This window comes from Taurulus bubalis (genome assembly GCF_910589615.1).
Source record: "Taurulus bubalis genome assembly, chromosome: 15".
Taxonomy (NCBI): Eukaryota; Metazoa; Chordata; class Actinopteri; order Perciformes; family Cottidae; genus Taurulus; species Taurulus bubalis.
In genome coordinates, this window is record NC_136603.1 from 10,495,137 (window position 1) to 10,557,434 (window position 62,298).

At 39.6% G+C, this 62,298-nt stretch overlaps 1 protein-coding gene across 1 annotated transcript; it reads left to right on the forward strand.

Annotated features, from left to right (window-relative positions):
* Positions 1–44,211: 44,211 nt before the first annotated feature.
* Positions 44,212–60,670, forward strand: vwc2l (von Willebrand factor C domain containing 2 like; the record flags this gene model as incomplete). Its single annotated transcript, XM_079230355.1, has 4 exons — positions 44,212–44,613; positions 48,949–49,047; positions 54,871–55,000; positions 60,519–60,670. The coding sequence occupies 4 exons, from the start codon at positions 44,212–44,214 to the stop codon at positions 60,668–60,670; spliced, it is 783 nt and encodes a 260-aa protein (XP_079086481.1).
* Between the last annotated feature and the right edge of the window lie 1,628 nt (positions 60,671–62,298).

Here is a 62,298-nt window from a genome sequence, read left to right on the forward strand (position 1 = left end):
ACTGGTGAAGTAATGATGAGTCATTTATGGTTCATGATTCATGGAAATGCTAGAATTGATGCACATGAATTAAAACACATATGAAACTGTTGCTAAATGCTAATAACCAGTGTACAAAATACCCGGTGGCAACTAGGGGTCCCGTCCAACCGGAACCACCGAAAAAAATACAAGATTCTATTGGTTTGCATCAAGGGTGATATAAGATCCATTGTTTCTGTAATAATGACTCTGGCACCTCCCTTTTTGTCGGGTCTTTACATATTTAGTTGAGTAAACCATGAGCATTTAATTGAATGCTGGTTGCATTCACACGCTGCAGCACATGGGTACAAATGGTCATCGTAGACTTTATCTTATTTACACAGAATCCTGAAAGTGAACAAATCTGTTACATTTTAGTACCTTTGGCAGCATGAATTAAAACTATGCAGTCTGGGAGGCTGGCTGAATTTGGCATTGTGTTAAATGCTAAAAGCATGTGATTACATAGTGATTAGCACAACAATCATCTTAGATTATCCCAAAATGAAAGGGCACCATTCAGTGTGAATGAATGAGCAAAATTGTCATTGAAACAATCATTTCAAACATCATTATCATTTTAGTAAAATAAAACTCACAATAAGAATCAGACTTGAACTGAAGCAGCAACAATTACCCATGACGTCTGAGTTGAAAATTACTCAAGTGGGTTATTTCCACGAGGCACAGCCCAGACCAGACCTGGAACGTTCTGATCACATATCACGGTCCTGGATTGCTTTGGGAGCAAAGCTTTATACCCAGTTATAAGGTGGAGCTGCTGATTAAAATTGTTGTCTCGTTCATAACTTCCAGCCACCAGCAGCAGCACTGATTACCCTGCTGCTCAGCAGCCCTCCTGTTGGGAGATGGGGGACAAATCACCTTTGATTCTAAATCGTTTGTATCAACTTCAATGGCAGTCAACCCTTCAGTGAATCTGTTTTTTTGCTACTTTATCCAGACCTTTTGGGCCTCTTAATTTCCTGAAACTGGATGCAATGCTATAATATAAATGTAGGCTCAAGCACATTCAGGTGTGATAAACTAATTATTGCACTATTGGTAACCAGAGGTTTGTAGCCATATGGTTTTGTGGAGAAGTAACTGGAGCAAGAATAATACATTATAAGTGGGAGGATAACAATTGCAGCAGGTGGAGGAAGGGTGAATTCACTTCACTTATTATTATTATTATAATATTATTTTTACCAAGACACAATCCAGTGAGACTGATGTAGATTATGTTGTGGCCACAGTCATCAAACCCATACCATGTTAGTATCAACTGTATTTTTTCTTTCACAGAATAAAATAAAAATGAGATTCCCCCTCATATTTGAGCCAGTATTCCTCTTGCATACCTAGCATGGGCATAACCAATACCAATGCCATCTTTTGTGCATTTTGATTTGTTTACATGTACATACGAGTCAGGACAGTATAAATATGTTGGAAACGTTGAAAATAGGACATTATGTCCCTACCAGCAAGGGGTGGCACCGTAAGCAAAAAAGTCAATCCAATACAAATCAACCCATTATTTATACTGGTTATAATATTATACAACATAATTATATTATAATATGTTCTTCAGTTTGAAGAAAATTCACAAATCTTTGGTAACGCTACTGCTATTCATATCCATTGCAAATTGTGTAGTTAACACCAAAGAAACCTTAAAGCTTACCACTGCAGCCTATAACATTCATTTCCACTGTATTGCCGTTTCCAGCTGGTATTGTGCTTACGTGAGGCAGACTACTACTACTTAAATATGTCTTAAATCTAATTACCATACATTAATTGGTGCAAAGTGGGCCTGTTTTTCTGCATATAGTTGGTTTCCAGCTTCTGGGTCCCTTTGGAGAAAAAAATCAGAAAAAAGAGCAATGTAGAAAATGGGGTGCAGTTGGCACAGCGTGAATATAAAAAAAAGAAGGGATAATTGAAAACGCAAGCTACAAATCAATAATATAATCAGAAATTACTTAATTATGGTACCGAATCCACTGATCAATGACATATACCATCTGTGGCAGCGTACACATTCTCAAGCACATTACTTTTGTAAATGTGTTACTGTGTTGTTGATTGATTACCTGTGCAAATTAGCATTCTTTTGGTGTGTGCATATCAAGGTACTCCTCTCACCACCCACTCCTAAAGTTTTCCTTATCCTGATTCAGGGTATGAGAGTAGTTTTTTTATGTTTTTCTTTTGATTTGGGGCCATATTTTAAGTAAGAGGGGGAATGTGTACTGACATAATGCTAACTAAGTGCATGACTCTCTATGGAATAATGATTGGCACGTGTCTATTCGTCCCAGTCCGGCTTTTAGCTGAGCTTCTCATGACCAGCTGCACAGATGGATGCCCAGGGGTCATTCAGAGATTCTGCCCTTGTTTATGTATTAATGCCAAAGTCATTCAGTGGGTATGATGATGGATAGATGGATATGGGTTTCACAGTAAACTGAATTCAGAGAAAATTGTCAAGAGAACTGAGATGAATATAAACCCACTTGTTATTTCTAGACTAGTATAGATTACATTACATATCTACAATACTGTATATAACCCTATAAAGTAGGGTGCTTAATCTAAACAATCCACCAGGAGTACTCTCGTTTTTTGTTTAACTCATAACTCATACACAGTAGAAGTTTCCCAGAGGCTCTCATTCCTCACTCTGCAATGAGGACAATCCCTCTGTGGCCACCTCTCTAAGCACTTTGTGACAGTCCCTGAAGGCTACAGTCTAGATTCCAGTGAACAAATGTAGAGCAAAGGGTAGAGTTGAGTTCAACTGAAGCTGCTGACCTCAGCTCTCTAACCTTCCCCCATTGGCAGCCCAAATATTTCTTTGCATTTACTATGCAGGAGCGAGCTCCAGGGTTTGGCGCATAAATTTAGCGATGGAGGATGTTTTTCTAATTAGATTTATGCGTAGGAAATGTTTGGAGAAGCAAGACAGCACTGTTTTATGATTAAGCTTGGAATCAGGTCAGATGAAAAGAGCAGCAAAGAAATGCAGTTTGATATTCATGAGCTCTGAAAGCGAAACAAGATACCCAGCTGTAAAAACTGGGGTATACAGTCATTTTTCAGAATGAATAAAACATTGTTTGCAAAACTTCCACGACAAAGCATATCCAACTGATTTAAGATCACGCACCCATGACACGCTCATTCAACTGAGTCAAAATGATCCTGGAAATACCTTCTAATCACCCAAGTTTTATTAGGGACCAGTGCACTACTTTTAGCAATTGCTTTTCCTCATACTATTGTCATGATACTTCTCTTACTATTTTCATCTTAACAGCTGTTTATTAGATATGCAATGTGCAGTTCCAGTATACCAAACATTCCAGCATGTCTTTTTCTTATCTATTGTACCTACTGACCTACAGCCCAGTAAAAAAATCTTGGCGTGATCAGACATCCTGATAGGCTGTAAACTCACTAGAAAAGCCTGTCATGCTCTGTTGCTTTTTGTGATACAGCAGTGCAAAAAGAAGATCTATGGAGAGATGGCTTGAACACATTTTTTTCCAGCAATCCTCTCATTTTTCCAATCCTATAAAATGAACTGCAGTTAAAACATGTAGTTTACAGTTAATTGGCTTATGATTGAATTTACAATGAAGAAATTGTATTTGGAACACTAAACCAACAATCATAATATTCATAATGAAACATGTTGTGTGCAGTTTAGGCAAGACGCCGCAGCAGTTGATCATCAAGCTTTACATCTAAAGATGATGGCACCTTCTGCACATTACCCTTAGCATGAATACGCTTTAAAAAGCCTATCACACAACAATATTCACAAAGCTATTATAATCTGCAAATGTTTTCATAATGGAGGAGGCACTGTCATACATAATTCATTTTAATTGTTGTATAACTTCTAATTTCTTCATTACAATTTGACAATTTTGCCTAAATTACTGTGTGCAGTGCTGTAAGGGACTAAAATGTAATTATATAAGTCCCACCTGGCTGTTGTGGGACTCAGGAGTGGGGTAATTGAATAAGCCAAACACTACAATTGAGTCTTTCAATGTGACCTCTTACAGTCCATGACACATCCATTTAGTTTCCATCTGCTCTGAATTAAGGACGTGCACATTCTCATTTCTGTCCTGGGTGCTCCAAGCAAAACATCCACTGTTGATCAGATTCACACAAGTGCTGCCAACTGACTGCATGTGATGAGAACACCTGACAGGGAGTTGCAGGTGGAAACAGAATACATTATGTAGTTTTAGATATCAGTGTGAATTTCAACTGTAACAATGCCTCTGACTCTTATCGATACAACTTTCAAAAATATATCATGAATAGACCTTTTTTAAAGAAAGCTCCTGACCACTTATCACCTAGAGTAAATCTTGGTTTCTTTGTCCACTTATTTTGTTCAGCCTATTTAAATGTCATATCTTAAAGTTATTAAAGTGTGAGTTTGAAACTCCTTCTCAGCCTAACATTTGAGCAGCTGTGGGAAAATAAATACACACTTTCTGAGAAACTCTGCTCTCACACTAGAAACACAATATTATATCTATCTAACTATCATTGACAAATGGTACGCACGCAGACTTACTGCAACTGTATGCAAAATATGTACTAAATATTTTGTGATATTGATTTTTAGTTTGTGTAATCTTTTCAGGTCTGCAAAGCAACCAACTGCAATGTCCATTTTAATGCAAGTGATCATATCGCAACCTAACTCAGTGTCACACTCTTGACTTTAACACCAGAATTTAGTTTCTTCCTCTTGGAGCTGAGGGCACAATGCCTTATTAGAATTGCAGTATGAATTATGAATGACCAGCTCTATATAAAGGCTTATGCTATTCGTGTACTGTATTATTAAACAGAAAGCTGTTTTGCATGCCAGCGGTTTGCTGATTGCTTGAAGTCGCACCATTAGCTTGGATACTATATATAAATATATTGCCCTCATGCAAAGAATGCATGCACTTTTGCGATGTTATTAAGCAAAGGTGAACATGGAAAGCATGCAAACAACAAACATACGGTACTTGGGATTGCAGCATGCCTAATGTACTGATTGTTCATTTCACATAAACTATCTCATTACAAAACTATGAACACATTTTTGTTGAGGGGTGTGTCCAGTGCTGTTTGACACTTTGTGGGAGAAAGCTGTTATCCCCGTAGGCAACACATGAATATGTTTCAGACACAAGCATTTTAGTATATTAGTTACGTCCTGCTGAGCACACTTAAGGCTGCTATCCCAATTAGGCACATTCACTCCCAGCCTCAGTGCTGGATCATTGGAGTCATTTCTTATGCCTATGCAAACAAAAAAGGACATGTTCATTCTCAAACTGTACTTAAATCCTACAAATTACTTAACATTTAATTAGAGAAACTAGGGCTCTCCCAAGGGCTTTCAAGGCAAAATTCCCTGCCCACTATCACTTTAAGAAAGAGTTACCTGAGCCAACTGAGATATACTTATTTAAGAGTTCCAGATATTATCTAGCTTAAACAAAAAATACAGAATATTTTTGTGTATTCTTGGTATAAACCGTTCCTCTCAAAAGCTTGTCTCTGCAATTAGGCTAAAAGGCACTTGGGAGGTTTTGAGCTGCTGCATGCCTATATTTTCTCAGGTTGGCTTTGATGTATCAGAGTCTTTAAATATATCGGAGGACTCTTGGGAAAGCCCTGATGATGTGCAGATTGTCTACACAGCAAAAAAAAAGCAGCCAACAGACAGAGGCAGAGTATATGAAAAGAGAGAGAGAGAGAGAGAGAGAGAGAGAGAGAGAGAGAGAGAGAGAGAGAGAGAGAGAGAGATGCCATTCCATGGGCGGCAGTGTAATCAAGGCCCACACCCCCACTCACATTCAGACACACAGCAAGTCTGAGAGAAGCCACCCACTTACTAATTTTATAATTGGGAGCAGGGAGGGTGAATGCCTCTTTGACACGCCACTGTCACCTTGACAGGGATGCATCTCCCCTCTCAACCTCCTACAGTGATGAATGGCCACAACCACCTTATAAGCTCAAAGGTATCTATGCAGCTGTATGCAGCTGAACAAGAACAAACACAAAATAGTTCTCTTCAATTTTTGAAAGCCAATTCCCTGTTTTGTTTCACAGAGATCTGTTTGGCAAGCTTCATCCAAACAACACAAAGGGAGAACGAAAACAGAGCAGTGCTCTATTTTAAAGCCTCAGGCACCAATGCAACACTAAGTGACTGAGCTTTTCCAAGTAAAGCTATGCACCAAGTTGTTTAAATATTTAAACTATAATCAATGACAATTTACTCTTTGGCTTGTGTATTTCAGCATGATGCATCCCCAAGTGTCTACACAGAACCTTCTGAGCAGAGTTGATTTTGTTACATGCAATGCATACATTTGAATCCAGAAAGTGCATGCATGGATGTATCCTGCATGCATTTACTCATGGTTAGTGTACACTAAACCAGGTTCATTGAATCATCACCTTCTCCCCTGGTCAAATGTGTAGGGCTTTGTTGTGACATACATTAATCAGGATAAGACATTGTTAGGATAGAGGAGGAAAAATCACCAAAATAATATGATAACAGTCCCTAATTACTTAAGACTGGATGCTAAATGAACCTGCACAGAGAAAAGATCATCTCTTTAGAAGGTATAATATATAAATAGATATTTACATCATGTTCGGTGCATCACTAATAATGAGTCTCTGTTGTGCCAGATACTGCAAATGCCATAGGGTTATAAAAGTGACAGTTGCACCAAAGCCAGCATGCGGTGAAATAGCATATTCTAATGGTGTTCCATTTCTGGGAGGGGCAGATTCAGATGACAGCGCAGTCTGAACAATGACAGATGCATTGAGCAGCAGTGAGTGCCGACACACTTCTATGTCTTGAGCAAAACATGTCTCCTACTCTGGGAAGTGACTGGCGTCAGCTGTGCCTGTGGTTTAGAATTTTTAAAGGTGCTACATGTAGCGTCCCACTTGTAATACACCCAGTGGCTTCCTTAGCATCAGATCATCAAGAGAATAAATAATGTCAATATGTCAAAGATGCATGGTCTTAGAATAGTAGAACTAACATTTCTTTAACATCAACTTTAATGGAAAACTATTCCATTAGTTCATTAATGATACACTTAATTAGACTCTGTGTGGCATAGATTGAGTTTTGAGTATGCACCGTTAAATGATATCCCTCTTTTTTTTATGACTTCATATCGTTGATTTCTGTTGCTAGTTTTTCTTTTTTAATAAATAGTGTTAAATAACAATATTTAAAGAAGTCCAAAACACCACGGATGCCATTTTATTAGATACAATATAATTCCAAGATAAAATGATTTTTCATGGCTCCTAATTTAAAGTATCACACACTCTTAACGAGGTAGGGTCATTTTAAAAGAGACAAATGCCACAGACCCACATTTCTACCTTGTATGTTAACTATGTTGTTAAGATGAGGGATTTAAGGCATGTACGACAACTTAGGCCAATTCTCCTGAGTTGATAAAAAATAATCGTTGGGTTTTTCGCACCAATTATTAGATACATTTAAGGTGATATGTCTTTAAGTGTAATTCCTTCTCAAAGTATAAGTTGAAAACATATTTGGTGCTGGTGCGGGTGCGCCAAAAAGCTGAATGCGCAAGTACAAAACCCACGGTCTGCCACTGCATACAAGGCATCATTTTGTAAATAAAATGACATGTCATGGCAGCCAATTATATTGTCTACATGGAAAATGGAAGCACCCAGGATTTACCTTTGAGGCACTCCAATGTTGGTATATGGAGAGGCCTAATCTTTCCATAAACAAGGAGAACGAGTTTAAGATGATTCCAAAGATTTGGACTAAATGCCTCTGTATAAATAAGGATGCAATGGTCACTCAAGTCAACTGATGCTCTTAAATCAAGCATATGTGCATATGTCATTAGTTAGAAACTCCTAGCTGATAGAAACCTGAAAACAAATTATCATATAAAAACCTTTTCCAGAACCTCAAGGACTGTCTGAACTACTTTAGAAATAAAGGGCAAAAAATGAAAACAAGTGAACTGAAGAAGATGTTCATATATGACACTATCAAGTGGTGAGAGAAAAAGGATAAAGTGTGTCCAACTGAGGGTTGTTGAAGGTAGAAATGATTTGAACCATTGACAATGGAAATTGCTTCTTCAAAAAGTAATAAGAAACATCTTGCATCAGAGGTACTGGAAGCAGAAATACCTGATGAGAGAAGACGTTAACAAAACCAATAGTTTAAAATGATATTACTGCACTGAGGGGATTGGCAGCAAAAAGCTAAAAGAGCAATTACGAACCACAAAATATTTGACATATCAACAGCAGGTTACTTCCTATTGTACAAAGACATTTTTATAATAAATGTTTCTTTTTTAACGCCGGCAGTACAAGAATCAAATAACATTATTTACTCTTCAAGGCAAGTTGGAAAGAATGACACCGACATTTGGATTTCAACTTTTGGAATTCAACTTATTTTTGCTCTGACTTCTGAGCCGCAAGCTCCGACTCAGAAGGGACTGAGTCGGAGCTTGCGTCTCAGAAGTCAGAGCAAGTTGTCCACTAATCTTAAGATCAGCTCCTCAAGTCGGCATGTCGAAGTGCCCTTGGGCTGGATACTGCACCCCAAATTGCTCCCAAAGGTTGTGTGTGTGTGTGTGTGTGTGTGTGTGTGTGTGTGTGTGTGTGTGTGTGGCAGCTTCCTGATGATGGCATCCCCTGCCGTCAGTGTATGAATGGGTGTGTGAATGTTGTGTGAAGCGCTTTGACTAGATTTGTACCATTCTGTGAGGATAAATGTTGCACAACACTACAGATAGCTCAGGGTGGACTGAGGTAAGTCTTCCAGAAGGAAAATGAATTTGCTTGACTGGCTGGATTTTACACACTGGGGATATTCAGGTGCAAGAACTCATGGGCTTTGGGAGGGATTCATCTTTGATCTTGCCTTCTCAGCACTTCCCATATATCCATTTTAGAGCACCAATGCTGTTACATTCATAGAGTGCCAGCCACTGGCAAAAATATAACCAATCACTGCTTGAAACCTATCATTTTAGGGGCACCGTTTATAATATATAATGCATTGTTTATCGTTTTTAAAACCTAGAGAATTGTCTAAGTGGATGTGATGTGTATTTGCTGAGAATAGGACAAAGAAGACTTTCACAATTATGTTCGGCTCATGTGTAATTTTAGCAACACAGTCGCTCTCTCTCTCTCTCTCCTGCACTCATGTGTGCTTGTGTGTTTTTTCAAAGCCTCTTCTCTTCAGTTTACCGTTGCCTGCTCTGGGTTGTGTGCAGTCCTTGGTAGTCCTGATCACCAGGCTTTAATCCAAACCCTTCTTTGATGTGTCCAGACATGTTGGACCCTGCCTCGAAATGAGCAGAACAAACAAGCTGAATCGGATGAGTGCTGCCTCTGTGGATCTTAAAGGCTGCTGAGGAAATGTCATTGCAGTTTAAATTACGCATGATCTGATAAATGGAGCTGCTTTGTTGACATTTCTGCCTGTTTTTCCCCAACACAAATGCCAACCAGTTTTGGGGAGGGTAAGTCTGGTAAACATAAGGACGTTTTTCAAGATTGCACAGGTTCTTTTTTTGTGTTTATGAAACCAATCAAGCTTGTCTCCATTGGCAACCACTTGGAATGCATCATTGTCTGAATGTATCTCCTTTAGCATAAATCCCATCCCCTTCAATGACAATAGCCTGTGAGAGACACATCCAGAAATCTCTGTCTGTCAGTATGTAATGTCTGTATGAGGGTATGTCCTTCGAATGTCTCGAGAACCGTCCATCCAGTCTACTTCACATTTGCCGTGTGTATTGCCGGGGATCCAAGGACATTCAGTGTCGAATTCCTGCGCTTTGTACTTGCGACACATTCAATATTAATAAACTAAAATGAAAAAGCGAACAGGCTCTGTGCAGCAGATGAGGCAGGCTTCAGGGCTCTGCGGACTGAGTCGAGCATGTGATCCGGTTTGGGACTTTACAACATTGACTGAAGTTCACTGTTGCTGCTGGATGATGGATATAATAACACATGAATGCTAGATATACGAGAGAGGGCAAGCTCAAATTGCGGCACCGGCATCTTGTCCAGGCACTTCCTGTGGCACTGCTCAGTTGCCACAGTGCTGGAGGCACATGCTGAGGTGCCGGAGGGAGGTGCCGCGGTGCCAGAGGGAGATGCCGCTGTTCCGGAAGCTGCCACTACTTTAGAGACAGCATTTCCGGTGGCACGTCTCATGTGCTGCGAGCTGCCACTACTTTAGAGGCAACATTTCCAATGGTACGTCTCAAGTGGCGGGGCACTTACGAGTTGCCCCTCGTGTGCCACTAGTTTTTGAGGCCTCTGACTGTGTTAGAGAGAGCGGTGCCGCAACTTGCTTAAGGTCCTGGAAGGTGTATATTATCAGAGCTACCAACTCTCACGGTTTCGCCGTGTGACACATGCTTTTGCATGTTTTCACACGCACTCACGCCACACAACCAATTTCTCACGGCAAAGAAAAATTCAGATTTTGGACCGAGGCGCGTTCCTTCCAGCGCGAGTTCATTCTAGACGCGTGTTCGTTCCAGGCATGTGTTCGTTCGAGACGCGTTCCAGGCGCGCGTTCGTTCCAGGCGCGTGTTCGTTCCAGGTGCGGGTTCACGCATTCGTTCCAGACGAGCGTTCCAGGCGCGCAGTCTACCCAGCTTTTGATCTCCTTCTAATACCTCATTTTGTGTTATTTTATTTATGTGTTGATCTATTGTTTTGCTTTAAAAGGCTACTGTTTAAGCACTTTATTTGTTGCACTGTTTTGTTTGATAATGAAAAATATTTTTCCCTAACTAATCTTGTGTCATTTTTTGCTGAGCATGAATCATTAAGTGCTCTTAAGAATACAAGTATTAACAATATAGGATAGGTTTCAGTTAAGAATTAGTTGAATACCATTGTAATCAAAATGTCAATCAACCTACCGTGGTCAAATCTTAAACACAGGTCTATTAATTAGGCTATATTGTGGTACAGTCATTGAGGCACAATAATAGTTTTCTGGTTGAATCAGAATATGTTTTGGCAACTGCCTGCCACTATTTGTGGCTTCTGGTGAGATGTGCAGATGCACAGTTTAAGGATGTCAGTTGTTTTGCATTCATTTGCAAGGTTCTTTATCATTATTTTTAACAAGGCATCCAATACACGTACATTGTACATTGTCCCTCTTGAACAAATAAAAAGAAAATAAATACAGTTTGTAACAGAAAGGGAAAATTAAGAGCACAGAACAGCCCTTTCCCTTCCTGACAGAGAAAAGAGGGTGGCGCCAAAGAGGCAATCTAGGAATGGTCAAATATAATTTGACCATTTATATTGAAGATTGGGTGGAGACTGGGCGCCCAACGCCTACCTTTACCGGTTTGAAGGGAAACCTACGCTACAGAAGATATACACATCAATGTTCAACGACAAATCTGGTAACCATTTAAATATTGATTATGTAAATAGTGTTTGTCATAAAACGTAGGTCATGGACATATCATATAATTCAAGCTCTCTATACACTTTCATAGACTGTATCAGATGATTCATAACAAGGCGATGTTATATTATGTACGGGAAATTTCTTTCACCAGGGCAACTCAAGGTTGTGATTCCATCCACACCTACTGTCCGCTGTACTGTTGAGTGTTGGAGGGAGACACTGAGCCCCATTAGAAGCCCATTGGTAGTAATGCTTAAGAAGATTAAAAAGCAAGGCCAATTAAAAAAATAACTTCATAATATCAGAGAAATATGTACTGTTGTTACAGTAAATATAAAAAAAAGTTGTTGTAAACAAATGTCATTATCTCTACATACAGTCATAAAAGACAATGTAAGCATAATAAGCATATTCAAATGTGGAACATAAACTAAAAATGTTTGATTTCATATAATTTACAGGGTGGCAGTGCACATATCATTAATATTACTACTAATTATTATTAGTTCTGTTACAGTAGGATATTATGGATTGTATTCATTATAATAATAAAAACAAGCTTGAAAGTCTTTGTCTGTTGAGTTTAAACCAATGAATAAAAACCTACCTAAAATGTTTATTTCTTCTGATCCAGAGAGATTAAATTAAAAAGAGAGATTCAATTAATAAATGCATTATTTAAAGACCGATAAAGACTTTGTACATAACTTGTAAATGCATACCTGGCTTATTTCTCAATTACAGCACAGTCAATTAACTTGTTTGGTCTGATTTAGTAAGGAGTTAAAAAAATTAATGGCTTGATTAAAATTGACAAAAGAATATCAATTATTATGAAGGCTGTATGACATTATTCACATTACAATACTTTAGTCTAACCAAAAAATTAATAGTCCTACATAATAAATATTAGATTTGGTTGGAGAAATATGAATGATGAGTTAAATTAGACAAAGAGGCAGATATTTTATTCAATAGATATTCAATAGCCAGAATACCAATCTTTAATTTATTTAACCAATATCAAAACAGAAAATGAATGAACGGCTATGCTAACGAATTACATTGCACAGTGGATTTATAAATTCAGAAAAAAATTTTTTTTTAAAGAGAAACATACCTGCATGTGTTTACTCCTGACAAAAGCGCTTACACAAAGGTAAACTCCCTCTTGTGGCCAAATGGGTCAATAACACTCATCTTCAATATGTGCAGAAATACTGGTTTCAGAAGGAAACCTTGCAAATGAATGCAAAAACCACATGATGGAAATGCTACTTCTAGGGAGTACAACATTGACTACTGACATCCTTAAACTATGCATCTGGGCATCTCACCAGATGCCACAAATAGTTGTTTTTCTTTGTATTTGATTAGTGTTTATTCAAGTGTAAAAATATTGTACATGGTTGTGGCAAGCTGCCACAAAAACTAGTGGCCCCTCTAGTTGCCACTAGTTTTTGTGGCAGCTTCCCACAAAAACTAGTGGCACCTAATGCCTGGTCGCACAGGAAGTGCCTATACGAGGTGCCGGTGCCACCTTAAGTTGTGGCAATGCCGCAAAGTTGTGGCAAGCTGCCACAAAAACTAGTGGCACCTCTAGTTGCCACTAGTTGTTGTGGCAAGCTGCCACGTTTTTGTGCCACAAAAACTAGTGGCAACTAGAGGTGCCACAGGAAGTGCCTATACGAGGTGCTGGTGCCACGATTTGAGCTTGCTCCTACTGGAGATATACTGAACTCTTTTTCATTTCCCTTGAGTCAATGAGCACGAGCGGATAGTCTACGCGAACATCACCTCTCTGCCTTTGCAACTCAACGTCTTCTACCATACTACCTTTGAAAGTTAACGTTGGCAAAATAACTCCACTAATTAATTATACCTATGCTTTAAATTTACTTTATGACATTGGTGGTTATGTCAAAACAAACAACTGATTAGCCTATTTGTAAATTAATACATCCAATAGGTGTATTGAATGGTGTTTCGGACACCATTCAAATACACATCTGCATCTGTTTGTTTCCCCAAAAAACTGGTATTGTATTTGACTGGTGTTTTTGACTGCAAGTAGCCAGACTTGAATTTGTTGAAGATGTGTGTCGGGGTTCACATTGTGCTCCACTGTAATGTGCACCAAATGTAAGAGTGAGTGACTTCACACTGTGTGTTGATCAACAGGACCGGTTGGCTGTGTCTAATTGTTTCATCCACCTTTATGTGGAGTAATATCCAGATATACACAGTTTTAACCTCAGTACGGTGTTGAGGTTTAAGAAAGTAACTACTGCAGCATAAAACTCTTGCTCTGGACTGTTTCATGTTAAAACATAAAAATAAAATGTTTGTGTGTGAACGCATGCACAAAACGTTTATTGACTGAAAGCCCCCCTTGTCCTTAAAACATGAATCAACACGAAAAGCAGGTAAAGTTGCCAATGTTTCCAAAATATCACATTTCATAGCTGTCATGGAAGCTAGCAGTCGATCCACGGCTTGGTGTGAAAACTGCAGTAATCACTCCTGCTACTAAATGATTAAAGAAACCAACCTGAGCCATACTGAGTTGAGTATTTAAAGCAGGAATCCAAATACCGTACTTCAACATGACACCAAACATGGGCATAATAATAGTACTTACTGCAGTGTCTTAACGCTTTTCACAGCTTTGTCCGCTTTTGTTTGACATTAATAGGGACTAGAAAGTGAATTATAAAAGACACTGCAGGCTGTTCTCATTCATATATAACCCACATAATCAATTTGTATGTCCTGGAATCCATGTAATCGCGAGCCAGAACAGGTGACGTAATTTAATGAATGACAACGTCCACTCATCTATCACCTATAGTTCAATAGTGAGTTTCTGCAGCTTCCTCAGGGTCCTGCCAGGAGCAGAAAGTCAGAGCTGATGTAACCAGCCACTCATTATCCTGTGATTACTAGTCCAAGGGGGAAAACAAGGCAAAAACTTACCCTGGACACACACATGCACAAACCCAAGTACACACATTGACATAATTACCAGTGGGGTGGAAGACATTGCATGCACTGACACACATCCATGTCTGACATCACCAGTAACACTTCTTCCTAGCCCTGAGCATTGTTTATTTCTGAGCTCCTCTACCAAGCTATCCAAGTGGGTGAGGTGAGTGTGGTTTGGATTCTAAATTGTTGATAAATCCATCAGTACAGGTGATGGCTTTTAGTCCTGTTTTTAGCAGTCTGTAATTCATTTTAGTCTAATTAGTATGCATATGTGTTTTATTTTGTATATATATATATATATATATATATATATATATATATATATATATATATATGCATATATCCATGGGAAATACTAATGATAATGATGACGACTATGATGATTATAGTGAAGACGACCATGATGATGATAATGTGTGGGGTTTCAAATCTCATTAATCCAAAATGCAATCCGAAAGCGATTACATCATACACTGTTGGGATATGGTATACAGCGGTTTTCCTGCTCTGCTGAGTTGTATTTGTCTTTTAGTTTCTGCTACCCAGCACAGATCTTTTTAGACCACATAGCATGTGGTTAATAGCATCTGCATGCAAAGGAAATGAACAGACAAAGAAACACATTGCTCACCTAATAGCCAATATTTCCAGTAGACTGCACAACATCCCCTAACAAAAAGTGAACAATTGTCTGTCAAAGATCCTTCCCAGTGACTTTTCAGTTAAGGTTAATAACTAATGTGTATTTGATTCTTCTATTTTAGGGACTTTAACAAAAGAAACAAGACATTTTATAGCCTAAACCCATCTCCGGAAGGATGTCTGAAGAATGACATTCTCAATGCATGTAAGGGTCATTGGTCTGTGGAGCCTCATTGTAAGTAGGCTATTTGGGGCCTTGAGAATAATGGAGATGATTTACCAGGTTTGACAAGTAATATGTGAGGGGTATTTCCTTTAAAAAAAACTGCTTCAGCTCATGTTCTTGACAGCTTATGATCAGGACAGTATTTCTCTCAGGACTTCAAACGTCTTTATGACATTCTAAGAGTTTTTTCCTTTTTTGGAGAAAAATAAAATGCTGCACCAAGGAAGCTGTGGGCTGTCAGCCTTAAACACTATTTGAGTAAATCAACAGCGTTTTTATAGCATGGGATGAAGTTTTAACCCTATATTCGTACATGGTGGATATGCAACATTAAAAACCTCATGAAGTTTGTATATTGCTTTGAAAAAAATCGAATCAAATCAGTGTTTTTATTGTCCCACTTTTACAAGAAAGTGAGCGCTGTTGAGTTTTACGAATTGAGGTTTTCCCATTATTATAACCATGGATGTGCTATGTTTTTGGCATGTATGATGGACTTCGGGGAAACAAAAAAGCTGGTTTCCTGGAACAAACTCTGCTGGGGAGAACGCTGGTGTGACCAGAGCAGACTGTGCCGACGGCTTGTGTCTGTGAGATAAAACCCTAGCCAACGAAGAATGGCAGCATTTACAAAGCCCTCACATGTGAGCACACGCACAAACATAAAAAGGGTAATGGTCAGAGTCTGCCCCCTTGTTACAGCAGAAATTGAGTTGTTGCAGACAACAGTGAATGACAGCTACATGATAGGAGACATCACCTCAACTCTAGAAATATAGTGAAGAATACAAATGTGATGCATCCTTGACAGTACATTGACCAATGAAGGTATATATTACTCTCACTTAATGTTAAACAGGGCTGTTTTTTAGGGCTTTACCACTTGGGAATATATATATATATATATATATATATATATATATATATATATATATATATATATATATATATATATATATATCATTTTGTGACATTTGCTGAAACAACAAAGCTGTCATTTTTATGTGTGGTCATCACTGTCTTGAAAGATAATGGTCCGGTCTTTTAAGAAAGATGATGGCTTCGTTTGCTTGTTTATGCAGTTTATAGGGACTTACTACATGCTTGTAGCACAGGGGAAACACATATGTTGACATTGGCCTGGTTTAATAATGAAATACAGACATAAATAGTACTAAAACACCAGTTGCAGCTTTATGTTCTGGCATGCGGATGTATTCTGAATATGTTTTTAACTTGTAATTTAAGGGAAATCATGTTTTTTTTGTGTGGGTGATTACAACGGAAAGGGTTTAATTCGTGACCAAGAGTTGTCTTAAATATTCCCCTCGATGTATTAAACATAATGACAACAAAAAATATATGCATTCATATTTAAGCTTAATAATAACAACTTGCCTTACTTTCATTTGTGAAAGTCCACTTTACAAGGCTAAGACACAAATGAATGTCACTGCAGTGTAGTATTTTATTGAATTGACTGATTGACTCAAGAAGTACGAGATTTATGGCTTTCAATTTTTGGGTCAGGTGGGATTTGAAGGCAGCTACCAGCATTCACACAGGTTGCTTCATGCACACTTGATTCTCAAAGCAAAAAAGTATATATTTTTTCAAAATGCCCATGCTGAATCTAAATATCCTTTTCTTGTATCACACATGTTTCCGTCTTAGCCTCAACACAGACAGAGATTCCCTCATTAATCATTTAAGGAAAGCAATGAACACAGGAGCTGTCCTAAGCAGGAGCCTTTAGGTCCTCACTGAAAGAGGAACTGTGGACTAAAGAGTAGAGCTCGTTTATAAAATATTGCTTTCTTTAAAGTACCTGATAAGTGAACTCAGCCACAGGGTGGTTTTCTTCCAAAGGCGTGCATTTCGCATTCAGTCATGCCTCCGGATATGATATCCTCAGGTAAACTGAGTGCTTAGTCAAGGAACACTGATTATGATTAATGTTTGTTTTGCTACCTTTTTCATTGCCTCAAAGTCTGTATGGGAACGGCCCTCACATGAAAGGATTCTGTTCAAGAGCTAATATTAGCAACGCTACGTGTTGGTATTGTCGTATTTCGGTCCACCGAACCATCTAGTTTATATAAGACAAAGCTCAGTAGAGTGTATTTATGTTCCTATCAACCTGCAGTCTCCACCAGTTTCTTGCAGAAAGCCACGTTTGAGGATGGAGGTAAGGCTTTCAGGATAATAGCGACGTGACGCCAACTCTCTGAGGACTCTCCACACCGCGTTCCCGCTGGTCAGAGTATAAGCAGCTCTGTGTTCACAACAGTCCCACAGCGCCATACTCTCCCTGTCGCTCCCTGTCTAAGCTTCCAGCCTTTCAGCTGTGATCGTAATAGAAATAATTTTAGCAGTGTCCATGAGAAATCATCCAGACAACCTCCCTCGAGCATCCAGTTGGTAAATCATATAATAGGGCTCCACTCCCAAGAGAACAAGTTCAGTTTGAAACTGCTGCACTGAGATGGTCAAGGGACAATCAGCAGAGTTTTGTTCATGAAAATTGTACAAATGAGGCCCTATGTTGTTTTTCCAACCACAACAGACAAAAACAACTTTTTTTTATTTACAAACAGAAAATGTATTTTCCTTTGTTTGTGTTAAAGAATGTGTTGTGGAAACAGTTTTCATAGGGCTGTGAAAATACAACCATTAATGTTTAAATCATTAAGTAGAAGGTGGAGATGGTCAACTAAACAAAAATACAAATATTTTTGAACAAATATTCAAATTATGATTAGCGTGATCACCTTCTCTTTATTGTCTGGGACTTATTTTATGTTATATGCACTATCATGTTTGTAACATAAGTTCTTTTGTTCAGGGCATAATTGGCTTTTTAATGAAGAATAAAGGACTGAGGACTTCACTGGCTTAGTGATTAATGAAGAGACATTGCTTTCAGGAACAAGCCAGATACAACTGGAAACAAAAAACTGAAGCCAAAAGACAACCACAGATTGTATTGCATTGTCAGCCCTGAGTGAGGCGTATGCAATACTATACATTATCAGCAAAACCATTTAATATCATAATCCAGTAATGAACACGAAACAAAAGAGGAGACTATGCAGTCTCCCTTTTCCCCCGCATAGTGTACAATATGTGACTTACAAAACGGTAGTTTGGTAAAGCTTTTAGATTAAGGCCAACAAATTCCTCTGAATACTGAACAAATATTGTATGCCATGTTGGCAGCAATATGATGGCATAGTTCCCCACTATTTTGTCATCATTTTGAAAACACAAATACAACTACTTTATAGCTAGCTATTAAGGCACACCCTTCTTTGTTTTGTGACCCAGTAACAACAATAATGTAAGTTCTAACATTAATTATTTAATTGTAATATCAACACTTTCACCCCATTCAATAGTTGTCTTATGTTATTACTTGTTTTAACTGAGCCCTGAAATTATTAAACTACAAATTTGTTCACCCTTATTCCCTAACCTTTTTGTTTTATTTTGCTACTTGCCCAATGTAAGTGCCCAATACATATTTTACAGATACCTGATATATACAAAATACGTATGCTATAATTTACAGGCTGTTATCTAAAGTGTTACCATTTTGCAAACAAATACCAACAGAATAAATCAGAATCAGAATCAGCTTTAATGGCCATGTAAGTTTGCACATACATGGAATTTGACTCCGGTTTCACTTTGATCTTCGTACTTTTACCCACACAATATACAGTAAACAAAAATAAATATTAAAAATATTAAAAAAGACACACAAAGAAGTGCAGATAGTGCAGATGGAAGAGTCTGATTAACTGTTCATCAGAGTGACGGCCAGTGGGAAGAAGCTGTTCCTGTGTCTGGTGGTTTTGGCGTACAGTGCTCTGTAGCGCCTACCAGAGGGGAGGAGTTGGAACAGCTTGTGTCCAGTTGTGTATAAATGCTGTAATACCTGATAAAATCGCATAAGTAGATGATAAAGGTTTGGTTTATTAGGACATATTGTGTTCAGCAACACAACAAAATAAACCAACCGACTTTCCTGGGTACTGGTCCCCCTCTGTGGCTCCAGGCCAACCTACCATATTGACATAATAATAGTCCATGCACTACATGCAATCAATGCAGACTTTGGGAATTATGGTATTCTGAAAAGGAAAGGCAATAGCAAAGGTGATGTTCTAAAAAATAATTTTAAAACAGGGTTACCTGTAAATGGACAACATATATAGACTTAAGTCTGAAAATACCGAAGAGCCTGTGAAAGGATTGTGTGAGACTCCCTGCAGTGCCTCACCCATTGCAAAATAATGCTTTTTTTCTTTCTCCAACCTCCATTGTGTTACACATAAAGAAAATTACACACAACACTGCTGGCTTTTCCTGCAACACAGATACATGAAAGATGATATTGTTGGAGTGGTATAGTACACTCTGTAGTGTTGCCTCCAAAATCCAACTTTAGAAAAACAAATTCCAAAAGGGATCTCATAACAAGGCCATTGTAATGCAGTGTGGTTATGTTTTTAATAGTAATGCACTAATGCACTTACTCAGCACCACTAAACCCTTTTGTGTCATCTGCACAGGCTGCTGAGTGATCCATTGGTATTAGTATACAATGCAGACATCAGTACAAACTGAGCATTTATTAGGTATTAACAGTTAATGCAGAGATGGCGGTGTCACATTTTCTGGCATATCCCTGTCAGGGGAGCTGGACCTACACCTCTCTGGCAGACAGGAGCCGGACAGAGCCCAAAGGAAGGGCGGGGAATACTAATTCACCAGCCAATGCTCTGCCAAGTTTTCATCAATCTCCACGCAGTGCCAATGCTCATGGTATTAAACATTTATTCCATTTGCATACAAATCAGAATTCCAAAGAAATGTAATGTCTAAGTCAAGGTTGGGGTAAACAATGTTTCATTATAAATCCTTGTTGGGCTGATGTGTGGCTCATCATTCAGCTCGAGCAATGGATGGGAAAGACGTCAGTGCCTTGTCTTATTATGTGAAACCCCCAACCCCCGTAGGTTGACAGATAATGGAGCAGTAGAGCTAAAAGATAATCAATAATAATTAATGTAACTTGTTTATGTTGACTAAATGGTTGCTAGATAGTATTGGTATTCCAATGCCACATGTGAAGCAGCTCATGCTCAATTCAGGGGGTTTAATTTCCTTGGATTCACGTACACCCACAACTCTCCATTTTATGCTTCAGCTTATTGAATGCACCTATAGTGAAATCCTGCACTTCATTCAGTGCCTCAAGTCCAAAGGTCGGCAGTGGGTCAGGGTTCCTGACGAGATTCACATGTCTCTCAAGTGTGTTCACAGCTCAGGTCAACAGCAGTATTCCCTAGAGATTGGCATGTAAACAGTGGCCTGGCCACAGGAGATAAGGGCGACAAACATAGAGGTCACTACAGGAGGAAAATTGCACAAACATAGCAGGGCAAACAGGCGTAAAAGCTGTGGCATGCCTGTGTTGTGCTGAAATGCAGGGACAGTGACCCTTATAAATTGGATATTCTGTCTCCGAAGCTTAAAAAAAAGTTGTTTTGGCTGGGTGAACAGGTAAAAGGATGAAAAAATATTGTGATTGCTACTGTATATGACCTTTAGCTGCAACTCCGAAGTAGCTCAAACACAGTATTAACTGTGTGGATAAAGCAGGAGGCTTCTCCTGCTCCAATAAGACAATGCATTCCATTTTAAATTCAAATTTGTCAGAAGAGAGGAATTTTATATTTTTGCAACAGCTATCCCTTAAATAACAAGACACCAAAGAATAATTGTAATCATAAAAATAAATTATCACAATCCAGCCTTTGACAGTGAAAGGCTCCCGTGTTTATGGGAAATAAAAAACAAAAATGTAAAAAGCTGCTGTTATCACAAATTCCTAACACACACATAGAAAACATAATATGTAACCCAGCTAAAAAATAAAAACATCTTGATATCTTGAATTTGGAGACATAGACATAAACCTGCGCCTGTTGTGTCTCAGGTTTTTAAATCCATCCACCCTGAATTGCTGCTGAATAACTTTATTTGATCATAAGAGACGATATGAGGAAAAAGAAGAAAGAAATCAGGCAATATACCTCCAGCAATATACCTCCAGCATCGCTCAGTATTTCTAAAAGGAACTTTTCACTCTGTATTCATATCCCTCTCTGTGTTTGCCCAGTACACATGGCTGATGTAAAGGATTTTCAAGGATTTTAGAATCAGGGAAAACAAAGTCCTACAGTGTCTACACAGCCCGCGGCTAGATCATCATGGCTTAGCACGCTTTGATAGGTGAGGTGAAGCTGAATACACAAGCAGAGGCCTAAAAGATACACACTTCAGATTACTGAAAGTTATACTGACATGGTAAGCATTGTAGCACCAGTGTGATAAACAGGGAGGTCCTGTTTCACCAACATCTGACCAGTTACACTATACTGTATACTAGACTATTGTATATGGTACAATGCTATACTTTATCATACTATTTTATACTAATTTATAATATTATATAATATACAATACTACACAATACTATTATATTTAATACTACTCTCATTTTCTATATTATACTATTCTTAACAATATGATTACTTGCTGAAACAACTGATGCTGAGATTCTTCTCTGGAGGACTGTCTCCATCCATTACCGCCCTGATGACACAACGGCAAGACGGCATGGATGGATGGATGGATGTAAATTAAAGAAATGCCATCACTTACATCACAAACCAACCAAGATATTATTATTGATGGTTCTTTTTTTTTTCAGGTGTACATCATATCTTGGTAAGACAAATCTTTGTAAAAAATTTAAATTAAAATGTTAAAGTTAAAAAAAACTATACACATTGATTCTAATCATTCGGAATTTAAACTTACTCAATTTACAGAAATAATATGACAAACTTCTGCATGTGTTTCCGCCTTTCTTATTTTATTTTCAGATGTTGGTTCAGGGTAATGTACATGCACGAACAGTATTTTAAATTCATTTATATTAAACACTCAGTTTCTTGATAATGCAGGTAATTAAACAAAATTGATAAGACAGATTGTTTGCCTGCAGTAGTCTGGGCATAATATATTTATACGGTGCTTTGGCAGGACTAGAATACAAAATATTGGAACACAAAGGTCTTTGGTGAAAACCACAGTGGGATGGAGCAGTTGCAGACACGCAGCGATGAGACTTCTGGGCCGTATAAAGTCAGCTTGCTCGCACTCTGCAGAGATGTTGCATGATGAAACAAAGTGGCTTTGACACAAAATAAACATTCTTCACACAGTCCACTTAATGCTGCAGCTAACCGGTTTGGGTTTTCAATCAACTTGATGGAGAGCTCCCATTGGTGGAAAATAAATACGTACATTTACTCACCTACTCTACATTTTAAATATAAAATATTTGAATAGCTTTGGTTACTAGTTATTTTTAAATAATAAAAAAATATAATCACAAATAGATTATGATATATTATAATAGATTGAGATAAAACTGTGTTGATTCCTTGATGGAAATTCACAAACTGCAGCAGAATATAAAGTAAGTAAAATCATCCCCACCTTTGCAGCTCCAGCGTTAAGGTGATGTAGACATTAATGCACCAATAATTACGATCTAATAGTATAATGCACATTATTCCTAAATTGGACAAGATGCATAATGAGTACTCATTCTGTTGGTACATTCAGTGTATTTCAATGCAAATCATTTTGTACATTTACTTACAAAAGGCAACCATTTAAAAGCATGACTATTTCTAGTAAGTGAGTGTTTCTACACTGTAGTATTGCTTCGTTTACTTGTACTTCCACAACTGAGAGCTCCATTCCTGCCCAGCCATGAGTTTTGGTCTATCACTCTTTCTATTTGGCTATCAGAGCCTTGAAACATTAAGAATGTATTTTGGCATTCATTGTGGCATTTACAAATGCCATTACCTGACTATTTCTCTGGCAGTCAGCCAACAGACCATTTAAAAAAAAAAGTTTTTTTAAGGGTCCTCTGCTTTATGTGGCGTTTCTTACAGAGGCGTCGCTAAAGGGGGATGATGCCGCAGGATTAGGACATCTGACAGCTAATTGGAGTTTGAAAGAGTCTTGCAACATTAGTCAGCATGAATGTGTCATGAGAACAACCAGACTGTGGCATTTCTGTGCTAACAGGCAGGTGAGAAGTTTGGGGCTGATTGTTGAATGCTTTATCATCATGACACCTTATTCTTCTTCTCATTGATACAATAAAGCTATTAGATCATCCCAAAACTCATCATGACATGAAGATACAGTGGTGTTGCCTGAAGGAGCTACTACATGGGCTAGTACCCATGTTATGTGGACTCCTGTCTCAAATTGCGGGAAGCCGTATCTGGAGGAGCCATTGTGCGGATGGTGAATGGCCTTCACTAGAAAATGTGGCTTTGTCCCACCACACAAGGTTTTTAAATGTAATGAAAATAATAGGTGAACAATAATGCTTTATGCAGATCAAACTGTTCTGAAAGAAAGACATACCAAAAAAGCTAGCACAAATAGCACAGCACTGACGGGTGTTCTTTCAAGAACCAAATAAAAGATAATGATTGTGATGCTTTAACCCTTTTAAACAGTTATACTGTATATTATTCCTTTACTGCGTTATACATTACAGCACATTTACAAGGTTTGCATATGCTGCAATAACATGTAATCAAGCATTTAATTATATTTTAGGACTTGTAAAAAGAAGGCATTGTGCACCATCTATTCATAGCCGGGCAGTCCTGTTGACAGAATTGCAGGAGTGTGATTGGCATCTATTCATTTCCTCTGAACTGGGAACAGGCTAAATCAGAGTCAATCATTGACCCTTTCAGATAGATACCAAGGACTGAATGATGCAGAGGATTAGCTGTCTCTGCCATTGCCTTGTTTTCCTCCTGTGTTCGCAAGCCAGAAAATAGCTGCATAAGTGGCACAAAACCATTAATCACCACATACAATTTTCTCTCTCACTGTACCCCATTTCCATGCAGAAGGTTTTCATTTCCTGTTCAATCTCTTGACAGAAATCCAATCAACAATGAATCATAATTTATTCACACTTGGAGAGATAATCCACTTCAAGTATATGAAGACATCGCATTATTCCACAAGACATATAAATGAAACAAAGCCAACATTATTGTCTTATAGGTAACAGAAAGAGGTTGTGTTTTCAACAGGACTGCCAGAGAAATTAAAAAGAGAAATACTTTGTAAATAAATATGAATTAGTTTTCTTTTTGATGAAAAAATAAAATAATGACTTCTTTATTTCTGGTCTTCATCAGTTGCTTACAGACGGCTTGTCATTGAGGACAATGTATGTGTTGACCACGACAGTGATCACCCACTGAGTGGTACATCACAGGATTAAAAAAGGATTAAAAGATGCATATTTATAAATTATTGATTTAAATGTGAGATATATTATGTGTACTGTGTGGGATCATCAGTTCCATGTGCATGGCCATGCGAGTTAGCATGTTAGCCGAAATGATATCTCGTATTTCTTTTGTTCCGCTTCAGTGTTGTTGTTTTTTTAAAGGAAATGTACTTTTGGATACATATGTATGTTATGTATTCCAGTACTTGCAGTATGAACTATATTATAATGAGGTTTAATCAAATGCCCAAATGTATCTGCATAGCAGGTAAGTCCATCTCCAAAGTTGATGTCCGCTCTCTCAGCAAAATAGTGTCCCATCGGCATAGAGTAAGGCAGAAGGCCAGAAGGCTGTAATTCTTGTCTCAGTTGTGGTCTGATAAACAGTAAATACATCAAATGGAGTACCCCATGTTGAAAAGCTACTTTCCAAGATACAGTAGCTGTCATCAGCTCTGGCTTTCATGTTTGTCGATATTGCGTCAAGGCTTGCATCATACAAAAGTGGGTGTGGTTTCATCTCTCAGCCCATGCTTAATATTAAATTATTCAGTGGGTGGACTCAGACCCGGGAATTAAGTTACACTTTAAGTAAAAGAGTTTGGGAACTGAGGACTTGGTATTAAGCAGCAGTCTCGAGAAAATTAATGAAACGATGGTCTGCAAGGTAGCTTGCCAGACAGTTATAATAGATGGCCTTATAGGCTGTTCAACTGCCTGATGAAACGCATATTTTAGCCACATATATGGCATTTTGATGCAATATCCTATTTCTCCATATCTCCAGGTGATTAATACATCTTTTCAATTCAACAATGCATATTTTCTGTAAAAAATTAAAGTGATAATACGCACTACTGCTCCTTTCCACTTCAAATGCCTCACATCCACCCAGAACTTTACTTCTGGCCACAGTTTTGTGTGATAGGCAGATTTAGACTGGAGACCACCCCTACACATATTGCTGTTCTGTGTAGCAACAAAGGTTACGACATTGTGCCCCATTATGGTGAACATCATCAACTCCTCCTTGGCATCTGGTCTTGTACCCGACAGCCTCAAGATGGCCTCAGTCACTCCCATCCTCAAAAAGCCAGGTCTGGACATGGATGACTGCAACAACTATCGACCGATCTCCAACCTCCCTTTCCTGAGCAAAATTCTGGAAAGAGCAGTGGCCGCCCAACTCCATCGATATATGGCCAACCATGAGCTCTACGAAACATTTCAATCTGGTTTCAGACCACATCACAGCACAGAGACCACCCTCATCAAAATCACAAATGACCTCCTCATCGCTGCAGATTCTGGTCACATCAGCATCCTCGTCCTCCTGGACCTCTCAGCTGCCTTCGACACAGTCTCCCACACCATCCTCCTCACCCGCCTATCTGACTACCTTGGCCTCACCGGTTCAGCTCTCTCCTGGTTTCAGTCCTACCTCACAAACAGAAAACAGTTTGTCACCATCAGAGACTCCAGTTCCACCCCGGCCCTAGTCAACCATGGCGTACCTCAAGGCTCTGTGCTGGGACCCCTCCTCTTCACCATCTACATGCTTCCCCCTGGTCAGATCATCCGCCACCATGGTCTCAGCTTTCATTCTTATGCTGACGATACACAACTATATCTTAGCACCAAACCATCCACCCAGCTACCCCCACAGTCACTTGTAAACTGCCTACATGCAATAAAAATCTGGATGTCATCAAACTTCCTAAAACTCAACAGCAACAAAACTGAGCTCATGGTTGTGGCTCCCAAGGCCCTGCTCCGGAAGGTTGGAGATCTCCACCTGGACGTTGACGGCTGTTCCTTCTCCCCATCCTTGGAAGTCCGCAACCTGGGTGTCATCCTGGACCCAACACTATCATTCCAATCTCATATCAGGTCCATTACCAAATCCGCCTTCTTCCACCTCAAAAACATCTCACGTCTCCGGCAATCACTCTCTGACTCTGTGGCAGAAACCCTTATCCACGCTTTCGTCACCTCCCGTTTGGACTACTGCAATGGAGTTCTGTCCGGGGTTCCCAGCAAAGCCCTGGACAGGCTCCAGTATGTGCAAAACTCGGCTGCCAGGGTTCTCACCCGCACCAAGCCCTGGCAGCACATCACCCCCACCCTCATCCACCTCCACTGGCTTCCGGTCAAGTCCCGCATCACCTACAAGATCCTCCTCCTCACCTACAAATCCCTCAATGCCCTGGCTCCTCAGTATCTATCTAACCTCCTCCACCCTTACACACAGTCCCGGAACCTTCGATCCTCAGGCACGGGTCAGCTCTCCATCCCTCATACAAAAATGCAAACTTTTGGGGACAGAGCCTTCAGTGTGACAGCCCCCACACTTTGGAACTCTCTCCCCATAGAGCTCCGCAACACACCATCTCTAGACACCTTCAAAAAACTCCTCAAAACTCACCTCTTCACCAAAGCCTATGTCCTCTAGCTACTGTTGCATTTGTTATGTTTATTTATGTCTTTGTTAAGCGTCCTTGGGTTTCATGAAAGGCGCTATATAAATCCTAGCTATTATTATTATTATTATTATTATTATTATTATTATTGTAACCCTAGTACTACAATCACTGGACTCCATGGGTAATCTCCTCTAATTCCCAAACATGCATTCGGCCGCTGAAAATGTGGCGAATCCAAATAAGTGCAAAATCCCAAAGTAAATAAGGCAGCATACACCACTGCTAAGAGTGACAGGGGCATACACATTATGAAATGATCTTACTTAATTTACTTACTATTACAACATTTCAGAACAATGTTGATATTCCATCACATTCTTTCACATTTGATTATGATTATACTGCATTATTATCTCTAAAGGTACATTTGTGATTCCTACAGTTCATCATATAATTCAGTTAATTGTAGTCCAGTTAAACACTTATCCAATCACACCAGAGATTTGAAAGTGTTATGCTGCCAATTTATGCGCAAAAGGGATATGTCTCACTGCACTGCCAACACTATAAGCATATTTCGCAATGTGCAGCAGTACCTCCGCAATTGAATTGTGTCTTTCCTTTGAGCTATGACACAAAGAGAAAGGAGACTGAAAACAGTTTAAACTCACACCTCTATTGATTTATCCTTTATTGCTTGAGATTTATGAATTATTGTAAATCTGATGGTGTCTCTCATAATACTGCCACAGGCTTTTTAAATCAAGCTGACAGGCTTATTATTAGGCTACGGCAGTGAAGGCAGCGTAGCATGGAGGAATGTACCATCCCTGATCCAGGAGGAGAAAATATTACCTAACACTCCCTGGTGGTGAGAAGTTGTTGCACCTGAATGTCCCCAAACAATTGCCATGGTACTCTTCATCAGTCATAGCAATGAAATAGCATTGGCGCAACGATAATGCAATCTAGAGCCACTCACAAGATCAGTCCCACCAGCTTCGTTGATATTGCATCACTTTTCTAACACACTAATAAATATTACAGCACTGTCACCCTTCACCGTATTCCATGCATGCGTTGGAATGTGCCTGATGATAATTTATATGGATTAAAGTAATGCATTATAGATGGAAACCATGAGGGTAAGTAATAGGCAGCGTATGAGGTTATGGCCACTCTTTTGCTCACAAGACGTAACAAATAACACTGCAGAAGTGTCTCCTAGATAGCAGAACTCTACAGCCATAGAAATTGATTCACCATTGTTAGATGTTTAGCTAAACTTTACAGACTGTGATCGTAAACATTTGCAAATAATGTTACATTTTTGCCACTAAACATTGAAAAAACACACAAAAAATAAACGACTAGGGGTTGGAGATGATGGGAAAGTATTCAATCATCATCCATCTTCGGATAAGAAAAGAATATGAAAAGTGACTCTCTTACATAGCCCACTGAATTTCACATGAGAAAGTGCTTGTCTTAACTCTGAAGAACAGCCTAAGCTGCATGCCTCATGAATAAAACTGCGGTCTTTAAAATGTCCTTCTCTGACTACACTATGTCCTTCCACTCTGTATTTTATGAAGTATTTCTAAAACTTCCATTACCCTGAAGTAGACGGAATATGCCTTGGTTTCTAATGCACCGAACTCCACTGTCTCTCAAAACACTCCAACATCCATGTTGCTTTATTGTAACACGTTGGACAGTGTTTTTATTTTTTTATGATTTAGAAATGTTGATTCCTGAGACTGAGATAAGACAGGTTCAAACTGTCCAACTTATGAAACACTGCAAATAAGATGAGGCAGTATAAAGATAATACCATTTAACAATTTGGATATAGTTGAGAGCCTTTATTTTTCCATCATGAACTGGTTTTGCTAACATGGCTCCACTGCTAAAACACACAATGGTTGCTCTCAGGTTCATTGGAAATAATGAATTCTTCTAGTTGGAAACATTGAACTGCTATGACATTGGTGTGGCATTTTTTATTAATACTCAGTTGTATTCAGTTCTGTTTCGCAGTGCTTTGCACTGTGCTTTGAAGCATTAGCCAATTAGGTTACGACTAAAACTCTGCAGAGGGTCAATGTCGCATACTTTAGTTCACATTACCGGCTACAAAACAGTCAGACAGAGATACTCAGGATGCCTGTGTGGTTTCCTGTAAATGGATAAACAAGCATGCAAATCACTCATTTGTCACGCTGATGATATCACTGATGAGATCTCCAAGCTTCGTCATTTAATTTTATTGGAACATGTGTGCAGTATTTGACTCATGATGTACAGGCAATTTCCGTTTGGTGTATCGCAAATATATTCATTTCTTAATCTCAGCGTTGGGATTTCCGTGTTCTTTCTTGTCCTCAACTACGGCCTCTTTGTTAAGTGTCTCTATGGGATGGTGATGTCATTTGAAACAGACTGAACATTTTAACTATGGAATAGATTGCCAAGCAATTTTGTACAGACACTCATGTTCGCCAGAGGATAAAACGTACTGACTCTGGTCATCCTTTGACAACCCAATTTTTGCCGTAATGAGGTTGACATTTGTAGCTTTTGGTGAAATGTCTACATTTTTTAAAGTCTAAAACTATTTGATGCACAGCCATGGCATTTGCTACAGGCATTCATGTCCCCTTTAGGGTGAATTTAAAGGACTTTGGTGATTCTCTGACCTTTCATCTTGTACCAGCATCCGCTCAAATGTAATACTTATACCAATACTTTACTACTCAGCTGTACTTTGTATTTTGAATTTTCTAAAGAATGTTAGCATGCTTACACGTTAAACTAATATGGTTAACATACCTTCAGCATATTTGCATTGTCATTGTGAACATGTTTACAATGACAATGCAAATATGTTGGAGGTATTGTATTACACATTGTAAACATGCTCAGCCTCACAGGTCTAGCTCTCTTTCCACACCATACACCGACTTAGTACTATTTTATTTGGCATAAATAATTCCCTGTGATAACTATAGCTGTGTAAATTCTTACACACTGTGACACATACCGGGATAAAGCAAGTTACAAATGGCCCCATGAAGACACAGTATGCTTTATCCTGAAATCTCCAGAAAGCGAGTCACATGCTATACTAAAGCATAGTATGTCACAGCTGTTTTTCTTATTGTATAAGTGTGTTGGCTTAAAAAAGATTGCCAAGATTTTCAGTTGAGTTGAGTGTTCTGCCTTCCTCCCTTCTCGCAGAGGGAATTATGTAAGGAATACCTACCCAGCCTTCTGTGTGCATTAGTAATCACTCTGTCCTTTTTCCCTAGGTCAGCCACATTGCTGGGGGTAAAGCAGTTGAATGCTGATGGGACCAAAGCAGTGGCCACAATCCCATTTGAGCAGTCACTGGTACTTTGCCTTAAATGCTTTTCAATCTGCTGGAGATCACATTAGGCGGCTCCTTCTTATCGACTCATCTAAAGAGTTTATATCTTCATCTAATTAAGGACAGTGCTTCCTTAATAGCTCAATGCTTAGGCTGAGTTATTTCATAAGTGTATAGCTTGGCCAAAAGTCCACTGTGTGCTACTCCACTGTCTGATTTAAAGGATGTGTTCACACTACTCAGTTGTGTCTCGTGTCACAGTAATAACCACAGTTACTGTTGTAACAGACAGAGAAAGTTGTACAGCTATGGTAAGGAGATAATCATCATTATCTCTTTTTTAATCATAATTGTAGTAATTACACAGAGGAGCTTTTAACAATTGTGCATGTAAATCTTCATTGTATATCATCATCATCTGTGTATATACTGGACTCAGTTCCTTGATATACTGTATTTCCTACATGGGGTCTTGACAGGATCACGGTTCAAGCCGATATGAGATGTGTCCAAGGTGTCCGCTGCCAGGTCCTGCCAGCTCAGCCTGTCTCCATGCTGCTCTGTGTGTCATGCGGGCCAGCCTCCTATTTAGACAAGGGAATGAAAGATGGGGCTGAGATGTATTATGCATGTGAATGCAGGAGAGGCAGGCATCTGCACTAACAAGCCAAGTCACTTTCACAGGGCAACACACCGGCTTCTCTCTGTCTCATCCCTTCACATATATAAAATGAACTAGTGTTGAGTGGATTCCCATGGAACACTGCAAGGTTCACCTATTAATGTTTTGGTTATTTATTCATTTAGAACATCTTCATAAAAAAGGAATATACAGTATTTTGTCAGGAATAAATATGACAACGGATTCAACCTACAGAAATACTGCAGACAGCTCAGTCTGCAGTACTCAGTTTCAGGCCTTTCTTCACAGGAACTGGAACATTGAAAGTGATGATTGAACCAGTAGACACATACAGCAGTGGCAGAAAGCTACCATACAAGTTCTGGCTTGATAAAGGAGACTTTTGAGAACCAATGTCTCACCTTCAACACTTCAACACTTGAACAAAGGGATCCAGGGATCAAACATTTAACCATCCTCTTGTGTTAGGGTCAGCACCGACCCGTTTTAGGTTTTTAAATGCATAAAATAACCACATACATTTGTTTATTGCATCAAGGAGTTTTGACTTTGTCAGGAACCTCTATTTCAACAAAATAAAACAAAACAAAAAAAATGTAAAATGCTCTGGTTGAAATTAGGACATTTGTGTTGTTAGGGTTATACTATTTGCTTGATTGGTTGTTGTTTGTTTGACCTTGCAAATCTATATTTTCTTTATGACTTTTTATTTTGTGTTCGTATTAAAGTTCTCTGGTGGAGGAGTTTGAGTGGCTCAGTGATCCTGGGAGCTATGTTGTCCGGGGCGTCAGCCCCTGGTAGGGTCTCCCAAGGCAAACAGGTCTCGGGGGGGAGCGCAGACTAAGAGTGGTTCAAAAAACCCTGATGAATAGCAGCCCACGGTCTAAAGCTACCTCGCCCGGACAAGGGAAACCGGGGCACCCTCCCGGAGCCAGACCCAGGAGGGGAGCTCGTCGGCGAGCGTCTGGTGGCCGGGCTTTCGCCCATGGGGCCCGGTCGGGCTCAGCCCGAAGAAACAACATGGAGCAGCAGTCACCCCGTGGACCCACCACCCGCGGGGAGAATTATCGGGGTCGGGTGCTATGCAGACCGGGCGGCGGGCCAGGCAGGAGACCTGGGCGAGCCGATCGCCGGCAGCATAGACTAGCTCTAGGGACGTGGAACGTCACCTCGCTAGCGGGGAAAGAGCTGGAGCTGGTGGAGGAGGTGGAGCGGTACCAGCTAGATATAGTTGGGCTCACCTCCACGCACAGCATGGGCTCTGGAACCAAGCACCTGGAGAAGGGTTGGACTTTGTCCTTTTCTGGAGTTGCCCAGGGTGAGAGGCGCCGGACGGGAGTGGGGATACTCACGAGCCCAAAACAAATTGGATGATAGATAATTGTTTTTAGTGTATTTTACAGCTGATCAAAACCTTCCCATTAACATAAGAGATGGTAACAGCAAGCTAACACAAGATGAAGATTTGGGCAAATTGGTAGGTATGTAGAGAGCAGGAACCTAATGCTAGTGCACATATTGATAAACGATAAAATAAATGATGTAACATCGTTGATATTTTACATTGAATTGTCAGCTATTGAATTTCTTGTCACACAGTTATTCCGTGAACTCTGTATCTTTGTAGAGCTTTCCACTCAACCAGTCATCATCCCAACAGAAGGACATTTAAACCATCATATCTGTTACCCCTTTTTGCTGTCCTTGCAATGTTCCAGCAACTTACTGACACCAGTGTCAAAGCCCTGTCTATTTCTCTAAGATCTCTAATTGTCTGCATTTTACACAATAGATTGATTTCATGGATGTGATCAACACCAAATAGCTCGAACATATCAATACAAAACATCTGCATTTTGTCTGTACTGGATCTTGGTTGGTTTCCGTCAATAAGCAATTTCTGAAATCTTTCCAATTGGGCAATTTGGCAGACAATGTATTTAATAAATAGTCCTTCAACTGGACTGCATTCACTTGCAGAATAGGCCATGTCCAAATGAAGGTTGTTCTCAATTAAATCAGCAAAAAAACGAGCCAGTCTGCAATTAAGAGATTGTTGACAAGAGGAGCCACTCTTTCTGTTTGTTGTTTTGCTGAGCCTGTTGCTTGTATTGTGGACGCATTCTGTTCTATGACTGCAGATCAGCTTCTGTCAAACCATTTGGTCATCCTCATCCGTCTGATCTTTACGTTTTATCTGTGCCAATAAAAACAGAGGGAATGTACGATGGCATGCCAAAAAATTCATCTCAAATAAAAAATCCCTCTGTCTTGGAAGAAAGCATATTATCTTTTCTCAGTGGTCTGATTATGTGATTAACACTGTTATCATTCAGTTGTCATGGATACAGAGGTTCCGAAATATCATTCCTTGTCTTCATTATTAACAACTTTGACTGCTGCTGTATGACTCATGGTGTCTTGTTGGGGCCAAATGCTGTAAAAATAATTATTGAACACAATGTTACATCATTATTCTGTCACGCCATGTCAATTCTGTTAACTTCTGCTCATTATTCTGGCCCCAGGTAGCAACGTCCCTGTCGCACATTTTGAGGAGCTGCATATTTTTCACATTACTATTTTAGTACAGGTTGGCCCATATACATTTTGCAATTATTTTGTTTGTAAAATGTAAAACCATAAGATAATTGTTGAAGCAAAACACAAAACAAAACAAAACAAAACATACCAATAGTGAACTACTAAAGAGGTTAAATAAGTTAATGAACACATACAATTGGGACCTTCTAAAAATACTATACCAAAATGTTTTGTTTTTTTTTGGATACAGATGTCAATGTATAGTCAGCGTATTTCAGAGTTTGGGAGCCCTGAAAGCAAACAAATCAAACTGTAGGTAAGGTATGCAGCTGTGACAGTGAATTGTACAGTCTGTAAGCTGTTGTTGTATTGACATTATTTTTAATACCTTCTGAAAGAGAAAAAAATATTCATTTAATTTCACTATCACTATATAAAAAGAACACTGAATGCTTTATTTTAGTATGGGTGATAAAGTTGTGAATAATTGTCAGCCAATCTGGCTTTTATAACATGCAGACTCATTTCAGCTGACTTCAAAACATTAGACTGGCCCTATTCAAAGGTGGACGTCATTTTAGAACCCAGTTAATGGTTCTACATCAAATTATTCAGAACAAACACAAGCGAGCTGTGGAATGCCAAAATAGGAATTAATAATTAATTTGTAGGGTATTTGTGATGCAAATGAAGGCAGATGTCTACCCCAAAACGAAGTTCACATTTGTTATTCTTGTGATCTTGAGGCAGTATCCCAATTGCGTTTATGACTGATATAAACATAAAGTGGTGATTTTTGGAGGGATATTTGCAAGCATTTTGTGGAATGGATCAGTTCCAGACTAGAAAATATAGCACAACCACAAAAACAGATCAAATACATTTTGAGGTGGATTTCCAAATTAATAATCTTGATGTGAGACATGGTCTTTCTCATATGGTACTAGTATTCATGTCATGCTTTAAAGAGAAGACAGAATATAGTACAGTCAAAATTAAACTCCATGACCACGAAATTAGCTGTTACATTAATGGGTGCACAGCACACACATTTATTGAACGAACAAGATCAATTAATGGTGTATGTGCTTCTAAGTGGGGTGGTAAGGTCACTGGAACATGTATTTTGTAAGCTGTTTATGAATGATTAAGAATGGTTTCTGATATATGAACAAACTCATACATCTGGTAGTCAACATTTCCCAAGTTCTGAATAATGGTTATTTATGAATTGTGAATTGTTATAAACTCCAGTAGACTTTAGGCATAGCCTTCCACCACCTTTTGCGATTGGGTTTAACCCATGTTTAAACCAGGTTTATTGAGTTGTGAATATTTCTTTTGAGCTCTTGTGCCATGCACACATGCCCTTACCCACCATTGAGGTCACCGAGGTCCGGACCATTGTATTTTCTGGCAAAAATTAACTTCACTTTGGCACAGCAAAGATATTGTACAAGCCAAAATGAAGGACAAACCCACCCACAAGCAATTGCCATCATTGTTTGTGTGGTGACGTAGAAAAGGGGATAATCTTGTTGTCACTACAGCATCTTCACTCAACACAGTGTTTCTTTGATTATGTCAACAACTTGAGAACACCAGAAAGGCTGATAACTATACAGTTTTGCTTATGTCATTCATCCCCAGACATTCTGACCAATAGCTTCTGTACAGTCACGCTGTGATAAACAGTGCCCATGATGCCGGTTAGTTAGTTTATACTTTCACTTTCACCCTTAAATATCCTACATGTGTTTACTTCCTTCACAGATACAAATTAAACGAATGTCAATTAAAGCTCAGCTTTTGGAAGATAATAGATATAGGATAAGATGAGGTCAATGAGAGAAAAAAGAAATAAAGCATCCAAATGTGTAGCTACATGTAAATCTTATTAATACATGTAAAGTGAAAAAATTATGAGAAAGATTGTGTAACACCATATCTGTCTTTTTCAGACTATTTTTTGTTGCAAAGGCAGTAATGTTCAACTGTATAAATAGGCCCCAATCTGGACGTTTGACCCCAGCCACTGGCTAAAAGCAAACCACTTGTGTGCAATCAAGGATCCTGTTATTGGCCACAGCACTATGCTTCAACAGAAGTTATGAATCTCACTCTACAGTCTTCATTTTCATGTGGTCCAGGTGGTTTGAATACGCACCTAAATGCACAAAGAATGGTGATACACAATAAGAAGTATCTTTACTTGTGTTTGGACAAATATCATTACATCCACCACTAATAATACCTTATAAACCTTGTTATAAGTTGTCATGCATGAATAATAAAGAAATAAATAATTTTATAAAGCCCGATACATGCATTCAAATGACTTATCAATGTGTCAATGTGATTATAACATATTATAGACATGACCTTTTTACATTTTCAGCAGGTGAGACCTATTATGTTTTAAATTGGACATAATACGGACATGTATTGTGAAACTGAGGTCAGCGAAGCAGAACGCTGGAGTTGAGCTCATTGTAGAGATAACATGTGAAGACATGAATGAGTGAATCTAGTGCATTCACCATATTAAACAACATCAATAACTTACTGACACTATACTCACTATATATATTGACAATGTGCCACTGTGCTAGCAGAAGGTTGTTCCATGTATGTTATATGATAGCATACAGCGATGAATGCTAGGCCACCATTAACTCTACTTGTATAATAACCGATAAATCAGGATGCCTGTTGACCTTGTTCATTATGCAGATGGTAAGCAGCGCCTGGGGAGAATCTATTTGTCACAGTTTTGCTCTTGTTCTTGTCATCGCTCTACTCTCTGAACAATTAGTCAACAAGTCAGGGATTGGTGGGTGTGTATGTTTGGAAAGTACTTTTGTAAATGGATAAGGGCATGCATATTAAAATCATTCCAGATGTTGGGCTTTCTGCACCTTACATGCACTTAACAGTTAAATGGGTTTGCATTTCATTTGCGGGCCCATTTAACATGCAGTGTCTCTTGTGATAGAACACCTGGTCTTATTAATATAGTGCAAAAATCCACATTCTGCCATCTGCAGCAGTGATGTCAGCACATCAGTGGGTAACTATTCCCACCTCTGCATCTCCGAGAATCAGTGACGTTGGATGGAAGAAAGAGAACTGTTGAGGAGGGGGACGAGCAGAATGAGAGATAGAACAGATGAAAATCCCTGCGGTGAGAGAGGTTTGATCGTGCTGGAAACCAGCATTCCCATGAGAAACAGTCTCTGAGCAGCAGAGCTGCGGAGGATGGAGAGGGGCCACGTGCAGTAGCTCTTCTGAATACTTCTGGCTAATTATCAAGTCAACAAGGAACAACCAGCTGTTTGCATCCATTAGACTAATATCACACATTAGCATGAAGGATATTTTCCTGCCATTTTGGACAAGCATTCATAACACCTGAAGGGTAAATTGACATTACATATGCGTGAAGCTAAAGGAAGACATTGTTTCCCTTGTTTAAACAACACAAATCAAAGTTGTATCCTATATACCAGTATAAGGCTATCTTGAAATGTTAAGTGAAAAATGCACATTTTGACAGTATCCAAAGCAGCAGATACTGCAAAGAATCAGTGTTCCAATGTACTGGATGATGTATTCATATGTACTTTTTTTCCAACTACAGTATCTCACCGTCAACTGCACAAGATTCACTACATGTTACAACACGAACAATCATAATAAAATGTTGGTATGGAATTAGTAGTAATTAAGTAGTAGTTAAACTAATTTACTGCTGGTTCTCTTCAGATTAGTACATGTCACAGAAATGAAAAGGGCCACATTCACAGGAAATGAGTACTCACAACTTTATTTCATCCAAAGGTTCTCACCAAAGTGGTCAACAAAATAATAAAAGTTTTTGTGAGATGAGAATTATGTCTAAAACAGCAAATGCCACAATTTAGTAGTTCACATCCCCAGGGGTTCGTGTAATTGAAGATGATTACCGTTGAATGCATTACTCTCATGACTGAAAGCCTTTGTATGGAGTGACAATCAATCTAATTGGCTGCCAAATGCTGGGAAGCAATACACCTCCCTAGTGCCTTATGCATATTGTGAAATCTGAGGAAGTTCATGCTGTATGTAGCACACCGTGTCATTGGGGACAAGCAACTCAAAGCACTCAGTACCTATCCCTGAGCAGTAGTTGTGCTCAGAACAGTAAGCGGATATGGGTGTCACCTATGAAAATTAATTGGAATGATTGCCACAAATGATTACAATAATGCAGCTAGACCAACACAGCTTGCATGCAATTTAAGTATCAGGAAGGAAACTGAACAAAGTGAAACAGGTCTAAATATGACATTTAGATAAAATACCAAGGGTCTGTTTGTTGTGCCATTTAGCGTAAAACTGTTTTTGACTGTTTTTGTTCTAATATATGCATTGCTAAAATATTAAACAAAGACCAGTGCAGACATCTGGATAGCTGTTTACACAAGTAAGTGGCAAATTCAAGCTGAAAAAGGAATGAAAGATAAACAAACCTGGCTGCTTCACATTGTTTTGTGACCAAGTTCTCTGAGGAGTGGAACAGATGCAAGCTCAAAAATAGCAACATGTCGGAGATAACCAAAGCGAAAGTAACACTTTTTACATGACAAACAAGTGACAACTGAACGTTGACGGCTGGAATACAAAGTCAGTCATTTATACCCCAAACTAAGGATGGTGATATCATTTGATCTGCTGAATAAAAAAAGCACCAACTGGAAAGATTGCCATTATATTTGATGAAGATATCTATGGAACCCAGTGAATGATTCCTTTATGATTACATGTTTCCATCACTTTGCTAATTTTGCCTTTGCCACATTTTAGCCTGTAGCTGCCACAATTCTATAAAAGTCACATCTAGTCTTGCTTAATAGAAATGGTTTGGTATTTTGGGAAAGAAACTAATTAGTTATCTTGCCAAGAGTTAGATGAGAAGAAATTGATGGTGGGAACTACTTTTACTAGGCCGTCAAAAGTCCTGCTGATACCTCTTAACTGTATACACACTGTTAATTAATTCATTAACACATACAATTTAGTCACATATTACACTGTGAAATCCAGTGTATTGAATTTCATTCATATGCCAAATTGTCCCGCCATGCCTCTTCTCCACTTCAACTCTATTTGCATGTCTAAAGCAGCAGAGTCATTAAGAGGCAACCAACCACAGCGATACAGTCTCAGAGCTCAGTGCCTCACTGGAGCCGCTGAAGCATCGTCAGCCTTTGGAGAAAGCGAATCAGAGAGTCTCTACAGGTCCCCTATGGGAGGAGAAGAGAGCTCTTATTCTAACTCGGTGGAAAATGCCAGCACCCACAGGGGCACCGTTACACACAGCTGGGATAATAAGTGTCACGGGGAGAGCCGCGATCCACCAGCAAACTGAGACCAGAGCAAGGATCCCTTCCCTTTTCATCGTTGCCACCAAGCTGAATCGTCCCAAAAAGCCAATGAATCGTTGCCCTTGCTTTAGAAGGGGCTACTTGAATGTCTAAATCAGTGTGCCATGTAATACAGAATGTGGACCCCAGGGGAAAGTGGATTGGGTGAAACAGTGTGGGACTATGAGATGCACTCTCTGGAAAGAAGGCTTCAATTGAAACACTTAGGCATACTATCCCCACAGCAGACAGACTAGAAAAAGCTTCCAGTTTGAATTGAATACGCTGTTATATACTTCCCTTCACCACTTAACACAGTGTATCTTTTTGTTTCCCATTACATGGCTTTAAGGTTGTTAAATCATATGTCTCACTGTCTGGCTGTGTATTGCACATTCTGTATCTACTGTATATAATGAGTGAAACATTCAATACCATCTTTTTTTTGTCTTTTGTCATTTTGCAGCCAACTTTTTAGATTAATCTTAAAATACTATTTTCATTCTCCAACAACATTGTATACAATGTGTAGAATAATAGTAGTGGGTGGATCAACAAGGGATACCAAAGATTACATGTTTCATGGTAAAATTATCCAACTATCCAAGGATTAGCAAGTGAGAGACGTAACTGTGTTGTTAAGCGTAAATTTCACTTCTAGAGACATTAACACAAAGCCTTCGCTTCATTAAGCATAACCCATGGAAATACCACTACCAAGCCTCACTAACACAAAAGCCTTGAGTTGAGTCGCCTGAGGCCCCCCTCTCCCTCCTCCCCCCTCACTATCTGTTTCCTCTCTCTCCTCTCTCTTACTTGCTTCAGCTCACTCTGCTTTCTCCCTCTCTGGCATTCAGTTGAATACGTTAGCGTGAATAGCTGTGACCGAACATAATGCCTAAGACGTGCTAGCAGGCTATAAATGTAGCCCTAATGGCTAAACCATTATAGCATTTGGTACAGACTCAGCCGCAGTGAATGTGTTGCTGCAGGAAAACTAAGGTGGTGGAAGGCAGGAGGCAGGGGGGATGAAGAGCTCCATTAGCTGATTGAATTGAAACCCTGTGGGCTGGGAATTCTTTGCCTCATCTCAAATGCAACTGAGATGTAAACACCTCTGTTAGTGTGCTATGGAAAATGTCATATGAAACCAACAAGACTACTTCACCATGCACCCAGCAGTAACACACAGGTAGTCTGATCATGGAAGTGGTTGCTCGGATACATTTGTCAGTAACAGTGTTGTTCTATATCATCCACATCATGTTTTTTGTGAGTCAGAGTGAAGGCCTAATGGACCATGGCGTGTTACGGTAGGTGGCCGTCTGTCGTATACAACACATCTCACATTAGGATACAATATCTTTGCAATGTCAGATTTAATAAATGATACATACACTTGTTCTGGCACAAATGGGGGGAGTGGTGTGAGAAGAGGAAAGAAGATAAGAGGCTTTACGAACCATAAGCGTTTCGTAATGTGTTTTCTCTGTAACCAGGTCAACAGCCAAGACGTTTCTGAACAGAGAGTTGGGGAAGGGATGTCGGTAGGGTTGGTCATGGTGCAATGTTTAACACACAGTGTAGTTCAGTATGAAAAATGTTTTTTATCCAGGATAAAGATACATATTTTGGAGACAGTCTGCAAGAAAGACACGCCGTGAGAAATACAGGCATTTACAAACCACGAGGGATTGTTTGATGTCATTAACAGTTTCCTAATCTAACAAAAACACACCTGTTTGTGGAGAAGGCATAATTTGAATGGGAAACCAAGTCCTGTTAGAGTGTGCAGGGGGGTGCAGCTTGATGAAGTGAAATACAGATTTTAAATGATGAGAGAACAGAATTCAGGATTAGAGGAGCGTAAAAGAAATACAAACACCGTATGAAAATGTCATTAAAATATGCTTTCCATTCAGTCAGGGATAAAAGTTAGCAGTGTAACCTCAGTTTGCCCTGCGTTTGCCTGCTAAACATTTTATCTGACACGGTAATTATGCACTTTGCGCATGTTGCTGAGAGTTTAATAAACCCCCGCATGCCACAGGTTTTGTTGTAATTGCAGCTATGCCGACGCTTGTATTTCAACAACTTGCCACCTTTTGGAGATAACTAGCCCCTGCATGATCCCTGTCAATGGCTGCACTCTCACAACCTGAGTGATTTATTAAGTCTAAAAACAGAAATCATACGATTCATTTTTTGTAACCTGTACATTCTCTAGGATGAGGAAAATAATAAGTGGAGTGTAGCTGGCAGGAGCTCGCTAACACATTGCTCTTTAGATAGAGTATTAGTGGAGGTTGAATGTCATCAAGCTTGACGCTGAATTTACTTGACAAATGTTACCAAAAAGCAGGCTTTTCTCTTTGCAGCTGAGAATCATGCTCAGAGGAGAGGAGGCTCAGGATATGCCCATGCATTAATGAGCATATGCTCTTCATATATATATCGGATATCATCTGTGGTGCCACCCTATTTGCACAATCAAAATCTTGGTTGTCTCGGATATTTTAAGTCTCTATCTAAATTGTTAGCTTATCTTTATGTCCATCTCGTTCTCTGTGATTATTAAAGATTTAATAAAGACAATCAACATGGGATGGTGGGTTTTAACTCAGGTCATGTTATCAGTGGATGAAATGCCCCTCAATTATTTTTGCATCATATGTACATAAACGCGCGGATGTGCCATCGCTGCGCTTCAAAGATGTTTTGGATAATGATCTGTGTATGATTCTGTAACTGGATATCAATGTTTTTAAGCTATTTCAGTCAGGTAGAAAACGATTAATACCAGGTTTTATCATATCAGGTCTTAAACATAACTCAGCTAAAGGCCATGATGAACACATAGTTATATTTGAACATGACAGGCCATGAGGTTGAGGTTAAACATATGATGGTTCCTCATGGGAATAACTAATTAAGTGTAGTCTTTTGAGTCCAACTAAGTCATCTGTGCTTAGACTGTTGTCCCTACCAGCCACCATAACAAAGTTAATGCTGCTCTGTTGTTGTAGGGGCTGACAAGTCCCACTCCCTTGTTTTATTTGCTGTCTCATGGTAGAATGTGCTGCAGCTAATGAGTGAGTCAGGGAAACATGCTGCAGGTCATGTGTGAAGACACATAGCACGCACAGGCGCAGACGTATACGCAGACACACACACACACACACACACACACACACACACATGCAGGCGCACCCGTTTACAGACCAAAAAAAAGGCACTCCACACATTTGCCAGATCTACCTCCAGCTGCTCATCTAGGAACATCTATGCCTACTGACCATCTATTTCGTCGTTAGATTTGGTATTGCCTTTAACTCTTTAAGCACGGCCAGTTGGGGGATGCAGCCGGAGTCGTCCTCGGATCGTTGGATGTGAGCGTGGCTGTGTCTGTGGGTGACGGAGGGGACGCGGCGCGGCGCGGCGCTCAGTGCAGGACGCAGGAGACAGTCGCTCTCCAAGGTGCTGAAAGTAGGAGCGCTCCCTCCTCAGTCTCGCCTTCTGACGATGAACGCGACCTCTGCCGAAAACCAAACATCAAACAATGACTGGCTTCGATCTTGTTTGGTTTAATTTTTCATATTCTAACTTCTACCCTTCTGGATTTGTTAGTGTTCATGCAACCACTGGATGTATGCAACAAGACAAGACTGCAGCTTTCTAACATCCACCTGCGTCGTTGGGAAATATTGCATTGACTCCGGATTCTCAGGGATCGCAATAGAGGATTTTTCGAGCTGTTTTTCCCGGTCTGTCTCTCCCACCGTTACGCACTGGACGTGTACTGTTTGTATAAAAAAAAGGTGAGTCCGATGGGGATAATCATGAAGCAGACCTACTTTTACGTGGATATCGTTTTCTTTTCACTGGAAAGGGGGAACCACGTCTCCAAAAGGTTGCTCTTTAATTGTTTTTAAACCCATCATCACGACCGTGAGGGAGGATTATAGTGTCTTGAGGAGTCTGGGGAATTTACCCTGTGGATAAAGTGAAGTTTCCGATAGGCTAGGCGACTATCTTTAATCTGCTCTAGCCCTCTGTGTGTTGAGCTCTCCGGCTTCACACTAAGTGGATATCAAGGTATTTCAACGCGGTGAGTTTGCCCTATATCGTGTACATCCCTGTTGTCAGTGGCATTTCGATTGATCTGTCAAGCCAGGACGCATTTCTAGACCAAACGATTTCAAGCCGAGCTGGGAAAATTTCCAGCTATCTATTTCTTAACTGTCTGGATTCTGCTTTGTGTTTTTCGCCTTTCGATGGAGTGCTGCATTTTGGGTTAAATCATTGCGCATTCATGATTCGAGACATTTGCATGTTACATCGCTGATTCAGTTAGAACAGGTTACTGGAAGTGCAGAGTTTGAATAGTATTTTTTTTATAATCATTGGCTTCAAAACAAATCGACCCATATATAGCTACCTGTTGTCTCTGGTTGCTCTCATGGAGTTTGGAATTGTACAGATATAGCAAGTAGGTTGTTTTTTTATTACATGTGGAAAATAATACTGTGCTCACTCCACTCAATTCAGATAGTGGATGTTGTAACCTTTTCTTCTATAGTTGGACGTGCACCCATTACTGGGATTTTGCACGAAGAGAATACTAATAATAATAGAGAGAGAGAGAGAGAGAGAGAGAGAGAGAGAGAGAGAGAGAGAGAGAGAGAGAGAGAGAGAGAAACTTGAATGATCCCACTGTTTGTAGCAATGGAAAATACACTTGCTTCAGAGTTCAAATGAAATGTAGGCTGAAACGTGACGTTAACTGGTTAATGAGGATGTGCAAAACAATAGCATTGGATTCATCCCCATCATATCATCTCTTATTTTCTTCCACTGCAGCCAATTTCCTCAGATGATGATGATGATGATGATGCTAATAATGAAGCGCAGGACGGATTTGGAGAGGACACCGGGAGCCTAGGGATGACATCCACACATTTTTGTTGAACGTGGATATTGATGTCGCGGCGAAGGATGGGCCCTCTCCTCTCGGCCGCCTTCGTCCTCCTGCTGGCCCTGAGCTCCGTGTCTCCGGCCTTGGTTGGTAACCCCGAGGATTACACCGCGGACGAGGCGGAGCGGACCGCGAGTGAAAACATCGTCTTCGATGACTACCGGGGAAAGGGATGTGTGGATGACAGTGGCTTCGTCTACAAACTCGGGGAGCGCTTCTACCCGGGACACTCGAACTGTCCGTGCGAGTGCACGGAGGACGGGCCCGTGTGCGACCAGCCCGAGTGCCCCAAACTGCACCCCAAGTGCACCAAGGTGGAGCACAATGGATGCTGCCCCGAGTGCAAGGAGGTGAAAAACTTTTGCGAGTACCGGGGGAAAACGTACAAAATACTGGAAGAATTCAAGGTAAGATCTGAGTTCTAAGATCCAACCTGGATCGTTTGAAAACACCAGTCCATCTTGCTTACATGGGCGTTTGTCTGGGTTGATATATGCCATAAACAATTACACCCATGTACACCCCTAACTAGACTTACATGTACGTGTCAACTTATACGTCAATTAATTCAAACATGAAACACAATCTGATGTCTATCTATGTCTCATAGAGAGGAGGAATATTAAGTGCAGTTGACCAAACACCCACACCCACACCTCTGCTTTTGGTCTTGCAAATTGTTGAAAGAAAAAGACTTCAATGATATTTAGTGTTGAAACATGGCAAAATACAGCACAACAGCAGCTTTGACCTGTGGTGTTGTTTTGTTAGGTTTGTGCTGAGTGTAAGTATAGTGCTTGGCGGACAGTAGAAATATCGGGAAAATGTGTTTATTGGCTAAGGGCACAAAGATGGCTGTCTCCCAGAGTGATGTCATCTCTCCCTCCCTGCACCATCAACTGAACATTCACCCAGCATTACCAAACAGACAGATGCTATAGGAATATTTAATGCATTGCTTTTTGGACACTGGTTCATTGCTGGCAGATTCAGTTTCCTGTTTCTCCTGCAAAGTTTCTAGACCAGTGTCTCATCGGTTGTTATCGAGCATGACAATTGTGCCTGATCAGAAATAACACTATTAGCATGACAACTGAGGTCTGTGTTTAAATGTTAAAACTTCCTCATTCATATTCCTCACAATTAATTGAATTATGATATGATGCAATGCTGCCAAAACAACGGTTTAGCTCTATTGTTAAGTAAGGCTTTTAGTCATATCTGTGTAAACATATCAGCAATCAGTTAAGAAGTCCATAGTTGTCACAGACAAATCTACTGTAGGGATTTTAATTGAAGGGTGTTTTTCCCATCTCACTGATTTTAAAAAAAATCTTTTTCTGGATCTACAGTTCATGACATAATGTGAGAGGCATACAGCCTAAATCGAATGATCCCAACATTTGAGACAAGGAAGCAAACTAGTAGAATGATGGCATGGTCAATATCCTGTAGATTTAAAAAAAAACTAAATTTGTTCTTACCTAAGATCTATCCAGAAACTGATTTCTGTGGACACAGTATTTTTCACAAACATCCACCAAGATTTACGAGTTTTAAAAATTGGATGTGCAAACCAACTGTGACAAATGGGGGCATTTCTACTCTGCATTCAGGTGCAGAGAGGATTTATGTTCATAAGTTACTTTTCAATCATCTATTTCATGCAGCCAGCTCGAAATGATAGGCACTCCAGAACTAAATTAGTACTTGAAAGTAAGCTTTTAAAATAATCTTAACATTAACTAGCATTGTCTGTGGAAGATTAGAAATATTCAACAGCAATACTAACTGCTTTAGAGATACCAGAGCTCAAACAGTGTGCAAATACGAATAAATGAGTTAACAAATGAGTTAACATATACAATGTAACATCTGATGAGAAAACCTATTTTTCATACATGTCTATGAAATGTATCAGCAATTATTGGCAAATGTATGCAAATTGCATCTATTCAAAGTTGTTCCATACCCACACAGCAAAAAGTCTGAAGGTTGTTACCTGTTGTTGCTTGTTACCTAATCTAAGCCTTCTTCTGAGATGTGAGAGCATACATGCATATGTTATGCTTTCAGCCTCATAAAGATGTATAAGACTGAAAGCATTTCAGCCATTTAGCACTAACATGCTTAAAAATGCTTTGAAAGAAAACATAACCAGTTTTAATTGCTTCTAATGTATTTGCCACTTTGAGGCAGCAGAGCAAGGTGTAAACTCAACATATTATCACCTTGTAAAGTCTTATGGTGAATGTGCTTGTAAACAGAGCCACATTAGCATTCATGTATCCAGCCATCTGATGAATTCGGAGTCAACGTCTCTTTTAGCTCTGTTTTTGTTCTCTACCAACCCACGGGGAAATATTCGGCTCTTTAGCTGCTAAATGCTCCACTAAGTTCACCAGCTAGTTGTTAACTTTGCTCTCTGGTGTTGCACGAGTAGCAGTCATTTAATTTAACAGAGCTTTTTTGGTTTAAACCTCTAGAGATGAGGTTGATGAGAGCAATGTCAGTGAATTAAAAACATTAAAGTTGCAGACCCTAAAACAGACCTGAAGATGCATATTCATAAGATATCCCGTAGCACTGAAGCAGAGTCTGGGATCAGTATGTCACCTCACATCGTTGTTTGAGCCATTATTCTTATAGAAATCTTGACTATTCAGCTTTAAAGTTAGGGAAAGATAATCATTATGTTTACATATTAAAATATGAAGGCTGACTACTAAATGAGAGGAACACAAACCTGTGCTGCCTGATAAGAAACTTAAATTACTTGTGCAGAAAAGTTGCACATTAATATCATTCAATGGCTTTTTATTGAAACCCACATTACTGTTTACCTGCCTTGCAAGGTTTTAGCTGAATAGTCTGTGATCTGTAGGATGTTTGTTTCAATGTACCTAATGACTTCAAGGGAAAGCAAAATAAGACCTCTGCTGGGAGATGTTGGAACATGTCACACCTGTGGATATTAGTCTTGTCACGGAGAAATAGCAGGCCGGAGACACACAGTGAATTAAGCCAAATAAAATGTAGATAAGCATCATTATTACTCATTCGGCTGCAATTGATCTGTATTAATATAACACCGATATAGTTGCTTTTCATGTCTGCTTCTAGTACCTTCAGCTGAGTGAATTAACTATGATTTGTTTGCCTTAGAGGCTAATATGCTCATGCTGAAACAGTTTGTTGATTAAATAATTAGTCAAACATCACAAAAATGGATTAGCAACAATTAAGATATTGCAATTCCTGCTTTTTTGTGTTTTACACAATAAATTAGTCTATTAGTAGTATTCGTAGTAGTAGTAATAGTAGTAGCAGCAGCAGCAGTAGTAGTAGTAGTAGTAGTAGTAGTAGTAGTAGTAGTAGTAGTAGTAGTAGTAGTGGTATTTAAAATGTATTATTTTGTTTATGAATCAAAATTAATAATACATTAATTGATAGTGAATATAATTGTTAGATGTGGCCATAGACATTATGCATTGGCACATCATCTTGACAGTGGCATACTATAGCATTGCTGTTAATAAGGGGTGAGTGGGATCAGCCCATTTAAAACCTATGCACTTAATCTGAACTGATTGCCGTGTTTGCACATCAGACAGCATCAAGCTCAGTCCTGCATTGGGATGCAAGCCCATATATTTTGTAAGGGCCACTGTGAGTGCATACTCCTTGCAGTTTGATGTAAGATCAAGTCCATCAATGCAGCTCAGTGCAGCTCACCTGCATGCTAACCTTGACTGGAGGGTCCAGAGAGGAAAGACATTCTTCGTACTCAAAGGAGAAGAAATTCATTCGTTTGTTCTTCTTGAGCATCTCAGTGATAGTTACATAACAAAATTAAGGAGAGAGGAAATCTGTGAAGATCTGCATCTCCTATGAAAGACCCCACAAGTAAGTCTAAAATCTTAGTCCAAATCCTGTGTGCGGGTTGGGTCTCTTCAGTGAGGATATGACCGCTACGGAACCCTGCAGTGTTCAAGGAAATCAAAAGCCGTCTGGTAACTGATATACAGGGCCCTGTTTAAAGATACCAACAGGTTTACCTTTGCTGTGGGCCTCATTGGCATTTCCTTCGCGGTGCTCGTGCTATATTGTGCAGACGTTTGCATTTATATTTAGTTGCAGATGATGGAGGGGAAACACACAGACACGGCACAGACGGTCAGTTTGGAGTTTCTGGGATAAAGAATTGAGGAACACTTAGCTTGTCTTCATCCAACACTTGAATGTTTCTATCCTTTTTTGCTGGAAATCCTGTCATGCAATATGTCGGTCATTAAGTCTCATGCAAGTAGTATGCAGCCATTGTCATGCAAGTGGTATTGGGCATTCATTCAACACCAAGTAGCTGACTGCAGTGCAATGTCAGCCTGTCATTTGTTGAATCGAACGCTGGCATAACTCTCGCATCAGCAACCTGACAATTAAGTCTATAGTACGGCATACACAGCGGCCTGAGAAACTCTGCTTACAACACACGGACGAAGAGTGACTTGAACGCCATAACTAGAGTATATCTTTACATAATGAATAGCTGTTTGAGCCGATATGAATTTGTATGTTTTAAATACTTTCCGTATTTATATTTATCAAGGTAATAATTCACACAGTGTAGTTTTTTGTAAGTGTAGATTTAGTAGCAGCGGGTGTATTTTCTACCTTTTTTTTGCGATGTTGCCCTGTGAGAGAGTCATGCCACTCAACCTTAGTAGGTGTTTCACCGACAGGGTTCTCCATCAGATGAGGAAGGGACCAGTCCGCCCAGCATGGCTGCCGGCGTCCCTCTGGCCCCAGCGCAGCTGCAATCAAGAACCGGGAGCTATAGGGTGAGTTCAGATCCCAGATCGTCAGGCTAGGGCTGGGATGTGAACTCAAATGTGAACAATCCCGTGCTTCCTGCGATCCCCACTAGGGAAGGGATGCAGAGTTAAAAGATACATTTTCAGTAACAAAGGTGCACACAGTAGATTTCAACCATCAGACTATCCTTAATTATCTCTCATTTAGTGGGAAGTAATATTTTAATTAATTAATTTGCAAGTAATATCACTGCTACAACTTGCAGGCTTAATACTTTGTGCCTCATCTTTCCTTAAATCCCCAAGAGACAGGTACTAATCTATCCCGTGCAGTGCAGTTAACGCCTACTACTGAGTGTGGCTTGAATTTTGAAGCAATTTTATTTTCACTTTGTGAATTGTCTATTTCTCGTGACATTTGATTGTTCTCTCAATACAACAAAAGTCTTTGGAGAACTCGGTGTACCGTAATTACAGAAACGTGCAGACAATCACAACAGTGCATTTTAAAAGCATGCACACACACACACACACACACACACACACACACAAAGCTGCCTACACATCACACAGAACATTAATTAGTGACTGCTTTTCAGCACTGACACCTATGAGACAAAACAGCCATGGAAGCTGTACAAATGATTGCCCAAATAGGCCCTAATTAGGAGAAATTATTGAGTGAAAACAATTAGGCCACAAAGAATTAAAAAAAAGGGTATTTCTTGTTTGAACTTCCTTGCACTTAAGATGCCCCAGAACAAGTATTCTCTCTCTCTTTCTCTCTCTCTCTCTCTCCCTCCCCTGACCACCGGTAAAACGTTTCTTTTGTCAACCCATTCTTGTCACTCCTAATAACCTCATGAGTAAGATTGCTGTGACCTTGTTGTCCAGCTTCAAAGTATTTTACTTTATCACTTGCACCGCTAAAGGGTAGTTAACTATTAATCGCTTCCCCACCCCGTCTCCATTTGTCTCAGACTTGGTATGAAAAGCATGACAGCTGATTCACTTTAATACCCAGCCAAAAAGACAGCGACAACAGGAGACTTTTCTTCCCCAAAACATCTGGCAGCACGTCTTAGTTCAGTGCTGGTGCTCCATTTTCTTTTGTGAGTCTGGGCTAAGGCATGACTGATCCTCTTCACGGTAGACCAAACACAAAAGGATGCACTGAAAGCACCAGGCGCAGCTGAATACATTGAAGAATCGGCACTGTGTCATAGGCACATGGAGTAAATTTCTCTTTCAAATGACATGTTTTACATATTTGTAACATACATTTAACATACTTGTTAAAAAATATGTATTGTTCAATGTTAATTGTATTGTAGTGAATTTACTACTGACCCTCACTTTTGTAAAAGAGGCCGTTCTCTTTACCGACATGCAGCTCAGCAACAGTTCATCTTCAAAATGCACTGATGCGTTCAAAACATTATACACTTCTTGGGATCCAGTGGTGGAATATAACTCCATTTACTCAAGTACTGAGGTGCAAAGTAGACTCGTAGGACTACTCTCCCTTTTTTTTTTTGCAGGACTTGGCATTTCGCCTTTACGTAGGTCTTTTAATTAAGTAAAATATCTGAGTACTTCTTTCACCAGTCAGGATCATCTCCTGTACCACAACACTGACAACATTTATAACACTAACAGTCCCACTTTATTCACAGAATACAACATTTGCTAAAAATCAACATGGCACATTTCAATGTATCGCTAAAGTTTATCGTATTCATTTATTTGGCATAAGCAAATACATAATTACAACACAAATACTAGTGCTTCTTTATTGTATGAATTGTGCTGCCTCACAGTAAATGTAACAAAGATTAATCAGAAATATTGCAACATGCTTTACTATTCTAGTTTCTTTGGCAATTATTGCATAAAGCAATCAATATGTCAAGAAGCCAGCTGCTCTTGACGTACTGACATACTTTTCAGTCTTAAAATAATTAAATGAATGTGAACCATAAACAACAAATTTAAGTCTTTGTTTTGTTGTTTCTGGACTACATTCATTTCCAAAAATATTGATTGCATCGCCTCAAACCACACAAATAATATATGTTAATCCTTATGTTGCGTTTAATTACAATTCATCCCTACACTTTTCCAACAGCCTTCATTCCAGACAATGCATTTGCGAGGAAAAACAAGTACAAGTTTGAGCAGATTTAGTCATGCATCCCGAAAGTGTACTTTAAGAACAACTATATGATGTCTAATCAACCTCTTCTCTATCCTCTAAAGATAGTAATATGCCTTATGGGGGGGAACTGTGCCAGATGCAGACTCCAGTGAAACTGTGTCTAATTGTTTCCATTGTTGTGCTTTAGAGAAATTGCCTTTTATGTTTGGCAGCTGATCAAATATTTCTCATAATTGGTGTAAGCTGGACCCTTACATCCACTTAACTAATTGTCTTGGTCCTCGAGTGAATTCATGATTGTGCTGTGCTTTTACCCATAATCAAATATTTCAAACTAACATGTAATTGACCATCCACTGCTTAGTAAAGGCTCCGCTAAGGAGAGGACTGTTGTGTTGTTAGTCTGTTGCTTTTGTAAAGAAGTAATAACTATTATATGCATGTATTTGTGTTGATCCTGTTCATAGCTGCTTTTGTTATGAAGGCTAAGTTTCCATGGACACTAGCATCCTGGTTTTAAGTTTTATCCTGGCAATGATCAAATACGGGATATGCAATTTTCATGGAACATAAGAAACCCAGTTATTCATATCCTTTTGTTATTATAACAATATCTAGGATTCTGAATGTCTGCATCAATATTGGTCGGTCTGACTCCTCCATATCCAGCCACTCTTTTTCTGTCCACACTGAGCTCTTTCAGCATTTAAGATCCATTTTTTTGTTTTTGGCTGCAAGGATTCTGCTGCATTCTGTTTTTAGTTTCCCCATCTTATCAGCAGTATTAAGGGACGAGAGCAACAATACGGTTTATCCTCTATGTTGGAGTTTCAGACTTTCTCGTTAGGCACTCACTTTCTCTTCAGAAAGGGTTTCAAATGCATGGGCCAGTCGTGACCACAGGAGTTCCTACGGCTACCCTTCTCTTAGTATTTTTCATTTGGGGTGGAAATAAAGTAACATTGGTTCAATTAGGATGTGACTGTCCTCCTTATGTCTCCTCCTTATGGCCAGACATTGGGACAATCTTAGAATCCATCACATGTCTGTGTTTCACTGACTAACAACTAAATCATTAATCCCAGGTTTCTGAAACTAGGATAGCATGTGTATGAGAACAAATACAACCAGGACTACAACATCATGAAAGGAATATTAGTATGCATGTAAACACCAAAGTGGGATTGCACCTCTATTTAAAGACTTGTAAACACACAGTATAAAGCTTATTAGTGCAAACTGCTGTTGCTTCAATTCCCTGACGAGATATTTATTACCACCTAACATAATCTTGACTGATTTAAGGTAAGGTGTTATTGATTTTATATGTTGCCCACGGTTATGGTATCTCATCTTCACTAAACCGAAAAGGCTCATCGACAAAAAAGCTAAGTGAGCTTGGTATATTAAATTACGGTAACGAGGCAAAGCCAAATATTCCTGTTCGCGAAACACACGGAAACAGAAACCTGAAATGCAGCCATGACACCTTGAATCGAGATTGCATGTGTCAGACGCAGCATATGCTCCGCTGCTGACTGCTGACCCTGAGTCCCACCCTGCCCACCCCCACAGATTAAGTATGTCAGGTTGGCAAAATGTGGTCCATCTTCCATATGTATGAGACAGCATCTTGCTGTGTGATTGGTACATTTCTGTATCAGCGCTCAATCTGACAGAGGGGAAGTTAACTGGAGGGATGTTTAACTCTGCTGAAGAGAAATATGTTAGGTTTATTTACATGAGTGTACTGCTACTTGTGTGGATAAGATATGAGAGGAATGTCTGACAGGAATTCCTAATGAGAGGAGAGTCGATTTTTAGATCTGCAGGTCTCATCTTTATTTGTATTTCTTAAAAGCTTTCATTATTTCCTTGCAGCTACACTAGAAAAAAGGAAAGGCATGTTGAACATCAGGGAGTGGAAGCTTTAAAAATATACAACAGGCAAAATGGATAGGCAGATTAAATCTATCATCATTAACATCACAAATAGTGTGAATATATTAAAGCTGAGGTACAGAACAATGTTTTTTATACCAGGACACTAACGAGTTACAGACATTTCCATACATAAATGCAGGCGCTGCTCCTGCACTCAGTAATTTCCTTGGAATGAGTCAGATATTTTCTTTACTGTTTTCCTGCCCTATGTAAACATCATTCATGAAGATAACTTGGAAGATACCACTGGAAAGTTGTCTGAAATCAGTTTTATACATGCTCTACACAAAAAAAACAAATGTTTAATGTTGCTCATATTCAAATTGTGGTTGCAGTGCATTCAGTCGGACATTAATTCAACTACAAATAAAAGGCCACTTCCCACTTGATGCAACTTAATGCATCCTGGCTAAAGTGGCTAAAAGTCAAATTAAAGAATCCGTGATTACCACAGCCCTTTCATTTATTCCCGGTTTGACACAAAACTGAACTGTGGAACGGTTGTTGTTGTTGTTGTTGTTGTTGTTGTTGTTGTTGTTGTTGTTGTTGTTGTTGTTGTTGCTCAAACTCAATTGAAGTTGGTGGAAATATGGCTGTCTGAAAAAGTGTCTGGAACTAATGCATTTTAGGATAGGTGATGGCATAATGACCAAAAACAAAACATTCAGCATTTAAAAAATAATAAAAATTATAACATTTTGGGTCATAAACTTTGTCGCTTTACTGCAGAGTGAAAGGCTATAGCATTTCCATACAAATCTCTTGGCACTAAATATGTAGCTGAAGGCAGCAACTAGCTAGCTTATTTTAGCATAAATATTGAAAACAAGGTGAAGCAGCTATGGCTTTGTCCCACTAATTAACAAGCTCACTAATTAACATCATGTATCTTGTTTGTATAATCCATACAAAAACCTAAAAAATAGGAATTGATATGCATTTAAATATTGACTGCAGCAGTTAGGGACATTTATGGACTTCAGACGGATAGCTGAATATCAGAACCATTTGTTTGGTTTCAGTAGCTGCTCTCCACAAAAATCACATATTCTATCAAATGTGAGCAGTATAAGTGTTATCAAATATGAAACATATGTACCCTCTCAGCTTAGTGCAGTGCTGAGTTGCTGATATAGAGCAGACCCAGAGTAGAGATGCCCTCAAAAGACTGTTTGATGAGCAGAAGAGAAATCTAATATGATGAACAGTTGACCTTTGGTGATTTGGAAACAGTTTGTATTTTTCCACTCCATGTAATTGCATTACAGTTCATTTTCCGGTCAGGAGACTTTATGGAGATAGAGTCAAGTGAGTGGCAGCAGCACAGAGAGCTGCATAGCACTGATTTACATGTTGCAGAGGTGGGGAGATAAGCCTCTGAACTGTTTCCTCAGGCAGGCCGCAGCCGATTGCAGCAAAATACTGAATATCATCAACACTACTTTGTAGACTCTCTTGTTAGTTATTTCTGGTGATTTTATTCAAAGTCAGCTACAGGCTCTGTTTGTTAAGATACAAGAAGCCTAATACAACTGGCTTTGTGAATAATTTATTAACTTCTCTCTTTGTTTATGAAGACAGTATGAGATGCATATAATGGGGATATTTTTTAATTGGGAAATATCAGAACAGGGGGAGACTGTTAATTCTACTGGCCAGTAGTAGATCACACAAACTGATGAAGGTGAAACCTACTGAATCATCTAACCCATATGTCTCTTCCTTCCTCCTCTGCTCTTCCTCCACAGCCGTCACCCTGTGAATGGTGTCGCTGCGAACCAAATAATGAGGTACACTGTGTGGTGTCCGACTGCGCCGTCCCAGAGTGCGTCAACCCTGTGTACGAGCCGGAGCAATGCTGCCCCATCTGTAAAAACGGTAAACACTCGTCTCCTCTGGAATACAAGACACAAAAACACACACACTCCTCAGAAGTCATTACATTTTCATTAAATCGATGACGCCAAGTTTATCTGCGGTATTGCCATTTGATGGCCGCGCTTTTAGAGGATGAGGATGTAATTGATGTTTTATGAATTCAAATTATTACTTTGGGCCCGTTGGACACTAATGAGCAGTCGTTTTAATTATAAATGACACACTAAGCAGAGTAAACATTAGTCCATTGATTAAAGGCATGGTAGGAGGGACTAATGGGTCCTCGGAGAGCCTTTTATCTCCCAGTGCCACCGACGCCCTTGTCACACACAGCCAATCCCTAAATTAGAATTATAGGATTCCAATGGTTCACTGGCTATTTACAAGGCGGAGTGGGAGATTTCCTTTTGCCAGCACCAATCCTGAGGGACAGATGGAGCTTTATGACTAAAGTACAGTAACTGTTCGACTGCAATGTGATCGGGGCTGGAATGCTCAACAGCAAAGAGTGCCTGTGGGTAATATCAAATGCAGTCACAACAGCACGCCGCAGTCTCCATTTGTATCAATTTGCTTAAATGTAAGCTTCAGGTCATTTGAGAGCTGAAAGACCTGGCAAAGAAATTTCTTCGAAACTTAAATGAAAATTCTGATCAACAATTAAAGAGGCATTCTCATGACTACTACATGCTTTATTTCATTCAGTCTTTTCCTTATGTTGAGTGCCACGGCAAAATACAGAAATTGTTCATGAGTATTCCTGTTGAAAGACAACAAAATAAATGTTCTGAAATATATACATATTTTTCTCTCAAGCAGCAGTTGACCTATAAACATAATAAGAGGAACTTTGTTTGTGGCGGGTGCTAAATGGCTATTTCACAACAACTACCCACATTTTCTTTCACCCTTTCTCTCATTTCTTCTCGATCCCCCAACTGTTTTCTTTCTTTTCTTTCCAAATACACACAAACACCCACACTAACAAGGCTGCAGTGGCTACTAGAAGAAAGCTAATTCAGGCTGACAGGACACGGTGACACACTTGGCATTTCAGGGTAGGCCTGCCGTTTCCAGGCTCCCCAAGGGTGCATGGTCAGGCTCTGGCAGCCAGTTAAATCTCTATGGGAGCTGAGGGCTGTGGGGAGAGGACAATGAAGAAGGCTGTTTAGCTCTTATTCTTTTGGCCAAGGGACAGGAGGCTGTGAAAGGAAGACATCTACTTATGTGCTTCGGCTTGACATGCAATCAGTGGCAGACAGTCATGCATTTGTTGTCTTCACCTGCTGCAAGTGTTTGGTTTCAAATCATTATGTGAAATGAGTGTAACCCTGTCAAAATGTCAATATGACATGGACATGAATAGCAACAGTTCATAGTGTGGTGTGGTGGTTGTGTTGTCTCCTTAACCACAGACCAATCAGATGTAATAATGTTTTTATTAATAAAGCTAGGGTTGGTAATGTTGAGAAATTAACAAGAGTTTGCTAAATACAAAAAAAAAGTTTATCCAATAAAAAAATCTAGCCCAGTGTTGCCATTTCTTTTTCAAATAAAAGTATCTAGCAGCACAAGCTCCAAAAGTTACTAAAGCTAGTGAAAGAAAAAGCTAAATGGGCAACACTGACAGCTCGTCCCTTCAGTCCTCCCTCAAAAGCCACTACCCATAAATTAGCATTATGAAAGAGAGACAACGAAAATGGCCATTGTTAGTGCTTATAGCTATCAACTAGCAGCTTAGGGAAGGCTCCGGTGATGTGTAATGCATGCTCACAGGTAGGCCGTCCAATCATTTAGTCCATGCTGAATGAAATGATTAAACAGGCTTATTACAGTCCTTTGTCAGAGCATTTGATTTATTCATTGCTGTCTGGATGTAAGAAGAATTTAAAAAAATATAACAAAAATGATTTTGCAGGAGATTACCAACCCTGCCTTGAACCATGTCTTCTACAGCTGTGCTATCAGCACAGTGCTTTGAGCTTTAAGGGGCTTTCGCATCTGCAGACAAAAACTGCTGCGTAGGAAGTTCTGAAATGGTTCCCCACACTGCATTAGAACTGTTCCAGCACCGGCGAACGATCTTGCTGAACCCACTCACTCTGAGACGGTGAAAGAAAAGCTTTTGTTTTGGCAATCAGAAGTGACGAGAGGTGGCCCATTTACCAAGGGCAGAGGTGTCGTGAATTCATGTTACAAAATGTGCGGATGTCTTTTGGGCATGTTGAGGCCTATTGTCAAAGCTTTACATTATTGAGATGTTTTTTTTTTTTTATCGTCTGCCTCTTGGAGACATTGGAAACAGCAGCAGAGAGCAGAAGGCAGCACAATGTAATAGTGAGGCCAGTCGGGTGCTTATCTGCGAGAGTCTGACTGATTCAGCTCTTATCTTTATCATGTATTATATACTGTAAATCTACCAGGAGATAGACGTGTAATTATATAATTCTCATGAAGAAAATGATAATGAGTAGTGTGTTGAAAATGGCCTGCGTTTTCTCACTTTGATGGGATTAAGCCATCTACTTATCCGTCTGAAGACTGCCATCATGGATTTTTAACAGACATATCATACAATATACATGCTATGTAGCTGGCTACAGTTCAGTCACATATTCAGACTGACATATTCTATGGACAGCTTGCAATGCTTTGTGAATTAAAGGATTTTGGCAGATGAGTTTGTTCGGAAGCATTTCTTATCTCTAGGTAAGAGCTATAATCATATTTGAGCCAAATAGACTGCAGTGAGCCCTCATATACATCCGCTCCTTAAGATGCAGTCAGGGAAAGTATGACGTACGATGAGAGTTTTGACACAGGACAAACATTTCCTGACTTCCCTAAATTTTATTGGCCATGAATCGATCACAAGCTCGAATGGGTGACAGTGTGCCCTTCAAATGGTAACAGGTAGCTGACACTGTGTCCTTGTGGCTCCAAGTCTATCTGGCAATAAACAATCACACTTGGCAGCCAGAACCAGTCATCCTCTTCCCTCATCAACCTCTACTGAGTTTGTCCTGTAACCTGTGCCAGCTGTCCGGAGGCAGATCAATGAGAGTTAAGACTTGGCAAGCACTCTCAGTGTCTCCTCTAAACTCAGATCAAAGGGGGCTTTTATCAGGTCCAAAAAGTGCACGCATATAGAAATAGAATGATTTCTATTTTCACTGAACTACATTTCTCTGACAGCTTTAGTTACTGCATTTAGTTACTAAATTCCAGATTTCAGATTACATATTTGCATACCCTTCCTGTCCAGTGAAATTGATTTTTAACTTTAGTTTGTTACTGATGAACTGAAGGATGAAGTGTTCTTTTGTTGGTGGAGCTATTTCTCCTGATTAAGACTATACAATTTAAAAAAAAAACAACAACCTTAGAATAGCTGGAAAGTGCATTGTCACGTAGCTGAGAAACAGGGCTTTTTCTGAGCTCATGAAAAGCTGACTTTTTAGATACATGGTTCTCACAGGACAGCGGAGCTACAAACATATGATGATCAAAAAGCTGATGCATTGCTGTTGATTACCCAACGATATTTAGAGTGGCAACATTAGCATAACCAATTTGAAAAAGTGTTTTAAAATTAGCACAACTGTAAACATCTACAGCAGTAGAATGCAACATACACAGCAGTAAAATTATCAAAAATCATCATATGTATATAACTGTAAAACAGTGACAGGGAACATTTTACTGCACAATGACTACTTTTATTTTTGATACTTCAAGTAAATCTTGCTGATTATACTTATACTCAAGTAAGGTTTCAAATACAATTCTTACTTATGGTTGAATAGCTTGAGTGTGGTATAGATACTTTTATTAGACTTAATTAAAGGTTATGTAAAAGTCATGCATACATATATATATATACATATATGTATATATATATATATATATATATATATATATATATATATATATATATATATATATATATATATATAAATAAAAAAGTCAACTTGGCTTTACTCATGCTTGAGTCAGTGTAACTTTTAATATTTCACCAAGACCACGATCTTTAGAAAACCTTAAATGTGCTTTGAGTTGCCCCAAAACTATCGTATACAACACTAGTGTCACAGCAGATATGTTGACTCGTAGGAAAAGAACAGATGTTGGCAATGGATCTATCCCAATAAGCCATGACAGTGTGACGGTGAACCAGCATGCACAATACCATGACCCTGAAATCAAAGCAGATAAATGGAATATAGCCATCATTCATTATAATTAATACACCCATGTATTTCCTTCTGTGACATATCAGCAAGTCTTCCACAAAAAAGGCCTATTCTGTGTCCAAGTTGAGTAATTGTACAAATGTGCATGCAGCTGGCCCCGTGTCCCCAAATGTACCCCGTGTATAGGCTCCTCCGCTCAACTCCCGCACAGTTTCATTGCTCATGTTAAGCTTCCCTAAAGACTAAATCAAATTCACTGGGACACCGAGATGTCCATGAAAATCAGATGTAAAAGCTACTGTGTCTTCAAGAGTTATGACACATATGAGTTTTTTATGACTACTCGTAAGTCTTCAATCTGGCAAGTTTTACGGAGCTGAACAGAGAGCAAAGTCACCGTCACACCAATTGAGCTGCTGATCGCTTCATCTAGATGATTACATTTGGGAAGAATTCCTGGCACCTTCTGGCTGAGCTGTCTCAAGAAGTAGAGGGAGATATACGCCACCTCAAATCGCCCCGGGGCAGGGAGAAACAAACCCAATTCAATTATTTAATGTGGTTTTTACTAAGAATAAATGCGTTACATTCCCACAGAGGTAATAGTGTTTTCAGCTTCCACTAGACTAGACTACAGATCCTAAAATGTACCCATGATTAATCTGTCTCCCTATCGACCGAGGTTATCAAATACATGGGGATGAGGCGTTCCACTGGTACACAATCAAACAGGTTTTACAATTGAAGATCAACAAAAAGGGATTTCCATGCAAGTAAATCCTAGTGTTTTCAGGATAAATCAGACGTCAAAATTAATCTGAGTTCTTTTTTGCACAGGGTGTGTGTGTGTGTGTGTGTGTGTGTGTGTGTGTGTGTGTGTGTGTGTGTGTGTGTGTGTGTGTGTGTGTGTGTGTGTGTGTGTGTGAAGAGAAATCATGTAAGGAATTGCTAAAGAGTTCTGTGGCCTTTTCATGCAGACTGAAGTGATTAACACCATCCTCCCTACTGCCTCTCTCTGTGCTCCAGCCTCTCTGTACTGCCAAGCCAGCGCCTGGCAGCTTCTCTGCTTGCAGCGCATTAGGATGCAAAGCGCTCCATGTCGAGGGAGAAGGGGAGACTAACAAAAGCGCTTTAGTGTTGCAAAAACAAGCCCATCGGTGCATGCCCATGAAAAGATCTGTACATCTGCACCGACTCCCCTAACTCCCTGCAGCTCTCTGCATCACTCCACCCCTCCGAAAAAAGAAGCCCTCAGGAGAGCCACATCCATTTCTTGTCGTGCTCATTCCTTCTTTCCTGTCTGTCTCTCCCTTCCCATGCGGCAGGTCCAAATTGCTTTGCTGGAACAACGATCATCCCAGCCGGAATTGAAGTAAAGGTGGACGACTGCACCATCTGCCGCTGCCACAACGGAGACTGGTGGAAGCCGGCGCAGTGCTTGCGGAGGGAGTGCCTCAACGGCCAGACGTTGTCATAGAGAGACCCCACATAGGCTGGTGGAGAAGCTCAGGCATGGCCCTGCCTACTGCACCATTTTTGTATGATTGACAGGACGGGAGCACAATTCCTAAGGAACCTGAGACAGTGTAGCGTCGAAGAGATGCTCTCACAAGCTTCACACAAACACAAATTTAGCCACTGAGAAGAAGGCGGGACTCGTCGCCAGGCTGTTTCCACCCTACAGTTTTAATTGTCCTATATATTTTCAGAAGTTGACTTGCTGCTCTCACACAAAAAAAAAACAGTTTCTATGCTCCTTGAACACTTTCCTAACCATTGGCAATGTTGGATTGCTCATGCTGATTTCTGTATGTATGCCATCTGCTTGTTGTCTCTCACAGTCACACGGGTCTTGTAATATTCCAACAGCAGGAAAAACAAACTGTAAGCACACTTAACAGCGCTTTTTTTCTTTTTGGCATACGAGGATCGACACCTGCAAAAGCACTGCAAAGGTGTGCTCGAGTGTCAACACTTCACTCTCAGAGCTTGTTTACAAGATGCACATCCCACATAAATGTTTGTGTCTTCATAAGACTTTTGATCACTATGGCTGGAAACCACCTCTAACACTTAGATGATGCGACCGTTAATTTTATTAACAGCTCTAAAACCCACCAAAATTCAGATTTTATTGCTCAACATTCAGTGGTTTTGAGTCTCGTCTCAGCACAGGAAGTTGGAACTGTCGAATTAGAAAAAGCAGGAAATGTGGTGGCAGGCAACTATAAGAAGAGCAGATGTACATTTCTGCAACACTGCATCAAAACCACAACTTTAGCCAGCCTCTTCCGGTTTAATTGTCGTTATTGTTTTCTCTCAGAGGTCCATATCCTCCAAAATATTCCTGCTAACTAACTGCTTGAACTTGTTATCAAAGCAATTAGCGAGCCAAGAGCAGCCTGCTTTAATTTCCCCTAATCAAGGAGTATTCTGTGATAAATCATCCAGCTGGGTGCTTGGCGCTGCTGCAGCCTGCATACTGGGCACACTCCACAAGAACCAGCAGACAAAGGAGGGAATCTGCGTCTGTCTAAATGCTTTTAAGCAGCATTCACGTGCACATTGTACATGTGTGCATGCATAAGCATGCCATTCATCCACAATCTCATAGCCACAGTATGTTGGTCTGCACCCAGTGACGCACTTAAACCTATAAGGCTTGCTATGTTACAAAGCTCTTACATTATCCCACTGCTATAGATTGTGTTATAGACTTTCAGCTCTTGCCATGTGGTGTGGCTATACGGCCAGTACTACAACATAAAGACAAGCGAATATATTGCCTTGATATTTCCCAAGACCAGAGTGGACCTCAAGTGGTTCAGTCTGAAAGAAAAAGCACCCACCCAGGCCCCAAAACACGATATTTTTTAGATGATAAATACTCGTCTTTAATTCAAAAGGTGAATTCCAGTAGGCTCATGCCATTCATCACTACAATTTTTTCCATTTCCAGAAAATCCGTTCCTGTTAACCTTTTAGACCCTATTCCTGGGAGGTGATGGATGGGCTGCTTAATAGCAGCTCCCAGCTCTCTGTAATGAGACAGAAATGAGCATAGGATAAAGACCAATGAATAAAGAGGTATATTACCTTAAAAGG